We start from the raw sequence: 72,089 nt of genomic DNA, 5'->3' as shown, positions 1-72,089 counted from the left end.
GTTGGTCAGTGGTATCATCTGGACTCTATTACTGGTGTTTATAATGAATAATGAAACAATGCAAAAGAAGGTACATCTTACTATAGATATATAGTATATTTTAGCATCTCATAAAGCTAATCATGTTTCCCAGGTGGCTCTGCAGTAAATAATCTACCTGCCAATGCAGGAGACATGGACTTGATCCCTGGGTAGAGAAGAATCCTGGAGGAGGAAATAGCAACCCACTCCAGTATTCTTGCCTTGGAGGTCTCATGGACAGAGGAGCTGGCAGGCTACCGTCTATGAGGTCGCTAAAGAGTCAGACACGACTTAAGCAACCAAACAACAACAACAAAGCGAGTCACTTCTCATTATGTGTCTTTTTTCAAAAATTTCTCTGGGAAATATATCTTTCCTCATAAAGATAAGAATCAGTATATTAAGTTCTAAAACAAACAAATAATAACCCTTTTGCTTTTGGAGTTGGGGGGTTGAGTATGGCTGGAATTTAATATTCAGTGTTAAAAAAAACTTTGAATTGATGTTGTCTTTTAAGAATCTATCATCTTAAATAAACTAAAAATGAGAAAAAAGAATCTATTATCTTTCATGAGGAAATAATTTAAAAATATACTCTAATACAGCCAGATATTATAGTTTTCTTACCCTAAAATCATTCTCCCCTACCCCTTCTACCGTTCTTTTCTTTCTAATTAAAATGGCTTTGCTCCTGCTCTTCCATATGTATCAGGGGAGACAGGGTCACATGATAAGTGGTAAATCACAGTTTTGTCTGAGCTGCCATTGTGATCCAGGGTCCTCCCAGTACATGGTGAAGTGGGTCTACTGGAAACACTCTAGGAAAAACTCAGTTGCTCCTTATAAAAGTGCAGGAGAAGAAGCAATTCTCTTTTCCCACTTTATTTAAGATTATTGGGGATAAATTAACCACCTCTGGAGATTCCTTACCTCAAATATGTTATGTGAGATAATAAAGAAAAATAAAGTTGATTGGATTTTCTTTTACTAGTAGCAAAAATCATCTTCAGTGAAATGTTCACGCCATACACTTTAATTCTACATTATAATTTCATAGCAAAGGTATTAAATAAAATAATTACTCATTTCTTCTCAGAGAACAACATGAGAATAAAGTTGCAACCTTGAGATTAAACAGAATTTATCCTAACTGAATGTATATTGGAGATATTATTATCAGCTTATCAAACTCCTACAGAACAATATCCTATTTCACATAAAAGCTGTATAATTAATATATGCATAAAATAACCTTTTCTTGAAAATAAAATAATAGTTGTCCCTGACTGTGGAGAAATTGCTTCAAATGATTATTACTTTGAAATGAACTGCTAAATCTATTATCTAGTATATAGATTTGATTTACATTTGGAAATGACTCCTTTGATAGAATACAATAGCAGGACTTAACCATCTTCTCAAACAATACCTGGTAGCTCAGACAATAAAGAATCTGCCTACAATGCAGGAGACCTGGGTGTGATCCCTGGGTCAAGACGATCCCCTGAATAAGGGAAAGGTAACCCACTTCAGTATTCTTGCCTAGAGATTTTCAGGGACAGACCATGGGGTCACAAAGAGTTGGACACAACTGAGTGACTAACACTTTCACTTTAACCAATTAAGTTACCTTTCTCTGAAAGCTATCCAACTCCTTAATATTATTCAAATATATGGAATTTAGAACTATATACTGACTTACAATTATAGTTCCACAATGATTTATTCAAGGGTCAAAAAAATATTGATTTACTTTTCTAAGATCTTTCTAATCATATACTTGTAAAATTTTATTTATTTGTTTATTGGCTCTGATGACTAAAGCTTTATTATTTGCAGAAAAGACTTAAGATTTGTGTTTCTCCTGGATAAACCTTTAAGGAGACTATGAATTAGACTTTAGGTGAGGTAGCCTTCCCAGGGTTTCAGTTTAAAAAGACCTCCTCTCCCTTTTTTTCCTTTGATTTCAGGTTCTCCCTGATTGGCTCAGTCTCAAGTTATTGTGGTCTATATTTACATTTCTGATTTGTAGAGATTTGCAAGACAAGGGCAGTTCAACTTAAAATATGAAATAAGATACATACAGAAAAGTCCAGTTTTCTTCTCTGTCCCCTTCCTGCTATTCCCTCATTTATCCCTGTAGGTATAAGTTTTTTAAAAAATTCCATTGTTTTTATGTACAAATGTAAGTAGACAGTAGATGGGTGGATGGATAGATAGACGAACGAGAGAAAGAGAGAAAATGAATGCATATAGCTATATATTTCTATTCTTCCCCTCTTTATTATTAAATAGGAAGGTGTATATTCTATAATTCTCTTCAATCCGACTACAAACAAATTTGGGAAACTACTCTGCAGTAAGGTAGTCTCATTGTTAGGCAGGCTACCCAGCATTTCATTGTTGGAATGTACACTACTGTATTCATATATTCTTTATTTCCCAGCATTGGCTCCGATTTCTGCAAAGATGGGTCCATATAGGATTTTCCTGTGACAGACAATAAGCTTATCACACAATCTGAAGGGCTCCCAGATTCATCTTTTCCACTAGAGTTGTGGCTTTTGTCTTACAGCTTGAGATATTTTTATGGGGAAGGAGGTAATCCCAGCCAAAAAGTCAGCCTGTTGCTAGTTTATACTTGACAGAAAATGATTGATATGTTGAAGCCCATGATTAGTCTACTAAAAAAGGAGCTCAAAAAGTCTTCAGATTTCGAAACTTTCTTTTAAAAAATTTTAAAAAGAGACAAAAGAGAAAGATTTTTAAAATTCTGAGGGTAGCATATCCATACAGGGTATCTGCATTTCTTATATTTGTTGTTCCCTTTCTGTTCCCTGGTGGTTCAGGCAGTAAAGAATTAGCCTACAAGCCAGGAGGTGTGGGTTCTATCCCTGGGTTGGGAAGATCCCCTGAAGAAGGAAATGGCAACCCACTCCAATATTCTTGCCTGGAGAATTCCATGGACAGAGAAGCCTGGCGGGCTACAGTCCATGGGGTTGCACAGAGTCAGGCACAACTGAACGACTAACAGTTTCACTTTGTGTATTCCATGGTGTAAAGGAATGTCTGTGTTTGTCTTTGAGAACACAAAGATGCAGGAGACCACAGTGAAATGGGTTCATAAAGGACTTTCTCTTGGCTCAGGAGAAACATACCTAATCGCAGAATGTAGAAAACATAAGTAAAAACTAACGAAAACGAAACGGAAGTCGCTCAGTCATGTCCAACTCTTTGCGACCCCACGGACTGTACAGTCCGTGCAAAATTCTCCAGGCCAGTGGGTAGCCTTTCCCTTCTCCAGGGGATCTTCCCAACCCAGGAATCAAACCCAGGTCTCCTGCATTGCAGGTGGACAGTATATAAAGCAAAGAACCTTTCAAATGTGACCAAACTACCAGAAGATAAATAAAAACATCATTAGGTTGCAATGAACTCTTTCTTTACATTTTTCCTTCTACATTTTACTCCCTGATGCTTTGTGAAGCAGAAGATTTTCACTCCATATTTATTGATAAAGACATTTTAAAGTAATGTTGGCAGAAGAAGAGTTCAGATACACAGAAAGCAGAAAAAGCTGAAAAGAAAAAGGAGCTAGGAAAAATGAAGATAAGGTGTTGCCTTCAATTTAAGAACTTCCAGGTTAAGACTGGGGACTGAAGAAGCCATCAAGGAGAACATTTTCAACAGGGTCACTGGACTAGGAGCAAACCAGATCCTAAGAAAGCACTCTCTGAAGAAGAGTAAAATCTAATCAGGAAACCTTTTCATGCTGCAAAGAAGCTGGTAGAGGGTTTTTGCTTGAGCATTGCCATCTTCACTTCAGCTTAGGAGTCCTGCAAAAGACAGTGAAGAGGGTTGTTTTCAGATCTAACTCTGCACGCAGGCTTTGTGTGTGTGTGTGTGTGTGTGTGTGTGTGTGTGTGTGTGTGTGTGTGCGTGTGCACGCGCATGCGCGTGCACTCATGCTCTTTCAGGACATCAAGTTAAAGCATTATATTAAAAAGGAAAGCAAATTCTTATATCTTCCTGAGCCAAAGCTACCTTAGAGCACAGTCCTTCCTGTTTAGTGGAGAGAAGAAGCTTTAGTATTAACTGCCTGATCAGAAGTCTGATTCAAAATCTTTTCCATTATTTCTCTTTCCACTCTTGTTACCCCTACCATCTGTTATGGAGAGAGTAAATATTAGTTTAAAAGAGAATTAAAGAGCATTACCTGTTGGCTGAAGTCCACAGTGTTTTGGGAAAGAGAAGAGAAGAGATATATTTATAATAAATGGAGGAAAGTCAGTCTCCAAAACACAATGTCCCCAGACCCAGATCAGTCTTCTAAGATTTCTCTAACACCACAGCCCACATCACATGTGGCCAACCTGGAAGGCCAGACAGGAGAGTAGACATCAAGAGCATTAAGCTTTCCTCTCACAAATGGAATGTGATTTCATCAGCCTTAGTGTCCCTCTGTCCCAGGGTCTCTACCCTAAATCACCATGCATGCTAACCTTTTCTTATCTCTAAATGCCATAATTTCTTGTGTTTCATACATAAGTTTCTAAGTTTCCAAGACCTATTGAATCCTAGACTTTCAAGAAATTGAGGTCAATAGGGGCTTCCCAGGTAGATCTAGTGGTAAAGAACCTGCCTGCCAATGCAGGAGACAAAATAAGAGAAGTGGGTTCGATCCTTGGGTGGGGAAAATCCCCTAGAGGAGGGCATGGCAACCCACTCCAGTATTCTTGCCTGGAGGATCCTATGAACAGAGGAGACTGGCAGGCTACAGTCCATGGGATCACAGGGTCGGATATGACTGAAGTGATTTAGCAGGCATACACACAGGGGAAGGAAAGGCTTTACATGAGACCATTGATATACAGAGAACTAACTGAGCAAAGCCAAATTTCTTCACTCAAAAGTATCAGCTGCCAACAGGTTCCTTACCTTTCTGATTCCTAAAGTATGTCAACAGCCTGATCCCAAGGAAGAGAAGACCCAGAACAAAGCCCCTGACTCCACTCATCATCTTGCTCTGAGCAGAGTCAGATCATGCCTCTAGAAAAGAAGTCAGTTTTGGTGATCTCTATCCAATCCAACTTCCCTAAGCTTTGAGGATGGGAGAAGAAGGTTGCCTAGAAGAATTAGAATACTTGGTCATTATGAAAAAGAGATTAAAAATCACACACAGTAGCTATGAGGTTAAGGCATTGAACTCATTTAAACATCACAACCCTGACATAAAGCTATGACTTCAACATTTCATGGATGTGGAGCCTGGGACTCAAAGATGTTAAGTAGCTTGCCTAGCATGACAGAGCTAATAAAAGGCAGCACTGAGACTGGACTCCTCTCATATCAAGAAGGTCCCTACATTGTAGAGGATGTACTCCTTCTCAAATAACAGTGAACCCAGAACAACAGCATTAGATGTACAAGCCCAGCCCAACAAAGGGAACTGATGCCTTGGGCCATGGGGTGACCATAAACTGTGATATCATGGAGACTCAGGGCAGGGACACCTTTTCTCTGCCTGCCAGAAGAACTGTCTCACCAGCAGGTATAGGTATTGATAGAAACTATCAAAGCGTATCTGTAAAATATCAGAGGGTTTCTGTCACAAGATACCACAGAGCTACTCCCCAACAATTTGTGCTAAGAAAGAGAAGAGCATGAAGCAAATAAAAAAATATGGTGTGGAGCAAGGAGAATCTGACACTCAGAGGTAAGCAAGCCCCCTCCATGGTGGGTGAGGAACTTATGAGATCAGAACGCTTCTCACTCCATTCCACTGTGATAGAGCTCATCTGAATGGGGTGATCCACTTGGCAAGTGTAGACCTCTCCACTCTGAGGAACTGTTTCAAGCATCACCACGGTCTGGAAGGTCCAGTCTCCATTCTGGATCAGACCTGTGGAGCTCACTCCAGCCTCCTCTTCGTGGCCGTTCCAGAACCACCGGACTTCAACGTGGCCCAGATAGAAACCATTCACAGAGCAGACCAGGAGGCTGTGGTGCTGCAGGGGCTGGGTCTTTGCAGGATGCACGGTCACTGTAGGCTCCGCTAGGAGAGAAAAAGCAGAGGGACTAAGTGAAGGAGACAGAGTAAGTCTCCCTGACTGGCTGCCTTTCTTCACTTAGTCTGGTGATCCAGATTGCAGACTTGGACAGGCCTCGCTAGAGCTGGCCATGTGACTAAACTGCAGTTAGTGCCATGAGCCTTGTCTTTAATCCTTACAGCATGAACCCATTAGAGAGATGTGGAGGAAATTTGTGGGTTTCTTTATCCAAAGAACCATTTATTCATTATTCAATTGAAGTGTTTACAATTTTTTGCAAAGCAACTGTGTATTCATTAATAGCACAACTTCTGTAGCCATGCTGCCTGGGTTCAGTTCCAAGCTCTCTCTCTTACTGATTGATCCTCGTGTAATATTCACATTCTCTGTGCCTCAGCTTTATGACCTACCAAGGAGGTTAATAATACCAAGTGATCTCTGAAGGTTATCTGAGGATGACTGCACCTAAAGTATGTTAAGCCACAACTGGAATTTAGCCTTCAATATGTGTTAGCTATATATTATTTTTGTTTCATTAGAGAGAAAACATGGTTCAAAGTAGTGTGGATAACTTAGGAAAGATTAGTAGGGTAAGTGTAGAGACAGAATATGAAATCCTGGGAAAGCCATGTCCAGGCACTCACACTTTAGAACATCTCAGTTTAGGGCAGGGTTTGGAATTCACTGAGACATGGTCTTAATGCCTCATTCTTAACTCCACCAGCCACAATAAACACAGTTTACAAAAAAAAGAAGAACAACAACAGAAGAAGGAGAAACCTGGCGAAAAACATTTTTACAGTTTCACAAAAATAGTAGATTTAAGATCAATGGTAAACCATTACTAACATTTTCTCAGTCTATTACATTAAATTAAAATATTTAAATTTCTAAAATTGAAAATAATTGACTGAATCAAAATATAACCCACAAACTGGAGAAAATCATCTTAACACATAGAGAACCCATAAAATCACAGAGGAAAATACTAGGACCATAGAGATAAGAGACAATAGGTAATTCTTAAGACAGTAATAACAATTAGCCAATAAATATGTGAGAAATGTTCAAGAACCTTGGAAACAAAAAATTTTTAATTAAAAATTTTAAAAAGTAAATTTTAAACTAAGTATTTGGCAATAATGAAAGAAATATCTAACAAAAGGGAATTTAATGTATATTTTACCACTGTAAAAATAAATAATATGTAACCACACAAATACTACTAGCATTCATTATAGAAAAAAGTAACAGTGTGTTAAGTGGCAAAGTTATCAACATAATTCAGAAAGCTGGTTTCATAAGCATTTCAACTATGTAAAAGTACATATAAAGAAAACCAAAAAAGCAAGAAACTTAGACACAAACAAAGCCTTAGAATAATCAGAAGTGCTTCGGAAGTTCCCCATCTCTCAAGAATTAGTCTGCTAGCTCTTTGTCAATGAAATGCTTCTGCACGCAGACTCCTGCACACTTATTTCTGGGGGGTCAGTATTAAGAAGGTGTGTACCTAGAGCAAGTTGTGACTCTCCTCACATGCTCCCAATCCTTGAACATTCCTCACCTCTCCTCCCCCAAACTCTCCCCCCAACCACAGACACCTTGAAGTCCCCTCCCACATCTCTAACCACCCACCCACCAGTGTTGACTCCCCTCCTGCACCTATTTTCTCCCACAAGGACCATCAAGGATGCCTGGAGTCTCCCTTCTTCATCCCTCCCCCCCCACACACACACCCTCTTGGTCCTCCCAGATTCCAGGGTACTCCCCCCACCACACACACTGTCTCTTTCCTTTCACAATAACTGACTAAGTCGCACAGGCAGATGAAAGAAGAACCCATGGGAGTTGAGGGGTGCCTGTGGAGCCAATGAGGCAGTCCTAGTGGCCCTCCTGCATTTGGGCAGCCCTCATTGGTGGCCATCACGTCAGTTCCTTCCTGGGAGCCCACCAGGGTGACCAGATCCTTCTGTTCCCACAGAGCATTTCATGGTGCAGGGCAAGCCAAGTTTCATTTCTCCAGGCAACATGCTCTCACAGGAACCCTCCTTAAGCATACTTGCTCATAATACAACACATTCACTGGGACTCAGTCTCTCTGTCTCTTTGTCTCTCTCTCTCTCTCTCTCTCTCTCACACACACACACACACACACTGCCCCCAGTCCCCTGGTTGCCCACCCCTACACTCACCTTGCCGCTGCACCGTGAAGCTCTCACCAAGCCAGTAGTTGTGTCTGCAGAACGTGTCCACCACAGCCCACGTCCACTCCACGAAGTCCTTCTGGTGATTCCAACTCTCAGCGAAGAGCCTGCCCAGCTTGGTCACTGCCCTGAACTCACCCACGTCGTTGCTGTGAAAATGCGCCAACTCCTTCTAATTATAGAAGTATCTGGCCAAGAACCACACCTGCTCAGTCTGGGTGGAGAAATGATACTCGGACTTGCCCTGCACCATTAAATGTGCTGTGGGAACAGAAGGATCTGGTCACCCTGTTGGGCTTCCAGGAAGGAACTGATGTGATGGCCACCAATGAGGGCTGCCCAAGCGCAGGAGGGCCACGAGGACTCCCTCTTTGGCTCCACAGGCACCCCTCAACTACCGCCCCTCAACTACCACGGGTTCTTCTTTTATCTGCCTACAGTGGAGGGAGGCGAAGGTGGGCAGAGGAGACCCCTCAGGTCTCCAAGTGGCTTCACTGGTTGACTAGAGCCCTTCGAGCCTGAGCTGGACCAGGATTTTCCCCATCACCACTCTTCCCTGAAGCCCCGACAAGAAAGACACTCATGACTCCTTCCTCTCACCCCGACAAGTTCTTTAGCTCTTCCTCCAGAGTACTTACTTCTTTACTGGTGAGCTTCAGGCCTGTGCTGCCCCTTAGGAATCCAAAGAAGCTCAATATTTAGTAAAAGTGATGGAAAAAATTCAACCATACAAGGATTTAAATGAGAGTGAGAAATGTCAAAAGAGAAATGTGAAAATCTATAACAGAGAATTACAGGATGATCTAAATTACATTAGGGTGCCAAAGAAGTAATCTCTAAAGGAAGATGCGATGATGTGATATGAAAGGTTAAGTGGATATGAGCTAGAGGAAGAGTGGGTATGAATCTCAGTTTGGGGGAAAAGGAGTCACATTTTAGATAAAATAATACAATGAACCAAAATATGAAATAATTGATGAATTTCTTCATCAGTTCAAGAAATGACAAGAAAACAGTTCACTGGAGCACTGAGAATGAGAGGAAGGAGAGTAAAGATGAGAAATCACAGGGAGCTGGGTGTGTTAGGATTTTGGCTTTACAGAATCAATAAAGAGAAACTACTGAAGAGTTTTGAGGATATTAAAAGCAACATCACAATACAGGTCCACAATCCCACAACAACATTTTTAAATCAAAAAATTCAGAAAACCAGATTTTTTTTAAATTGGTGCAAAAATCCATTTGGAAGATCTGACCTGAGAAGGTTAGATGTGTCTCAGTTCTTATCATCATATGTGCTTCTATATTTTCAATATTTTTAAACATCATACATATATGTATGCATATATTCAGGATTTCCCTGATGGCTCAGATGGTAAAGAATTTGCCTGCAATACAGGAGACATAGGTTCACCCCTGGGTTGCAAAGATCCTCTGGAGAAGCAAAAAGCTACCCACTCTAGTATTCCTGCCTGGATAATTCCATGGACAGAGGAGCCTGGCAGGCTGCAGTCCATGGGGTCACAAAGAGTTGGACCCAACTGAGTTACTGACACACACATGCATAAATATACCTTTATATCATATATATGTATATATTTTTGTTTTATCTTTCTGTTTAATTGAACTGTGAAAATGTCAAAACAGAGTTAAAGAATAACCCTGTGATTAAGATGAATAAATGAAAAAATTTAGCAATTTCAATATGTGGATTAGCCACTAAGTCGTGCCTGAGTCTTTTGTGACCCCATGGACTGTAGCCCACAAACCGTCCTCTGTCCATATTTCCCAGGTGAAAATACTGGAGTGGGTTGCTATTTTATTCTCCAGGGGATCTTCCTGACACAGGGATCGAACTTGTGTCTCCTGCATGGCAGACAGATTCTTTACCATTGAGCCACCTGGGAAGCCCTTTCAATAACATAGAATATACAAATACCACAGAAGATTGAAGCATTTTACTGAAAAATTTGTGCAGTCACTAATACTTATGACTTACAAAAGCAAGTTGTTGAAAGTTAACAGACTGTGAAGAACTCTTGCAATATTGAAAAACATTGCATAAAGTAAAAAATAAAAATGCAGAGAGTTCCAGAAAAACATCTACTTCTGCTTTATAGACTATGCCAATGTCTTTGACTGTGTGGATCACAACAAGCTGTGGAAAATTCTTCAAGAGTTGGGAATACCAGACCACCTGACCTGCCTCCTGAGAAATCTGTATGCAGGTCAAGAAGCGACAGTTAGAAATGGACATGGAACAACAGACTAGTTCCAAATAGGGAAAAGAGTATGTCAAGGCTGTATATTATCACCCTGCTTAATTAATTTACATGCAGAGTACATCATGAGAAACACTGGGCTGGATGAAGCACAAGCTGGAATCAAGATTTCCGGGAGAAATATCAATAAACTCAGATATGCAGATGACGCCACCCTTATGGCAGAAAGCAAAGAGGAACTAAAGAGCCTCTTGATGAAAGTGAAAGAGGAGAGTGAAAAGGCTGGCTTAAAACTCAACATTCAAAAAACTAAGGTCATGGCATCTGTTCCCATTACTTCAAGGCAAATCGATGGGGAAACAGTGACAGACTGTATTTTCTTGGGCTCCAAAATCATTGCAGGTGGTGATACAGCCATTAAATTAAAAGACACTCCTTGGAAGAAAGCTATGACCAACCTAGACAGCTTATTAAAAAGCAGAGGCATTACTTTGCCAACAAAGTCTGTCTAGTCAAAGCTATGGTTTATCCAGTAGTCATATATGGATGTGAGAGTTGGACCATAAAGAAAGCTGAGCACAGAAGAATTGATGCTTTTGAACTGTGGTGCTGGAGAAGACTCTTGAGAGTCCCTTGGACTGTGAGGAGATCCAATCAGCCCATCCTAAAGGAAATCAGTCCTGAATATTCATTGGAAGGACTGATGCTGAAGCTGAAGCTCCAACACTTTGACCACCTGATACGAAGAACTGACTCATTGGAAAAGACCCTGATGCTGGGTAAGATTGAAGGCAGGAGGAGAAGGGGACGACAGAGGATAAGATGGTTGGATGGCATCACCGACTTTTGGACAAGAGTTTGAGCAAGTTCTGGAAGTTGGTGATGGACAGGGAAGCCTGGTGTGTTGCAGTCCATGGGGTCACAAAAAGTCAGACATGACTGAGCGACTGAACTGAACTGAACTGAACTTGCATTGATTGAACAAGTTCAAGAAAATGGTGAATGTATACAACTGCCTAGGTTTTTTGGTAAAAACATGGTAAAGTAAACCACAAGGAACTGAACTGAAAGGTGAGTAAAAGTGTGGGTCCAGACTTTTTATATACAACACAGTGTAATCCAATGTTTTTAACTTCAACACTGCTGACATTTTTGGATCAGGTAATTCTTTGTTGTGAATGTGATGTTTTATACATTTTAGTCTGTTTTCCTGCATCTCTGGCTTCTACACACTAGATATCAGAACAATCCCCCAGTTGTGACAATAAAAAATAGCTCCAGATATTGCCTAAAGTTGCTTTGGCAAAGGAAGGAGATGAAACGGATGTACTGCCTCTGGATAAGAATCATGAGGTAAACCATCTGAGAAATCAATGATTAAAAAAGAAAAACACTGTTAATGATGGTGTGCTGAGAATTGCATTTCAAATGGAATACTATATCTGTTAAAAACATTGATGTTACATGAAATATGTTTTTTAAAAATCTGGACCCAGTGCAAAGCTATTTTTCTAGCACATTTGTTACTGCATTTGTTTGAAAGGAAGGTTTACTGATTTCTTTGCCTTGTCAACAAGTCAGTGCATGTGTGCTAAGTTGCTTCAGTTGTGTCCATCTCTTTGCCACACCATGGACTGCCTGCCAGGTTCCTCTGTCCATAGGATTCTCCAGGCAAGAATACCAAGGTGGGTTGCCACGCCTTCCTCCAGGGGATCTTCCCCATCCAGGGGTCAGTCCCACACCTCTTAAGTCTCCTCACCACTAGTGCCACCTGGAAACCCCAATCAGTCACTAAGCCATGTTAATTTATTCCTCACATCATCATCCTTCTTGATTTTCATTCCACTGAGCCATTACTTATATTTAGTAGCAAATTTCAGCCATAGCCATTTCATCCAGTACAATGGCCCAAACTAACTCACTTTCTAACTTTTGATTCCCTGCTGTCAATAATACTAGTAGATATCAAATTGACAGCCTTAGCCAGATACAGAACTCTCACTTCTGTAATCAAGTTCCCTCAGAAGGGGAGAAACTAAGAAAAGATGACATTCTCAATTAGACAGTTTACCAAAACTGAACAGACCTTCCTAATCTCTGACCCTTAGGTATGATTGTAGGGAGGAGAGGAACCTGGATCAGACCATCTATGTCTTACCATTCACAAATCCTCTGAGGTCCTACTTGACAGACAAGAAGTCAAAAAATAAAGTGTGAAGTTGCTGCTCACTGTAGCTTGTATGTATCAACCTACATGGTTGTAGTTAACAATGTTAGTCCACAGTCATGTTCTGTCTATATAGTAATCATCCCTCGGCTATGTGTCATTTAGCAAATAAAAATACAGTGTGCCCAATTAAAGATTCTGGATAAATTATTTGTTGTTTATTTGAAATTCAAATTTAAATATAACTGACGGCCCTATATTTTATTTGGCAACCAAAGCTCAACTTGATAATAAACTCCAGAGAAGAATTCATGTTCCTCAACACATAGCCATCATGTCTAGTACATAATGTAAATCTTTATGAAAAATTTCAAATAATAAAGGTGAAATGAATTAAAATTTCCCCTATATATTGAAATATACCATAAGGCACACTAATGTTACATATGAACATCAGAAATGTTACCAATTATTCAGACCCAACTTAGCCACTATATATATGTATGAAGAATATGTCACAATTTTAAGGGACATGGCCTGAACACAGTGACAAAGCTAGCTCCATTCTTTCCCCCATCCCAGGGTAGCTCACCCCCTTGCAAGATAGGCACTTATGTGGGGTGTCCCTGGCTTGGGCCTGCTGATGGGTTCATCACCATCAGTATCACTGTCAGAGCTGCCATCTAGGAACCTCTGGGGAAACACAGTCACATCATGCTGGAGAAAGACAAGGTGTAGAGGAGCAGGGAAGTCTCACTCAGTAAAGACATGAGCCCTCCTCCACCCACATTCCAAGTGATACCAACAAAGGGCTCATATCTGTGTTCCTGGATTGGGTGATCTCAGTGCTGGAGAACCAATCAGCACCAGAGATGAGAAGCATCATCAGTTGCTGATCAGAGAATTAGTATGAGAGTCCTCTTCTGAAACTTTACAATTTCCTCCCTTAAAAGGATTGTTTTCATCTACTGCTTCAAAGGTTTGTCCAGTCACATATGAAACATTTTAATTGGGCCCCTGTTGTGAGCCATCTGTATGCTGACCAGTGAATTATTAACATACACAGGTTTGACTTTTAGGATTGTTTCTTTCCTCTGCATTTGGAGAAAGAGCTATTTTGACAAATGCATGTGTAGATGTGTTTAGAAGTTGAGGTGGTGAATAGAAAATTATTGCAAGTTAGGAAACCTTTAATCAGTCCTTTGTTGCACTGCAACTTAGTCTTACAGATTTGGGAAAATTACTTACCCTCTACAGTTCAAATGAAGGCACTGTTGCTTCAGTACTGAAAAGTGCAGTGATTCTGTGGACTCCTCAAGGAGCAGCATCTCCTGGTAACTGATGATACGACAGAATTATAACTGTTGATTAGACAGCAGCCTGTCCCTCCTAACAGCTTAAGATGTCTCAATAAACTAAAGAAAGTTTAGTCAATAATTCAACCTGAGTGAAAAGGTTTTTCAAATATGTCTCCTGATGCTGTCATTGACTTTAGTGACACCTCCAGAAAACACATAGAGAAAGAAGCTTAAAAGAGACAATCTCTGTGGACTAGAAGGTATTAAAGATACCTTTGTAGAGTGCACAATCTAACAGTGTGAAAAGGCCAACTGTCCAAATCAAAATATGCAGGGAACTGAAGAATTGATAAAGGACTTAAAGTCAATCTTTGGCACAATAACTCAGTTTTAACATAATTATTATTTGTATGAAAATGTGTTCAATCTTATACTCCCAGTGCTCATTATGATTTCCTCATTATACTGGAAATATGTCCCCTAAATACATCTCCTCTTGTGCTTTATCCTAAGGAAAGAGATGAGAAGACCTTGCTATTAAATTTATCATGGCGTGTTCAAGAAATAGAACACTATGAAAGGAGACAAAAATATACAATGAAGAAAAGACAGTCTCTTCAATAATTAGTGCTGGTTAAACTGGGCTGCTACATGTAAAAAAATGAAGTCAGAATATTCTCTAACACCATACACAAAAATAAACTCAAAATGGATTAAGGCTTAAATGTAAGACCAAAAACCATATAAGTTCTTGACAAAAACATAGGCAGAACATTCTTTGACATAGATCATAGCAGAACTTTATGTATCTGTCTCCTAAAGCAAAGGGAATAAAAGCAAAAATAAACAGATGGGACCTAATTAAACATAAAAGTTTTTGCACAGTAAAGGAAACTATTCACAAAATGAAAAGACTGAATGGTAAATAATATTTGCTAATAGCATGAATGACAATGAATTAATATCCAAAATATATAAACAGCTCACAAAACTCAAAATTAAATAAAAAAACCAAACAACCTGATTTGAAAATGAGCAAAAGACCTGAATACATATTTTTCTAAAGAAGACATACAGATGGCCAGCAGGCGCATGTAAAATATTCAACATCATTGATCATCAAAGAAACGCAAATTAAGACCACAATGAAATATAATCTCACACCTGTAGGAATGGCTATCATCAAAAAGAACTCGTGTTGGAGAGGATGGAGAGAAAAGGGAACACTCATACACTGTTGGTGGGAATGTGAACTGGTACAGCCACTGTGGAAGATTTCATGGAGGTTTTTCATAAAACTAAGAATAGAACCCAGCAATTCCATTCCTGGCTATGTATCTAAAAAGAAAAGAAAACACTAATTCAAAGAGATTCACGCAGCATTAACTATAATTGCCAAGGTATGGAGGCAAGTTTAGCGTCAATCAACAGATGAATGGATAAAGAAAATGTGATATATATAGCCAAGGAAATAATGAAATTTTGCCATTTGCAGCAACAGGGATGGAATTGGTGTGGTGTTATACTAAGTGAAGTCAGGGAGAGAAAGACAAATATTGTATGATAGCTCTTCTATGAGGAATTTAAAAACTAAAACAAACTAGTGTGTGCTTGTATGCTAAGTCGCTTCAGTCGTGTCCAACTCTGTGCAGTCCTATGGACTACAACCTGCCAGGCTCCTCTATCCCCGGGATTCTCCAGGCAAGAATACTGGAGTAGGTTGCCATGCCCTCCTCCATGGAATCTTCCCAACCCAGGGATCGAACCTGTATCTCTTATGTCTACCTGCGTTGGCAGGTGGGTTCTTTACCACTAGTGCCACCTGGGAAGCCCAAAACAAACTAGGAAATACAGCAAAAAAGCAGACTCACAGATACAGAGAACAAACTAGTGGCTACCAGTGGGAAGAGGGAAATGAGAAGGGGCAACAAAGGGAAGGGGGTTAAGAGGTACAAACTGTTACATACAGAATAAATGAGCTACAAGGATATATTGTACAAGAGAGGAATGGAGCTAATATTTTATAATGTCTATAAATGGAGTATAACCTTTAAAAACTGTGAATTACTATGTTGCATACCTGTATCATATAATATTGTATATCAACTATACTTCAATTTAAAATAAAACAGAATGCTATTGAAAAACTATGTTACAGCCTTTATGATAGTAATATAATTTTAAACAATATAATTCTACTTTTAGTACTTTTAGGTTTATTACACTTTATGTAAATATAAATGCAATCTCTCAGATGCAGAATGAACTTTAAAGTACAACTCCCTGTTTAAAGTTCTGTGTTACTCTCCGACATAAATCACAGCAGGATCCTCTATGACCCACCTCCCAGAATATTGGAAATAAAAGCAAAAATAAACAAATGGAACCTAATTAAACTTAAAAGCTTTTGCACAACAAAGGAAACTATAAGCAAGGTGAAAAGACAGCCCTCAGATTAGGAGAAAATAATAGCAAATGAAGCAACAGACAAAGTATTAATCTCAAAAATATACAAGCAGCTCTTGCAACTCAATTCCAGAAAAATAAATGACCCAATCAAAAAATGGGCCAAAGAACTAAACAGATATTTCTCCAAAGAAGACATACAGATGGCTAACAAACACATGAAAAGATGCTCAACATCACTCATTATCAGAGAAATGCAAATCAAAACCACAACGACATACCATTACATGCCAGGATGGCTGCTATCCAAAAGTCTACAAGCAATAAATGCTGGAGAGGGTGTGGAGAAAAGGGAACCCCCTTACACTGTTGGTGGGAATGCAAACTAGTACAGCCACCATGGAGAACAGTGTGGAGATTCCTTAAAAAATTGGAAATAGAACTGCCATATAACATAGCAATCCCACTCCTGGGCATACACACTGAGGAAAATAGATCTGAAAGAGACACGTGCACCCCAATGTTCATCGCAGCACTGTTTATAATAGCCAGGACATGGAAGCAACCTAGATGCCCATCAGCAGATGAATGGATAAGGAAGATATGGTACATATTCACAATGGGATATTACTCGGCCATTAAAAGGAATTCGTTTGAATCAGTTCTAATGAGATGGATGAAACTGGAGCCCATTATACAGAGTGAAGTAAGCAAAAAAGATAAACACCAATACAGTATACTAACGCATATATATGGAATTTAAAAAGATGGTAACGATAACCCTATATGCAAAACAGAAAAGGAGACACAGATGTACAGAACCAGCTTTTGGACTCTGTGGGAGAAGGCGAGGGTGGGATGTTCTGAGAGAATAGCATTGAAACAAGTATACTATCACGGGTGAAACAGATCACCAGCCCAGGTGGGATGCATGAGACAAGTGCTCAGGGCTGGTGCACTGGGAAGACCCAGAGGGATGGGATGGAGAGGGAAGTGGGAGGGGGGATCGGGAAGGGGAACAAATGTACACCCATGGCTGATTCATGTCAATGTATGGCAAAAACCATGACAATATTGTAAAGCAATTAGCCTCCAACTAATAAAAAAAATAATAAAAATAAAGTTCTGTGTTAATTTACACTCCACCCCAGTTCTGATAAGAAAGCCTCCTTTATGTGCCTTAATATGTCTAGTGACAGAGTACCCTCCATGCTACAATTAGAATTCCTAAAATGTATTGAGCAATATTTGAGACTTTTGTATACAGAATTCACAATGGCATTTTACACATTTTTAAAATTTAATTCTCATGTCATCTCAGTGATTTAAGTACTCTTCTCAAAATACATAGGTAAGAATAAAATGGTTGTTGGAGGTTAAACAGCCTTTGCAAGGATACAAAGCTAAATGAATGGTGCACTCCTCATTGAGCCAAGTTACAGTAAGTTGTGGGCTTCCCTTGTGGCTCAGCAGGTAAAGAATCCGCCTGCAATGCAGGAGACCTGGGTTCGATCTCTGATTTGGAAAGATCCCCTGGAGAAGGGAAAGGCTACCCACTTCAGTATTCTGGCCTGGAGAATTCCTAGGACTATAGCCCATCACTTCATGGGAAATAGATGGGGAGACAGGGGAAACAGTGTCAGACTTTATTTTGGGGGCTCCAAAATCACTGCAGATGGTGATTGCAGCCATGAAATTAAAAGACGCTTACTCCTTGTAGGAAAGTTATGACCAACCTAGATGGCATATTAAAAAGCAGAGACATTACTTTGCCAACAAAGGTCTGTCTGGTCAAGGCTATGGTTTTTCCAGTGGTCATGTATGGATGTAAGAGTTGGACCGTGAAGAAAGCTGAGTGCCGAAAAATTGATGCTTTTGAACTGTGGTGTTGGAGAAGACTCTTGAGAGTCCCTTGGACTGCAAGGAGATCCAACCAGTCCATCCTAAAGGAGGTCAGTCCTGGGTGTTCATTGGAAGGACTGATGCTGAAGCTGAAACTCCAATACTTGGCCACCTCATGTGAAGAGTTGACTCATTGGAAAAGACTCTGATGCTGGGAGGGATTGGGGGCAGGAGGAAAAGGGGATGACAGAGGATGAGATGGCTGGATGGCATCACCAACTCGATGGGCATGGGTTTGAGTAGACTCTGGGAGTTGGTGATGGACAGGGAGGCCTGGCGTGCTGTGATTCATGGGGTCGCAAAGAGTCGGACACAACTGAGCGACTGAACTGAATTGAACTGAACTGACAGTCCATGGGGTCGCAAAGAGATAGGTGACTCCAAACCCTGTAAGCTCAGCCATTACCTCATACCACCTCACACTGAATTTCTGAAGAAAATAGTGCCTGTAGATCAAAACCATTCTCCTCACTTTAATTCATGGATACATGTATCCATCAGACTACGTTTTTAAACAATGGCAACTGATATGGTACAGTTACAGTTTGTTCAAAATATTCCCATTATCAGTATTGCTAGTCTCCTCTGGAAATGACAAAAAGTTGCATTTCTCTTATGTGATGATACTCACAGCTCCCTACTAATCTCCTTCTAATTGAAGATAAGAGAGCACTCCAAATTCCTATGTCGAATTTTGTTTTCAACTCTTAGTTAGGACTTACCAGTATAATGTAGTACGAGTATAATTTTTGGAATAGAACAGAAACAGTATCTCACTTACTTTGGAAAAATATATTTCTAGTAATGTGGAAAGTTCAAAACTTTTTGAAGAGGTGAACGTCATTATTGACCCTGAATTTGAGGAAAACCTATGTCCCCAGACCGCAGTGAGAGTTAAGTACTATTGGAAGTTGTGTCTTTGCAACCAGGAGAATATTACATTCAATATTGTAGGGCAATTTTGAGAATGTTGGAGGAGTATATAGCCCTCACTAATAACTGCTACCATCCATAATTTGGACATTTGTTTATTCCATAAGTTACACCAGGAAGATAAGTGTATAAAAATTGATGTTATTAAACATCCACCTAGAGATCTAAAGATGAACTGTGTGAGAAAGATACCCTGCCAGAATTTATAGTTCAGAATTTGGGACCTGACCCTAAAGAAAAGTCTTTCAGAGGAGTCTAGTCAATTGCTAAAACAAGAACCAATGGCTCAGTTAATTTAAAGAAATGACCTTGCTATATTGTTAACCAGAGAGGGGGAAAAAATGTTTTCTAATAACTAGAGCAAAAGATAACCTAATAACTATTAGAAGCATTAAACTTCTCCAAAAGTGAGGAAAACTTACTACTTCTAAAAATTGTGAACTATGAAAAACACAGAAGGATAAAAAGAATCAGTCCTATAGGAATTGATTCTGCCATCTGGGCAAAATACATAGCAATTGGCTTATGTCCTTCTGGAACAGGAGTGAAATACTAGCTGCTTTTAACTGTCATCATCTCCTTCGGTGCTAGTGCTGTTATTAACTGCAATAATTGCAGTATCTCCAGTCTGACCATGATCTTTTTCCCACCCTAGAGTTCTATAGTCATGTGTTTTCAGGCTCTGCAAAATAAACTCCTTGTTATGCTCCTATATGGACAAATCACTAGAATGTTTATCTAGATGGGCATCTAAGAGTGCCTCTCATTGTCCCTCTTTGTTAAAGATACAGTCACTATAAGAAGAAGATTCACACTAAGTGTGTTGTGAAATTCTTGATAGTCTCGATAACACTGAAGTAAGCCATGATATATTGGGGAAAACTTGTGGCCCATTTCCGGTAAATCACTGTTAAGATATCATCGGTGAAGTCTAACTATAAAATGTCTTGGGAAACTGAAGAGATGTAGTCAAATTCTCCACAGCTTTCCTAAGCAAGAAGTGTTGGAAATGGTGACTGCACAAATCTGCCCTGAAACAAAACCAGAAACTTGGATAATTCAGACTTATCTCATAGGGCAGGGGTCTCCAACCCCCAGACTGTGGACCACTGGCCTGTTAGGATCTGGGCCACACAGCAGGAGGTGAGCAGCCAGCTAGTGAGCAAAGCTGCTTGGTCTGGCATGCCCCATCACTCGATTTACCGCCTTAATCATAGCCCCTTCCCACTGCCCTCATGCGTGGAAAAACTGTCTTCCACAAAACTGGTCCCTGGGGCCAGAAAGGCTGGGGACTGCTGTCATGGGGCACAAATTAATATGATCGTCCTCTCTTTATTGAATAGACCTCAAGGCATGATTTGTTATACAGAAATAGATCGTGAAATTTGCTCTTTCAATGAATTTCACCTAAAATAGCAAATCTGCTGGCACAAAATTCTTTATAATATCCTCTTGGTATCTTTTTAATACCTATAGAATCTGTAAGAATGGCATCTTTTAAATTCCAAATGTTCATTATTTGGATTTTTCTTTTTTTTCCTTATCAGTCTTTCAGGTTTATTAAAAAAAAAAAAAAATCTGACTCTGGTTATTTCTTTTTTTTTTAATAAATGTCAATTTTCAACTGTATTTTCTCTCTTGCATTATTTTTTCTTCCACTTTTACTTCTACATTATTTCTAATTTTCTTTTAAAATTAAATTCAATTTTTCCTGATTATCTTAAGCTTTTGTATCTCTGATTTTTAAATATTTCTCCTTTTATAACTTAAGCATTTAAACCTCTAAATTTCTCTTTAGGAACAGTTTTGGTTTCATTTCACAAATCTTGAAAACCTGTTTTACTATTTCTTTAAAATATTTTCTTATTTCTCATTTGATTTGTTCTTTCATAAGCCATATATTATTTAGAAGTGTATTACCTCACTGCCAAAAGTTTGGCTATTTTCTCAATGTTATTAATTATAATTTAATAAGATTGTTGTCAGGGAATATATTCTATGTGATTTTATTCCTGTGACCCTTTGTGCAACTTGTTTTATGGCCATAGCATATGGTTTATTTTGTAGATATTCTTTGTAACAATTAAGGAAATACATACCCTGTAGTTATTGGAGGTAGTCAAATTCATGTCAATTATATATAAAACATTTTAGCTTCTTACACCTTTGATTTCTTTACTTATATTTGTTTGCATGAATCTACAGAGATGTTTTTCTGCCTTCTATCTACTTCCTCTGAAGAAGGGAGTGACAATCCACTCCAGTATTCTTACCTGGAGAATTCCATGGACAGAGGAGCCTGGTGAGCTACAGCCCATGGGGTCACAAAGAGTCGTCCTCAATTGAGCAACTAACACTTCATTTCATCTACTTTCCAATTTCTCACGCCACCACAATGAATGTTACTGAACTCAGGTTTGGCTGTTTACTGCTCCACAGCTAACCAATACTTTGAATGCCAGCAGTCCACCACCTTCTTGGGCTGCTGGTTTTCTAAATAAAGTCCCTATTCCTTGTCCTAACACATTGTCTCTCAATTCACTGGCCTATTGCATTGTGTGAGGATTAATGCACCCAAGGTATGTAGAGTGGTAACTGGAATTTAGCCTTCACTGGATCACAGCTATTTATTATTCTTGTTTAATTTGAAGGAACTATGATTCAAAGCAGGGTGGGTAAATTAGGGAAAAGCAGTGGGGTAGGTATGGAGACAGAGGATGAAGTCCTGGGGGAAAGCTGTCTCCAGGCACTCACACCTTAGAACATCTGAGAAATGGTTCTACCCTGGCAAGATGGAAAGACACGGGTGAATTTCTAACTCTGAGCTGAATTCCAAAAAAAGCATGAGTCCAGAAGGAGAAGGAAGGAAGGAAGAAAAGTCATTAATTTAAAAAATAGAATTCTTGTAATTAAACTCTGCTGATCAATCCCTCTCCTTTGCAAAACAAGTGAATTTACTATTGGAATTATTATCACTTTATAATTTTCTCTCTTTTCAAGAGCTTCCCAGGTGGAGCTGGTGGTAAAGAACCTGCCTACTAATGCAGGAGACATAAAAGATGAGGGTTCCATTCCTGGGTTGGGAAGATCCCCTGGAGGAGGGCATGGCAACCCACTCCAGTATTCTTGCCTGGAGAATCCCATGGACAGAGGAGCCTGGAAGGCTACTGTCCGTAGGGCTGCAAAGAGTCGGACATGACTGAAGCAGCTTAGCATGCACTTTCTTTTCAAGCTGACACTTGAGTTAGGGGCAGGGTCTGGGCCTCATTAGTATGTGTGTCTAGTGTCTGAGACAATCTCTGACAATATCAGCCTTAATAAATACAATTTTAAAATAAAATAATGGAGAAACTTGGAATACAATTTTAAATATTCTAAAATGATAAGTTTAAAATTGATGGTAAATCATTCCTAACAAGTTTGCAGCATATTTCATTAAACAAAATGTTTAAATTTCTGTCACTGAAAATAGTAAACTGTCAGAAATATAAACCACACTTGAGAAAAGGATGAATCAAACATCAATAGTGTTAATTTTTCTGGATAGAGAACCCATATCACTGAGAAAAACACCAGGATGCTAGAAATAAGAGAGAATAGATAACTTCTAGAGCAGTAACAACAAGAGGCCAATAAATATGTGAGAGCTGTTCAAGAATCTTAGAAATCAAAGAAATACAAATGTTTTAATAAATGTAAAATTTAAACTGAGTACTTGGCACTATATGTCTTTGAAAAAGGATCTGATATCTGATAAATGGGATTGTGAGGTAAACTCTTACAATTATAAAAACAAATGATATGAAACTACCCTAATAGTATTAGCATTATAAAAAATAGTAATGTCTGTATGTTAAAAAATTATAATTCAAAAGTTGGTTACACAATAATTTCAACTATGTAAAAATACACAGACTAAAGAGGGGGAAAAGGAAAAGATTTAGACAGAAAAGAAATCTCAGAAAGATCAGAGGAGCTACAGAGGCTCCCTTTCCCCACCTTTCAGAAAGTAGTCTGATATGTTTTTCTCAATGAAACACTCTGGCACACAGATGCCTGCACACTCATTTCTGGGATGTCAGTATTAAGAGGGTGGGTGCCAAGAGCAGGTTGTGACTCTTCTCCTCACGTGCTCCCAATCCTTTACTTTCCCCACCGCTCCTCCCCTAAACCCTCCCGCCAACACAGACACCTAGAAGTCGGCCCCTCTGAACACCCACCTGTGGCAGCCTTTCCTCTCCTCCCCTCACCTCTCCCACAGACACCAAGATGCCTGCAGCCTCCCTCCTGCACGGCTCCCCTCACACCTCTCCCCCCTCCCAGTCCTCTCGGCCCCAGGATACTGCCCGGAAGGCACACACTCTATCACACCTCACCTCACAGCGCACACCTCACACAGTCGCCCCTCACCGTCACTGACAGATTCACACACTGTCTCCTCTGCAGCAGGCTCTCCTGATTTCTAGTGGTTCCCATTGTATTCACTCATCCCGGATTCAGTCAAGTATCTCTGTATCTGTCCATTATCTCTCTTTCCCACTCTCTCTCTCTGTCACACACACACACACACACACACACACACACACACCCCGCCCACCCCGCGCTCACCTCCCCGCTGCACGGTGAAGCTCTCACCAACCCTGTAGTGTGTCTGCACACCGCGTCCACCTCGGCTCGCTCCGCTGCAGGACGTCCTTCTGGCTGTTCCAGCGCTCGGCTTGAGGCCGCCCCAGCTCGCTCACCGCGCGGCACTCGCCCGCGTCGCTGTCGAAGCGCCCGGACTCCCGCTGGTTGGAGACGTATCTGACCACACTCCGCACCCGCTCAGTCCAGTTGGTGAAGTAACACAGGCCCTTAAACTGGTGCACGAATGCTCTGAGAGGAGACAGCCTCTCGGTCAGGCCGTCGGCCCCACAGCCCCACGCAGCACCCGACATTATATTTGTTGAAAATTTTGGACCCACTGAAGCTTGTATTTTTTAAGAATCTGGACCCAGTGAAGCACTGTTTTTCTAACCAAGTTAGTTTGTTCAGGACCAAGGTTTATTCATCTCTTTGCTTGCCAACCAATTGCAATGTCATAATTTATCTTTCACATCTTCTTTCTTCCTATTTTCTCTGTCTCTGGTCCACTACTTCTCTACAGAAGTAAACTACAGGCACAGACATTTTATTCCTATTCATGCTTCCGCGATTTCATTTTCTTTGTTTCCTAGTTCCCACAATACAAATAGGCATCAAACACTACCATTGGTCAGATGCAGAACTTCTGTTTCTGTAGTCAGGTCCCCTCAGAAGGGGAGAAACTAAGAAGATGATATTCTCATATGGATAATTTACCAAAAATAAGCAGGTCCTCAGACTTTAAGTAGAGACCATCACCTAGAAACAATGGCAGAAAGAAGGGTAGACCAGATCTACTTTCCTATTCTGAAATTCTTAAATATCTTCCTGAGGCATGACAGCCTTATAAAATTAAAATGTGTGACATTACTGTTCACTGCAGCTTGTATGGTTAACACTGCTTATCTGGTTCGTGTCTCCGACTTAAGTTTTCCAGATTCAGCAAAAAAAAAAAAACAGGATTCCTAGTACTTTTGAGAAATTGCTGTTGTTTATCTGAAATTTATATTTAATTGAGCCTCTTGTTTTTAATTTGGCAACCTCAGCCCAATTTGTTAATCTCAGAAGAAGGAAGATAATATTTCTTTGTATTTTTGAACACTTGCCCATGACCTCCTGTTCATGTGAACCTACTATATGAACGTTGATTTCAAATAATAAATGCAGAATGAATGTAAATTTCTCATTTACATTGGATTTAGCAGCTCTTATAGCACCACTGCCCCCACAAATATACACATGACCAAGACACTGGATGTATGAACATCAGAAATTTTATCAATAATTCAAACACAATCAAGCCACTGTTCACTAATGGTAGTTAGAACCACAAGCTGTGGAATCAGGGTTTCTGAATTTGAACATGAACTCTTCTACTTGGCTCCGTTATCATCCATGAGCCTTTTTTCTTAATCTCTAAAACAGATTTGATGATAGTATATTCCTCACAGGATATTATTAAGTATGAAATTGAAGAGCAACACTTCCTGGTGCTGATCACAAAATAGGTACTCAATAGATACATCGACATTTTTTACTTTTATAACCCCTATGAATGTAACCTCACAAGGTCTTTCTATCACTTACCTTCCTAAAGCAAGAAATATCTTCATCATCATTTGGAAATTGTCTTCAGCTAATTTTATCACTAATTACCATTTTGAGCAAATAAGAAATTAAACATTTTGTATATCATAATGCAGTATTTGCGAATCTAACGTAAAAGGGGTATGCTGACAGAGAATAAAGGGAATTTCTACGTACTTGTTTTAGATATGGAGAAGGCAATGACACCCCACTGCAGTACTCTTGCCTGGAAAATCCCATGGACGGTGGAGCCTGGTAGGCTGCAGTCCATGGGGTCGCTAAAAGTTGGACGCAACTGAGTAACTTCACTTTCACTTTTCATTTTCATATTTTGGAGAAGGAAATGGCAACCCACTCCAGTGTTCTTTCCTGGAGAATCCCAGGGACGGTACAGCCTGGTGGGATATGATCTACGTGGTCTCACAGAGTTGGACATGAGTCATGTATGGATGTGAGAGTTGGACTGTGAAGAAAGCTGAGTACCGAAAAATTGATGTTTTTGAACTGTGGTGTTGGAGAAGACTCTTGAGAGTCCCTTGGACTGCAAGGAGATCCAACCAGTTCATCCTGAAGGAGATCAGTCCTGGGTGTTCATTGGAAGGACTGATGCTGAAGCTGAAACTCCAGTACTTTGGCCACCTCATGCAAAGAGTTGACTCATTGGAAAAGACCCTGATGCTGGGAGGGATTGGGGGCAGGAGGAGAAGGGGACTACAGAGGATGAGATGGCTGGATGGCATCACTGACTCGATGGGCATGAGTTTGAGTAAACTCCGGGAGTTGGTGATGGACAGGGAGGCCTGGCGTGCTGCGATTCATGGGGTCGCAAAGAGTCGGACACGACTGAGCAAATGAACTGAACTGAAAGTGACTTAGCAGCAGCAGCAGCAATAGAAAAAGCATTCTAAAAACTTAACACAGTAAAAAAGACAAGAAATATTGTTCAGGACAAAAAATACAAAATTAAAAGGATAAGGAACCACAGTGGGTTAAGTAATTTAGCCATCTATGTTATAAAAATGAAACAAGTTAATGTTCTATTATTTATTTTTAAAACTGAAGTATAGTTGATTTACAATATTATGTTTCAGGTGTACATAGTTGTTTAATATTTTTATATATTATACTCTGTTCAAAGTTATAAAATAATGGCTGTATTTCCCTGTGCTCTACAATGTATCCTTCTAGCTTATTTATTTTATACATAGTAGTTCGTACCTTTTAGTCTTTGTCTTGTCCTTCCCCCTTTCTCTCCCTTATTGATAACCACTAGTTAGTTTTCTATAGTGAAAATCTGTTTCTGTTTTGTTATATAAATTCATTTTTTGTTTTTTATATTCTCCATATAAGTAACAGTATGCAGTATTTGTCTTCCTCTCTCTGACTTATATCACTAAATATAATACCCTAAGAACCTTTCATATTGTTGCAAATGGCAGGACGTCACTCATTTTTATGACTAATATTCCACTGTGTATTTATTATATATGTATACATACATGTAAAACACCGTCTTTATCTTTTGTTGGACACTTAAGTTGCTTTCTTATCTTGGATACTGTAAATAATGCTGGTGTGAACATTAGAGTGCATGTATGTTTTTAAATATGAGTTTTTGTTATTCTTGAGTTGTATGAGTTCTTTATCTGTTTTGGATATTTTATGCAGATATATGATTTGCAAATATTTCCCCCCATTTAGTAGGTTTTTTGTGATGTTGGCCTTTGATGGGCAGAAACTTTTTAATTTGATGTAGTTCTATTCATTTACTTTTGCTTTTGATTTCCTTTCCTAAGAAGGCATACACAGAAAGATATTACTAAGATTCATGTCAAAGAGCACACTGTCTATGTTTTCTTCTAGGAGTTTTATGGGTTCACTCTCTATGAATGTGGGAGTCTCTAATTGATTTTGAGTTGTTTTTGGTAAGGTGTGAGAAGGTGGTTTAGTTACATTATTTTGTATGTGGCTGTCCTGTTTCCCAACATCTTTTATTGGAGAAACTATTCTTTCTCCATTTTATATTTTTTGCTCCTTTGTTGTAAATTAATTGTCCATCTAAGTATGGGTTTATCTCTGGCTTCTCTCTTCTCTTTCATAGCTGTTTGTGTCTATTTCTCTGCCAATATAAAGCTTTCTATTATATTTGAAATCAGGGAGTTTGTAGGGAATAGCAGTTCATTTGGAAAGATTGTTTTTATTATAGGTGAGAATATTGAGAGACTTTTCCAAAATCAAAGGATGAAGGGAGAAGAGGAAGGAATCTAAAGGTGAGAGCACAATATATTCAATTTAAACTCCATAGTAACTCTGCAACTGTAAGGGTTAATTTTGAATCCATACTGGATCTGCATCTCTGACTTTAATTCTTATTTTGCTTTTCTTCTTATAGGCATACATAATGGCCTGCTTCAGGGAGCCCTGCCCATCTCCTTCCACTTGACCCTTGGCCTACGGTGTTTTGTTTGGCTAACAGGGAGATTGCTTGACCCTGCCCACTGTAAACAGCTAGCTATAAGAAAGTGAGGCTAACATAGTTCCTGCTGGAGGCTTGCCATTCTAGGAGTATTTGCAAGAATTAAGTGGTCTTTTTACTTTGTTTCCTCGCCTCCACCCATCTCTGAAAAGAGGCAAACACCCACGCCCTGACAAGATGGTTATTTTCAGGCACTAGCCTGCTTTTCAGTCAGCTAACTTTCCAAATAAAGTCCCAGTTTATCAGGGCTCAGTGTCATTCAGAGGATCTGCAAGCAATCCAGTTGGTGTGGTCCAGTTCTCATTTGGAAAAACCTAGAGCAGTGTTTGTTTGTTGGGAGATCTCTACTTAGCTCTAGGTTCAGAATTTGGTTTTGGTTCTTGATTCTCCAGGTCAATGAAGTATTTTCACCTTCAGTAGAATGAATCTGAAAACCTAGGGTTTGGCCTCTGATAAGGGGTAAGACAGATGGTGAGGAGGAAATGGAGTGGGGAGCAGAATAGAGGAGTATCTATTTATATACAACAGAATTTATACATCAACATCACCCACTCCAGACTTAATAAGGATTGAGATTGGACACTGAGGATTGACATTACCCATTTCATTCATATATACTTGGATACCTGTTTCATTACCAAGAGACCAGCCTGCCTGTTTCTTGGAGACATCTTGTTTTTGAAGATGTGTTCCTGAGTGAAAAACCTGAGTAAAAGATGGGGGAGATACAGCTTAAAGTGGGGGCAAAGAATGTTTGAGTCACAATGAGCTATTTCTCATTTATCTTTGAAATTCTGACTTGATTAATCTATTTCCAAAATGATCAACAGAGCCTACCCCAAATCAAAGGGATTAAGTCACTCTGCTTATTTAATCTATATGCAGAGTCCATCATGTGATGTACTGGCTGGATGAATCAAAACCTGGAATCAAGGTTGCCAGTAGAAATACCAGCTACCTCAGATATACCTCATATATACAGATGATACCACCCTAATGGCAAGAGGGCAAAGAGGAACTAAAGAGCCTCTTGATGAGGGTGAAAGAAGAGAGTGAAAAAAGCTGGCTTAAAACTCAACACTCAAAAAACTAAGATGGTAGCATCTGGTCCCATCACTGTATGGCAAATAGATAGGGGAAAAATGAAAACAGAGACAGATTTCATTTTCTTGGGCTCCAAAATCACTGCAGATGGTGACTGCAGCCAAAAAATTAAAAGATGCTTGCTCCTTGGAAGAAAAGCTATGACAAACATAGACAGCATATTAAAATGCAGAGGCATCATTTTGCTGATAAAGGTTCATCTAGTCAAAGCTATAGTTTTTCTAGTAGTCATGTATGGATGTGAAAGTTGGACCACAAAGAAAAGTGAAAGAAAGTGAAAGTGAAGTCACTCAGTCATGTCCGACTCTTTGAGACCCCATGGACGTCGTAGCCTACGAGGCTTTGACATCCATGGGATTTTCCAGGCAAGAATACTGGAGTGGGCTGCTATTTCCTTCTCCAGGGGATCTTCCCAACCCAGGGATCAAACCCGGGCCTCCTGCATTGCAGACAGACGCTTTACCATCTGAGCCACCAGGGAAGACCCGATAAAAGAAAACTGAGTGCCAAAGAATTGATGCTTTCAAATTGTGGTGCTGGAGAAGACTCTTGAGAGCCCCTTGGACAGCAAAGAGATCAAACCAGTCAATCCTAAAGGAAATCAGTCCTGGATGTTCATTGGAAAGACTGATGCTGAAGCTGAAGCTCCAAAACTTTGACCACCTGATGTGAAGAATCAACTCGTTGGAAAAGACCCTGATGCTGAGAAAGACTGAAGGCAGGAAGAATATGGAGCAACAGAGGAAGAGATGGTTGGATGGCATCACTGACTCAATGGACATGAGTCTGAGCAAACGCCGGGAGATAGTGAAAGACGGGGAAGCCCGGCATGCCGCAGTCCATGGGGTCACAAAGAGTGGGACGCAAGTGAGTGACTGAACAAAATTCTCCCTGACAGTATGGTAGACTGGCAAATTAGTGCTGTTGAAATGAGTTAAACTTGGGCTTCATCTTGATTCTGTCATTTGCTAGCTATATATTCACTGGTGTCTACTTAAATTAGCCTGATTCCTCTTAGGATAGCATTGATGAATTGCAATGAGAATTAAAAGAAAAATTCAAGCAAAGTAATTTGGTACCTTGCTTAGTAATAATAAAGTTGCAAAAAATATAATTCCATTATATTTCTCAAAATTTTTACAGCTTGATGATAAAAATCCAAGATAAGTAAAATAAAACCACAAAGCAGAAAGCAAGGCAGTCTGGCCTTGAAGGGGTGCAAAGTATGCTACCCCTATAGGCATAAGAATTATTCTGAGCTTATAGGGGGTTAGATTATAGAATTGCTTTAGATTATTTGTTGGCTGAACAAAGAGGAGTCTGTGCCATCACAATTATCTCCTGTTCTACAAATATCTCCTGTTATACCTGGTTTAATAACTCTGCTATTAAAGAAATACAAATACAAGTAAAGAACTAATAAGCTACTTGATGAGATTAATGTCTCTTTAGGTACATTCTTTGATTTATTTGGTACAAAATGATTTGGTTCATAGGGGCCCTGGCTAAAATGCATATTTCTGCTCTTGGTATCATCTTCTAATAACCATTATTTTAATCTGTGCTTCAATAGGTTTACAAACCCTGCAATGGTCCAGTTGTTCTCCTCAGTGAAGACAACCATCTTTCAGCACTTTGCAGTCTTTTAGCTACTCTAAATGTAGTAACACCTTCCTTCCATGAAAGCACAGGAGAAGAAACAGTTGTCTTCTCCTGCATTTCAGATAACTGGTGATGCAACCAGCCTGATAACCAACTCTGCAGATTCACTACCTTAGGTCTATGTGTTATGTGAGATAATAATTAAAAGTAAAGCCAATTGAAATGGATTTTCTAACAGAAAGCATCTTAATTCAGATATTCACACCATTCACTTTTCTACATTATTTTTCAGAACACTGATCTCAAACAAAATGAGACAACTTATTTCTTCATCTTAAAGAATAAAGCGAGAGTAAAGCTGCAACCTTAGCATCAAACAAAATTTACACCAAATGTATACATAATGCAGATACAACTGTCAGCTTATCAAATTTCTATAAGATGATAACCTGTTTCACACATAATCAACATATGCATAAAGTAAATTTTGAATATGGTTGAAAACAAAATAATAGTTGCTTCTGACTATGGAGAAAATGTGTTCAAATTACCATTACTTTGAAATGAGCTTCTGAATCTACTATCAGCTCTTTAGATTTGACTTATATTTAAAGCTGACTCTTCAAAAGGAATATTAAAGCAAAACCCACTATCTGCTTATCCAATGTAGTTACCTTTCTTGGAACCTATCCAACTCCTTTATACAACTGAAGTCTATGGAATTTATAAATAAATGCTGACTTACAATTATAGTTCTACAATGTTCTATGCAAGAGTTAGAAAATGCTAAAAAAGAAAAGTAAAAAATTACTTTTCTAGCTTGTTTCTCATCATATATTTTTGACAAGTCTGTTTCAATCATTTCAATCATTACAGCTTGAGTTTAGTTTTCAATATCACCTTTCACATATTATTTAAATTTTATTACACAAAATATTCAAAACTGCCTCAAGTTAAAATATTAAATAAGATTTATTTGGAAAAGTCCACCTTTCATCTTTGTCCCCTTCAACATATCGCCTCATTCTGCTGTGAAAGCAACATTTAAAAAAAAATCCTTCCTTTGTCTCTACTTATGAATATAAGTAGATGATATGTAGATAGATTGAATGAATGGGTTTAGTTACATGTTCTTATTATCCTCTTCTACCTTATTAAACAAAATGCTGTGTATGGTACACACACTTCTGTACATACTGAAAGTGAATTTTGGAGATTACTCCATAGTAAGACAGTCTCATTTTTTTCTAAAAATGTCGAGTATTCCATTGTTGGATGTACATCACTGTATTCATATAACCCCTTTTGCTTCCCAGCATGGTCTCTGATTTCTGTGAAGACCCATATGGGATTTCCCTGTGACAGACAGTAAGTTTGTAACAGAAATTGGAGGGCCTCAGAATGCATGTTATTGACTGGTGGCTTTGTCCTGATAGACTTCTGAGAACTATTTACAGGGAAGAATGCATTCCAGTCAAAGAATCAGCACATCAATGATGTTTATTGGAGAGACAGAAAAAGATTGAAGCATTATAGCCCACTATAAGTCTAACAAAAAAATAGTTCAAGAAGTACCCTAGTTTATATAACTCTCTTCTAAAAAATCAGTGAAAAAGAGACAAAAAGAGCATGATTACAAAAATATTGAGGGCATCACATCCTCACAAGTTACCTGCATTTCTTACATTTGTTGTCCCAATTCTATATACAATAGTGTAAAGAAACTTGTCTTTGAAAATGCAGAGATGTAGAGGAGGATCATCATGAAATGGGTTCTTTAAGAGCTTTCTCAGGAAAATGGGTTCATTAAGGGCTAGCTTAGGAAAACATGTCTAATAACAGAATGCAGAAAACCCAAGAGAAAAATAAAGGAAGAAAGGAAACTTTCTAGATCCACAGGTGACCAAAATTCAGGAATATAAATAAAAACATTATTGTGGTGTGATGTAATCTTCCCTTTATCTTTTCTTTGACTTCTTTCTTTGAAGATGTATGAAGCAGATGATTTTCACTCCATATTTATTTGAGGGAACACATTATAAAGTAAAATGAACAGAAGATGAGCTCAGATGCACAGGAAATAGCCGAAGTTGAAAACAAAGGGAACCAAGGAAGAAAGAACATAAGGTACTGGAATCAATATTGAGAACTCCCAGGTCAAAGGCTGAGGGCAGGGGGGAAAGGGTGACTGAGAAAGCCATCAAGGAGGACAGTTTCTACCGGGTCACTGAGCCAGAAGCAAATGAGATCCTGAGAAAGTACTTCATTGTGGAAGAGTTAGCGCTAAGCAGGAAACCTTTTCATGCTGTGAAGAAGCTGGGACAGAAGGTTCTTCCTTGAGTGTGACCCTCTTCACTTCAGCTCAGGAGCCCTGCAAGAGACAGAGGAGAGGGTTGTTTCCAGACATAACTCTACAGGCAGCTCCTTTTCTCCTCTCTCAGGGGAATGTTAAGGGTAATATTAAAGTGTTAAGGTTAGAAGGGGAAAACATTCTTAAGTTTCCTGAGCCAAAGCTACTTTAGAGCACAAGCCTTTTATTTAGTTGAAAGAAGAAGCTTTAATGTAAACTGCCTGACAAGAAGTCAGGTCCAAAGTCTTTCATTATTTCTTCCTCTGTCTTGTCACCTCTACCATCTGTTCTAGGGAGACTAAATACGATTTTAAAAGACAAAGAGCATTACCTGTTGGCTGAAGTGTAGGGCGTCCTAGGAGAGACAAAAGAAGATATATACTTAAAAGATATAGAGGTTGATCCATCCCCAAAACACAATGTCCCAAGCCCCAGGGCCCCACCAGAGATCTTCCCAACACCATAACCCACATCATCTCATGCCAGGGTTTATATGAGGGCAAACACTGTGAGCATGTGACCCATGAAGTTTCTCTCATACCAATCCAATACAAGTAAGTCAGCCTTATTGTGTCTTCCTGTATTTGTCCCAGGATCTCCACCCCAAATCCCCATGCCTGTTAACCTTTCCTTATCTCTACAAGCCACAAACTCTATTTCACCCATAAGTAACCATGGACTACAGATTTCTGAATCTCTGGGATATTAGGGTCAGTTGGGGAAATAAGCTTTAGAAGAGGCCATTGATATACAGAGAACTCACTTGAGCAAAACCATATGTCTTCCTCCAAAAGTCAGTGAGGAAGCTCAGCTGCCTAAAGGCTCCTTACCTTTCTGATTCCTGAAGTAGATGAAGAGCCCCACTGCAAGGAAGAGCAGACCCAGAACAAAGCCCCCAACTCCACTCATCATCTTGCTCTGAGCAGAGTCAGATCGTGCCCCTGAGAAAAGAAGCCAGTTTTAGTCATTTTTATCCCAAATTCTCTTCTCTAATTGCAACGCTGAGAATGAGGAAAGAAGGCTACCCTGAAAGAAATAGAATAATTGGCCATTTCTGAAAAGAGATTAAAAATCACAGTGAGTAGCTACAAGGTTCAGACAGTGAACTTATTTAAATATCACAGCCATGCTATCAGGTCACATGACTTCAACATCTAATGGATGAGGAGCCAAGGACTCAATGAGGTTAAGTAGCTTGTCTGGGGTGACAGATGTAATAAAAAGCATAGCTGAGGTTGGACTCCACTCATGTCAAGCACATCCTTACACTGTAGAGGATGCACGTCTTTTCAGATCACAGTGAAGAACTCAGAGCAACAGTGTCAGAAGCCCAATCTGAGGCAGGGGACTGGTGCCCAGGGCCATGTAGTGTCCATGACTTGTGGTATCACAGGAAGCTCAGAACAGGGACACCTCTTTTCTCCTTGTCAGGCAGAAGTGCCTCTTCAGGGGGTGTAGGCATTTGAGAAACTATCCCAGGATATCTGTAAATTCTCAGAGGATTTCTATCATAGGCTATCTCAGGGCTCCCCCAATAACCTCAGCTGAAGGACAGGAGAACAAGGAGCAAATGAACACATGGTGTAGGGAGAGAAGACACTCAGGGGACACTCAGGGGAAAGCAAGCCCCCTCCATGGTGGGTGAGGAATTTATGAGATCAGAAAGCTCACTCCATTCTACTGTGATAGGGCTCGTCTGGCTGGGGTGATCCACTTGGCAGGTGTAGACCTCTCCACTCTGAGGAACTGTTTCAAGCATCACCATGGTCTGGAAGGTCCAGTCTCCATTCTGGATCAGGCCTGTGGAGATCACCCCAGCCTCCTCTTCATGGCCATTTCGGAACCACCTGACTTCAATGTGTCCTGGGTAAAAACCGTTCACAGAGCAGACCAGGAGGTTGTGGTGCTGCAGGGGCTGGGTCTTTGCAGGATACACAGTCACTGTAGGCTCCACTGGGAGAGAAAAGGTGGAGGGAATTAGTGAGGACAACAGAGTAAGTCTCCTTGGTTAGCTGCCTTTCAGCCCCCACTCTCAAGTTCCAGACTGCAGCCTTGGGTAGGCCTCCCTCATAGCTGGCCCACTGGCACAGTAGGAATTAGTGCCATGAGATTTATCTTTAACATTTATACATTGGACCCTTAGTTTGAAAGATGTTGAGAAAATGTGTGTTTTCTCCTGCAGTGAAATAGTTATTCATTGTTGAATTGAAGTGTTTACACATCTTTGCAAGGCATATAGCACATTAATTAAAAGCATAATTTCTGAAACCAGACTGCCTGGGTTCAAATCCAGGTTCTATTTTTTATTGACCCTGGGAGAATTTTTACATTCCTCTGTGCCTTGACTTTCTCATCTATTAAGGAGGATAATAGTACTAACTTATCTCTTAGCATTCATTATGTGAGGATTAATATACCTAAAGTATGTAACACAATAACTGGAATTTACTCTACAATATATGTTAGCTATTATTATCCTTGTTTAATTCAAAGCCATGTGGATAAATTGGGGAAAAGCAGTGGGACAGGTGTGAAGAGAAAGGATGAAATCCTGGGAAAGCTCTCTCAAGGCACTCATATCTTAGAATATCTCAGAAATGGTTCTACCCTATGAAAGATGCATGTGATTGTACTCTGTGAGTTAAATCTCAAGAAAAAGGTAAGTCCTGAAGGAGAGGGAAAGCCATTAATTTTTTAAAAATTTATATAAATTCTTACATACCACTGATCAACCCATCTCCTTTGCAAAATGAGCATATTTACTATTGGAACTATTATTATTTTATATTTTTCTTTCTTTTTAAGCTCATATTTCAGTTCAAAAGAGGATGGGAGACTCATTAATATGTATGCCTAGTGCCTGATACAATCCCTAAAGCTAACGGGTTCAATAAAGACATTTTCTTGAAAAAATAAAATGAAATCTGAGGAAAAGACATTTTTACAATATCATAAGATGAAAGATTTCAGATTAATCTAAAGCATCTTTTCCAACCACAACACTGTGAGATTAGAAATCAATTACAGGGGGAAAAAAAACTGTAAAAAACATAAACACATGGAGGCTAAACAATATGTTACTGAATAATCAATGGAATAATGAAGAAATTAAAGAAGAAATCAAAAAATACTTAGAAACAAATGACAAGGCAAATGCAACAATCCACAACCTGTGGGACACAGCAGGAGCGGTTCTCAGAGGGAAGTTTATAGCAGTACCATCTTAACTCAGAAACAAGAGAGATCCCAAATAAACAACCTAACCTTACAACTTTAGAGAAAGAAGAACAAACAAAACGCAAAGTTAATGGAAGGAAAGAAATCATAAAGATCTGAACAGAAATAAATGAAATAGAGATGAAGAAAACAATAGCATTGATCAATGAAATGGAAAGCTGATTCTTGAGAAGATAAATAAAATTAATAAACTTTAGGCCAGACTCAATCAAGGAAAAGAAAGGGGAGAGGAGTCAAATCAATAAAATTAGAAAACAAGAAAGAAGTTACAACAGACACCACAGAATGCAAAGGGTCATAAGAGAATACTACAAGAAACTATACTCCAATAAAATGGACAACCTGGAAGATACAGACAAATTCTTAACCTCCCTCCTGCACCCCTCCCCAACACCTTCCCTCCCTCCAGATCCATCCACTCAGACCCCAGGGCACTGTTCCCACCACACACACTCTTCTCTTCGTCCCACTTCACACACACACACTCCCCTCAACAGTCACTGACAAACTCACACACTGTCTCCCCAACACACTGTCACAGGAACCCCAACTTCTACTTGCTCACATCCTACATATTAATACTTACCCTGGGCCAGTCTACCTCTGTCTCTGGCTCTGTCTCTCTCTGTCTCTCCCTTCTCACAACCGCACACTGACAAAATCACAGCGTCTGCTGGCAACACGCTCTCACAGGAACCCTCCTAACTTGTACTCACTCACAGTCCTTCACACTCGCCCCGGATTGAGTGAAGTATCTGTTTCTGTCTGTCTGTTTCTCTCTGTCTCTTTGTCTCTCTCTCCCACTTTCTCTCTCTCTCTCACACACACACACACGCACACACACTGCCCCACACCCCCGTCCGTCCACCCCCGCACTCACCTCGCCGCTGCACAGTGAAACTCTCACCGACCCCGTAGTTGTGTCTGCAGTACCTGTCCACATTGGCCCGCTTCTGCTCCATGAAATCCTTCTGGCTGTTCCAGTCCTCGGCCACCGGCCGCCCCAGCTCGGTCACCGCCCGGTACTCGCCCACGTCGCTGTCGAAGCGCACGAACTCTTCTCCGTTATAGAAGTATCTGTCCAGGTACCCCACCCGCTGCGTCCCGTTGGAGAAATGACACTCGCTCTTATGATGCTCCAGGAAATGTGCTGCAGAGACAGGATAGACCAGGTCACAGGAGCGGACTCCTGGGGAGAGGCTAATGAGGGATGGAGGGCAGGGGCGACACCCACCATTGCGGGACGCCCAGGCTCAGCTGGGGCCGCTAGGACTAGCCCTAACCCCCTCACTGGCTCCACGGGCACCCCAACTGCCAGCACGCCTTGAGTTCTTTCATCTTGGCTCAACAGAGGAGGCTGCGGGAGGCCAGGGGAAATCTCTCTCATCCAAGCCTTTCCCGACCTAGTCCAGCTTCCATGCTTGGCTAGAGCCCTCTAGGCCTGAGTCCTCTAAGCCTGAGGACTTAGAGATTCGCCCCTTCACCACCTCTTCCTAAATCCTCCGCCAGAAAACCGGCGCCCTCCCGTCATCCGACAGCTCTTCTAACAGTTCCTGAAACATGTTCACCTCGTTTTGCAAATGTTTGGTTGGGGCTGATCTTGCCACAGGCCTGTGCTACTCTCTGAGAATCCAAAGAAACAAAAATAGACATGTCCCCTCCAATCATAGAGCTTAAATTTTAGTGAAAATGACAGACAAAGTTAAACCATAAAAGAATTTATACTAGAGTGAGAAATATCAGAAGTGTTAGAGTTCTGTAACAATCAATTATAGGATGACCTGAATTACATTAGGTGCCAAAAAGTGGTCTCTAAGAGTGACATTTAACGTAACGTGAAAGGCTAAGTTGGCGTGCACTGAGGGAGGAACCTGGGTGTGTGTGTGTCTATGTTTAGGGTAAAAGGGAGACGCATTTCAGGTGTCTGTATTTTGTATGTTAATACCATGTACAAAAGCTTGGAAGAAGTGATGGACTTCTTTAAAGAACTAGAAAAAATATTTCAGAGAGTGAGAGGGAGGAGGTAAAAGACTATACTGGAGAAATCAAGTACTTGAGCCAGTTACTTAAAAGTCCTGTAGGTGATGTTAGGATTTTGACTTTAATACTATATGTAAGGAGAACTACTGAGGAGCTTTAAGGAAATTAAAGCCATAACTCTAACACAGTGCTGCAATCTCTTTACTGCATTTTCAAATTAAGAAAGCTCAGAAAAACAGATTTTTTAAAAACTGGTAACAAATCTCAATTGGAAAATCTGACTTGATGAATTAAGGGGTCAAATATGGCTCTGAGGTTTGGGGTGGGGTCTGTTCGGTAGATGGTAGGCTGTTTACCAGCATCCCTTAGCCCCTACACAGTGGATGTCAGAAGAAACCCTCAGTGTAACAACCAAAATGGCTCCAGATATTTCCAAATGTTAGGAGTCAAGGAGTAGGGGTAAGGAGTGGTGGTCTGTCACCAAATGAGCTCCACCAGTATAAACTATCTGAAAAAATCTACGGTGCAAAAACCATTATTAATTTTGGAGCAGCTAAGAATTACATTGAAAGTTTTGCCAATAGTCTGTCTTGGTCCTACATCAAATCTATACTTTTTAAGAATCCAGCCCCAGTGGAGAGCTACTTTTCCAGTAAAACACATTTATTCAGTACAAAGCCTTATTTGTTTCCCTCACCAACAAATTACAAAGTCATGTAATTTATCCTTCACATCATCTTTCTTCTTAATTTCTCTGCCACTGGCCCACTACTTGTCTATAGTATAGGAGGAAACTAGAGTCACAGACATTTTATTCCTATTCAAAGCCCCAAATAATTCATTTTCTAACTTTGTCTCCTACTCCCAGTAATACCAGTAGGCATTAAATTATCTGCCTTGGTCATTCAAAGAATTCTTATTTCTGGAGTCAAGTCCCATTGGAAAGGAAGAAAGTAAGGGAGAAAGTGACCTCATTTAGACAGTTAACAAGAAATGAACAATTTCCCAGACTCTGAGAAGAGACCTTCACTTATAAATGATGGCAGAAAGTGCACTGTGAATCAGATCAAGTCTATCTTAATATTCAGAAATTCTCTAATACCTTCTTGTCAGTGACAAAGTTAAAAAATAAAACTGTGTGAAGTCAATTTTTTTATGGTAGCTTATATGGTTAGCACTATTACTGCAACTCATGTGCCCGATTTAAGGTTGCCAATTTAGTAAATAAAAATATAGGTTTCCCAGTTAAATTTCCATTTCAGAAATTATTATTGTTTAGCTGAAATTTAAATTTAACTGGATCCTGTGTTATATTTGGCAACCTTAGCCCAACTTGCTAACAAAATTTCAGAAGGAGTACAATTAATACTTCTTTTTCTTCTTCTTCACATGCCCATGACAGCCTGCACAGAGTGTGAACCAATATGAAACTTGTAAAACAAATGTGAAATTAATGAACATTCTTCCTATTTATTGCTTCTAGCGGTCTTTCTAGTGCTGTTCGTATCATAAGTACTCAATAAATACATTGTCATTTTAATATTTATAAACTCTGTGAATGTAGCTCATAAGATCTATTTGTTTACTTTCTAAAGCAAATGATATCTTCATCATCATTTGGCAATTGTCTTCAATTAATTTTATCACTGATTACCATTTTGAGCACAAAAGAGCAGAAACATTGCTTTCTATAAAATAATGATGTATATATGAATCTAACACAAACGGAGTATGATGACATAAAAGAAAAGGAATTTCCATAAACTCAGTTTCACACTATATAATCTGGGCTCTAGCAGCAGCTATGTGACACTGGGTAAATTATTGAAATTTTTTGAATATTAGATTCCACAGATATATTTTAATTGCTACAGATTTGATAGGATAGTTATAAGAATTACATACTGAAATTTATGGACCTGGTATGTAACAACTATGAAGTGTTTTGATGTTCCATGCTGATAGAGATTGGGTTGTTTTGTTTGTTACTCCATCCTTATCAGCTAGGGGAATAACTGTTATACTCTAGGTCACTAATAAATATAAGGTTGTATAAATCAATGGCTTTTTCCATAACCAGTCACCCCTGCATACATACAAGGGCATTCTAATGCTTTTTGCTGGTGACTGAACCTCTCTGGTTCTCAAGTCCTCCCAGCGTTTCTTCAGGTTCTTTTATTCTTATACTTTAGGTCCAGCTTACTCTCTGATTCTAGGGCAGAGTTTCCCCCTGATTTAAGCTACTCAAATGTGGCATCTGTAATCCATTCCTCACTTCTTCAGCTCTCCTTCTTTCTTCAAAGGGTCCAATCTAGCTCCTGTCTTGTATGTTCTGTTGACTAAACATCAAGTCTGCCAAACCCAGTGCTGATTGCTCTGTCGTGTTCTCACCTGACCCTCCTTAGTCAAACTCACCACAACTGCCACTCCTTGCCTTCCTGAAATATCTATTTTCTTCACATGCATGTATCACATTCTCTTGGTTTTCCCCAACATCAATAGTACCCCTTCCCAGGCTCTTTCACAGACTCATAAGCCCTTGGCCCTCTGGACATGGCCCTTGCTCTCTTTTTCTGATCTACACACACTCTCTCTTTCCCCTACTTTCTTATATTTTAACATAGTGCATATGTCAATGACCCTGATACGCATACCTTCAGCTCTGGCCTCCCTTTGAATTCCAATTTGATGTTTTCGACTGACTTCTTGAAGGCTCCACATACATGTTAACAAATTATTTCAAACTTAACATAAACAAAACTTATTCTTCTATCCACCCACTTCAAATTATTTCCTTCCAAAACTTTTCCTGTTTCAATAAACAGCACCACCACGTGTCTTTCCTCCTAATCCCTCAGCGCTGTGCTGTGCTCAAGTCAAGTCGGATCTGACTCTTTGTGACTCCATGGACGGTAGCCCGCCAGGCTCCTCAGTTCACGGAATTCCGCAGGCAAGAATACTGGAGTCGGTTACCATTTCCTCCAGGTGACCTTCCTGACTAGGGATCAAACCCAAGTCTCTTACATCTCCTGCATTTGCAGGCAGATTCTTTAACACTAACACCACCTGGGAAGCAATCCCTCCGTAGCATTCACGTATCTTTTTAAAGAAAATTTAAATGTTTTACCACAGCCATCAGGACCTAATATGATTTGTCCCCTGACTTCATCTTCAACCTCATCTTATTCCACATGACAACTTGCTTTCTGTGCTTCAGCCACTTTCTTGCCTTCTTTTTGTCCCTTTAGAAAATCAAATACCTTCCTCACTTCATTCTTTCCCTGTTCCCTTACATCCTTCACATGACTGGCATTCCATCATTCATATTTCACCTAAATGTCACTTTCACTAGCCACCTGAACTGAAATCAGGTGAATGCAATTCTCATTGTTCCATGACCCTGACATATTTTTTCCAGAGCACTTATTTGTCTCTGAAATGTTTTTCCTTTGTTAAAGTTTATTGGGTTGTTGTCTTTCTCTCCTGTCATTAGTTTCATGATAGCAGGGTGTTTCTTCTTCCTTATTCAAATAGAATTTTCTGGGCCTACGACAGAGCCCAATATATAATAGTTATTCAGAAGAAAAAAAAAACAGATTTTTGATTTAAACAAATAAACCCTGAGTTTTGGAAGTTGATTTTTGTGGGGATCCTGGAAAGCATCCAGAAGGGACTCCAGCTCCAACACTTTTATTCTGATGACACATTAAATTTCTTCTACCTTCTATGACAAATTCAGACAAACTTCCTCTTTCTCCTCCCACTAATTGTAAGAAACATTCAAAGTTAAGTAAAAGGTGATTTTTAAGCAAGAGAGAAATTTTCACTAAATTTCATCTCATCTAATGGACTGTTATAGTGCTGACGGTCTTGTGTAAACTTGGGGATTTTCAATAATGGTGATGACATAACTGGAAAAGGAGTAGAGAATAACTGGAAAGATTTATTAACATGAATAATTAAGGAACAGAGACTACATGATAAATGAAGCTATGAAATTTGAGGCCAAGATTTCAACAGGCCAATGAACCCTCTTGACTTGCTTTTTGACTTTCAACCCTGTGGGATGGAAGCAACCTTCATACTCTATACCCTGCTCAGGGTTTATGGTTTGAAGAATATGAAATTGCTGATATTTGATTGCTATTGACTTACAAAAACAGAATTTTATATATTTTGCCCTCCACTAGTTAAATCTCTTCTTATAGCTTCAGGGCAGAGAATGGGGAGATGTAGGAGAAGCTGATTGTGCAGAAAGATTCAAAATAGATTCGTGGTGAATACTAACCTATGTCAGGTTTTCAGAATTTATATGACTTCTTTAAGTGTCATAGGACATCCCATAAAGTGCTCATTATCTATAGAGTCATTCCAAGTACTAAGAATCTCTGCTTAAGCTTTAGAGTACTTTCCACAGAATAGAGAGAAAAACCAACACCAACTTTTGTCAGAGGACTTCCATTACAGGGACATAATCCTTATAAACACTGGAGCTCAGGAGAAAGGAAATGGCTTAATGGGGAGAGACCTTTTGCTATAGTCTTACATATTAAGGAGAGACAGCATAGGTCCTATTGAGGACACAACACAGGATCTTCTAGGAGAGATCTATCTAATTCCTTTTGAATCCACAGAAAACTTTTGGTGAAACTTTCCCTTTTTTGGCCTGCATGCTAAATCGCTTCAGTTGTGTCTGTCTCTTTGCGACCCCATGAACTGTAGCCCACCAGGCTCTTCCATCCACGGGATGCTCCAAGCAAGAATACTGGAGTGGGCTGCCATTCCTTCTCTAGGGGATCTTCCCGACCCAGGGATCAGACCCCATCTTTTATGTCTCTTGCATTGGCAGGCAGGTTCTTTACCCCTAGCGCCACCTGGGAAGCCCTTTTTTGGCATAACTGGTAGCTAAGACCATAACGAATCTGCCTGCAATGTGGGAGACCCAGGTTCGATCCCTGGGTTGGGAAGATCCCCTGGAAATGGAAATGGCTACCCACACCAGTATTCTTTTTTTTTTTTTTTTCATTTATTTTTATTACTTGGAGGCTAATTACTTTACAATATTGTAGTGGTTTTTGCCATACGTTGACATGATTCAGCCATGGGTGTATATGTGTTCCCCATCCCTATCCCCCTTCCTGCCTCCCTCCCCATCCCATCCCTCTGGGTCTTCCGGTGCACCAGCCCTGAGCACTTGTCTCATGCACCAACCCAGGCTGGTGATCTGTTTCACCCTTCATAGTATACTTGTTTCAATGCTGTTCTCTCAGAACATCCCACCCTCGCCTTCTCCCACAGAGTCCCAAAGTCTGTTCTGTACATCTGTGTCTCTTTTTCTGTTTTGCATATAGGGTTATCGTTACCATCTTTTTAAATTCCATGTATATGCGTTAGTATACTGTATTGGTCTTTATCTTTCGGGCTTACTTCACTCTGTATAAAGGGCTCCAGTATCATCCATCTCATTAGAACTGATTCAAATGAATTCTTTTTAATGATTGAGTAGTATTCCATGGTGTATATGTACCATAACTTCCTTATCCACTCACTGCTAATGGGCATCCAGGTTGCTTCCATGTCCTGGCAATTATAAACAGTGCTGCGATGAACATTGGGGTGCACGTGTCTCTTTCAGATCTGGTTTCCCTGGTGTGTATCCCAGGAGTGGGATGCGAGGTCATATGCCACGCCAATATTCTTCCCTGGAGCATCCCATGGACAGAAGAGCCTGGTGGGCTACAGTCCATGGGGTCACAAAGAGTCAGACACAACTGAGTGACTAACACACACACACACACACACACACTTATACTATAAATAAGGAAACTGCTGTATGAGGAATTATTTTGACATTCTTATTTATAAATCTTAAGACCCTAAGAGAATTGAATGCAAGGCTGGATAGGTTTTATTGGAGGAGAGTTGAAAAGAAATGGTTCATATATTTGGGGGCAACTTATACAGCTCTCATTAAGTGGGCAAGCACCCAGGCTCCTTTACTGTGGAAAGAACTAAGGATCCATATGATAAAGATAGGTGGTCAATAAGAAAATATCACAATTTTTAAGGGACCTGGCCTGGATATAGTGACAAAGCTAACTCCGTTCCTCACCCCCCACCCCATGTTAAGTCACCATCCAAGGTATATACTTACGTCGGATCTCCCTGGCCCAGGCCAGGGGAGGGCTCAGCACCATTAGCATCACTGTCAGAGCTGCCATCCGGGAGCCTCCAGAGAAATACAGGCACACCATGCTGGAGAACAGCAGAGGAGAGTGAGAGGAGCAGGCAAGTCCCTCTCAAATGGGTACTGTGACCATCCTCCACTCACATCTCAAATAATACCAACCAAGGGACTCATTTGCTCCTGGATTGGGTGAGCCCAGTTTAGGCAACCAATCAACATCAGAGGCAAATAGCATCATCAGTTGCTGGTCAGAGATTCAATATGAAGGTCCTCTTCTGAAACTTAAAATTTTCTCCGCTAAAAGGATTGTTCTAATTTAGTACTTTAAAGGTTTGACCCAGTTGCATATGAAATATATTAACTGGGCCCCTATTGTGATCTAGCTTTGTGCTGGTCAGTGATGGTCACACATTTGTGTCTTTAGGACCATTCATTCCTCTTGAAGAAGGAATTCATAGGACCTGGACTCCATCTTAGGCCTGTTCATGCTGATCATGCTCGGCCACCTCTCCCATGGACTCTGAACTCTGTGTTTAGTGTCTATGGAAGCAACAGAAGGATAAGACCCCCTCCGGACAGGGGAATCTTGAAGATAGTATCCAGGTTACTCATCGCCTAAGAGAACACATACACTAATCACCCCTTCCTCCAGACAGGCCATAAATGTTTCTGTACCTGTCGGAATGTAACCTCGTGCTTATTGATTATTGGCTAATTGTTTAACTGTCTGAGCACATGGCACATGAGTGATGGGATTATTGGGACTGTATTTACCCTTCCTTAGTTTATGTAACTCTCAAGGAATTTGGGGTGGTGGGTTCGGACATGTACACACGGGGTATAAAAGATTTTCACAAATGCTGGTTGGGGTCCTTGGCTAAGAGGAGACTCTGCCTTGGGCCCGCCAGTATAATAAACTGCGCTTCACTATCTGCATTGTCCTCCTGAGTGAGTTTGTTTCCCAGAATGCGTGGCTACAACACTCTCACTTGGAAACAGAGCTGTTTTGACAAATGCATGTGAGTGTGTTAGGAGATGAGGGAGTGGAGAGAAAATGATTGCAATTGAAGATCTTTAATTGGTCTTACTTGCACCATAACTTAGTGGTGCAGATTTGGGAAAATTACTTAAATTCTCATAAATGAGGGCTTCCCCTGTGGCTCAGCTAGTAAAGAATCCACCTGCAATGTGGGAGACCTGAGTTCGATCCCTGGGTTTGGAAGATCCCCTGGAGAAAGGAAAGGCTACCCACTGCAGTATTCTGGCGGGGAGAATTCCTAGGACTATAGTCCATGGGGTCACAAAGAGATAGGTGACTCCAAACCCTATAAGCTCAGCCATTACCTCATACCACCTCACATTGAATTTCTGAAGAAATTAGTGCCTGTAGATCAGAACCATTCTCCTCACTTTAATTCATGGATACATGTATCCATCAGACTACATTTTTTAACAAATGGCAACATTTTATATGAATTGGGAGAACTGATGTGGTACAATTACAGGTTGTTCAAAATATTCCCATTATCAGCATTGTTAGTCTCCTCTGGAAATGATAAAAAGTTTCATTTCTTTCATGTGATGATACTCTTTATAATAATAATAAAGTTGCTCAGTCGTGTCTGACTAATTGCAACACCATGAACTGTAACCTACCAGGCTCCTCTGTCCATGGGATTTTCCAGGCAAGAATACTGGAGTGGGTTGCCATTTCCTTCTCCAGGGGATCTTCCCGATCCAGGAATTGAACCCCAGTCTCCAGCATTGCAGACAGATGCTTTACCGTCTGAGCCACCAGGGAGCCCCCTACTAATCTCCTTCTAATTGAAGATAAGAGAGCACTCCAAATTCCTATATCAAATTTTGTTTTCAACTCTTAGTTAGGACTTATCAGTATAATGTAGTGTGAGTATGAACATTTTGGAATAGAACAGAAATAGTATCTCACTTACTTTGGAAAAATATTTCTATTAGTGTGGAAAGTTCAAAACTTTTTGAAGAGTTTAGGTGAACATCATTATTGACCCTGAATTTGAGGAACACCTATGCCCCCAGACCCCACTGAGAGTTTAGTACAATTGGAAGTTGTGTCATTGCAACCAGGAGAATATTACATTCAATATCGCACAGCAATTTTGAAGATGTTGGAGGAGTATACAGTCCTCACTAATAACTGTTACCATACATAATTTGGTCATTTGTTTATTCCATAAGTTACACCAGGAAGATAAGTGTATAAAAACTTATACACTTAAACATCCACCTAGAGATCTAAAGATGAGTTGTATGAGAAAGACACCCTGCCAGAATCTATAGTTCAGAATTTGGGATCTGACCTTAAAGAAAAGTCTTTCAGAGATGTCAAGTAAATTGTTAAAACAAGAACCAACAGCTCAGTTAATTTAAAAAATGACCTTTCTATTTGTTAACCAGAAGAAAAAAACATGTTTTCTAATAACTACAGCAAAAGATAGCATAATAACTATTAGAAGCATTAAACGTCTTCAAAAGTGAGGAAAACTTACTACTTCTAAAAATTTTGAACTATGAAAAACACAGAAGGATAAAAAGAATCAGTCCTATAGGAATTGATTCTGCCATCTGGGCAAAATACACAGCGGTTGGTTTATGTCCTTCTGGAACAGGAGTGAAACACTAACTTCTTTTAATTGTCATCATCTCCTTCGGTGCTAGTGCTGTTCTTAACTGCAATAATTGCAATATCTCCAGTCTGACCATGATCCTTTTCCCACCCTAGAGTTCTATAGTCATGTCTTTTCAGGCTCTGCAAAATAAACTCCTTGTTATGCTCCCATATGGACAAATCACTGGAATGTTTATCTAGATGGGCATCTAAGAGTGCCTCTGGTTGTCCTTCTTTGTTAGTTATACAGTCACTATAAGAAGATTCACACTAAGTGTGTTGTGAAATTCTTGATAGTCTCAATAACACTGAAGTAAGCTATGAAATTTTGGGGAAAACTTGGGGCCCATTCTGGTAAATCACTGTTAAGTTATCATCGGTGAAGTCTAACTATAAAACGTTTTGGGAAACTGAAGAGATGTAGTCAAATTCTCCACAGCTTTCCTAAGCAAGAAGTGTTGGAAATGGTGACTGTACAAATCTGCCCTGAAACAAAACCAGAAACCTGGATAATTCAGACTTATCTCATAGGGCAGGGGTCTCCAACCCCCAGATGGTGGACCACTGGCCTGTTAGGATCTGGGCCACACAGCAGGAGGTGAGCAGCCAGCTAGTGAGCAAAGCTGCTTGGTCTGGCACTCCCCATCACTCGATTTACCGCCTTAACCATAGCCCCCTCCCACTGCCCTCGAGCGTGGAAAAACTGTCTTCCAAGAAACTGGTCCCTGGTGCCAGAAAGGCTGGGGACTGCTGTCATGGGGCACAAATTAATATGATCGTCCTCTTTATTGGATAGACCTCAAGGCATGATTTGGTATACAGAAATAGATCGGGAAATTTGCTGTCTTTCAATGAATTTCACCTAAAATAGCAAATCTGCTGGCACAAGATTCTTTATAATATCCTCTTGGTATCTTTTTAATACCTATAGAATCTGTAAGAATGGCATCTTTTTGTTCATTATTTGAATTTTTCTTGTTTTTCCTTATCAGTCTTTCAGGTTTATTAAAAAAAAAATTTCTGACTCTGTTTATTTCTTTTTTTTTTTAGTAAACATCAGTTTTCAATTGTATTTATTTTCTCTCTTGCATTATTTTTCCTATACTTTTTAAAATTAAATTCACTTTTTCCTGATTAACTGAAGCTTCTGTATTTCTGATTTTTAAATATTTCTCCTTTTATAACTTAAGCATTTAAACCTCTAAATTTCTCTTTAGGAACAGTTTTGGTTTCATTTCACAAATCTTGAAAACCTGTTTTACTATTTCTTTAAAATATTTTCTTATTTCTCATTTGATTTGTTTTTTCATAAGCCATATATTATTTAGAAGTGTATTACCTCACTGCCAAAAGTTTGGCTATTTTCTAAATGTTATTAATTATAATTTAATAAGATTGTTGTCAGGGAATATATTCTATATGATTTTATTCCTGTGACCCTTTGTGCAACTTGTTTTATGGCCATAGCGTATGATTTATTTTGTAGATATTCTTTGTAACAATTAAGGAAATACATACCCTGTAGTTATTGTAGGTAGTCAAATTCATGTCAATTATATATAAAACATTTTAGCTTCTTTACATCTTTGATTTCTTTACTTATATTTGTTTGCATAAATCTACAGAGATGTTTTTCTGCTTTCTATCTACTTCCTCTGAAGAAGGGAACAACAATTCACTCCAGTTATTCTTGCCTGGAGAATTCCATGGACAGAGGAGCCTGTGGGCTACGGCCCATCGGGTCGCAAAGAGTCGGCCTCAGTTGAGCAACTAACACTTCATTTCATCTACTTTCCAATTTCTCATGCTACCACAATGAATGTTACCGAACTCAGGTTTGGCTGTTTACTGCTTCAGAGCTAACCAATACTTTGAATGCTGGCAGCCCACCACCTTCTTGGGCTGTTGGTTTTCTAAATAAAGTCCCTATGCCTTGTCCTAACACATTGTCTCTCAACTCACTGGCCTGTTGCATTGTGTGAGGATTAATGCACCCAGAGTATGTAGAGTGGTAACTGGAATTAGCCTTCAGTGGATCACAGCTATTTATTATTCTTGTTTAATTTGAGAAAAACTATGATTCAAAGCGGGGTGGGTAAATTAGAGAAGAGCAGTGGGGTAGGTACGGAGACAGAGGATGAAGTCCTGGGGGAAAGCTGTCTCCAGGCACTCACACCTTAGAACATCTGAGAAATGGTTCTACCCTGGCAAGATGGAAAGACACAGGTGAATCTCTAACTCTGAGTTGAATTCCAAAAAAAGCATGAGTCCAGGAGAAGGAAGGAAGGAAGAAAAGTCATTAATTTAAAAGATAGAATTCTTGTAATTAAACTCTGCTGATCAATCCCTCTCCTTTGCAAAACAAGTGAATTTACTATTGGAATTATTATCACTTTATAATTTTCTGTTTTCAAGAGCTTCCCAGGTGGAGCTGGTGGTAAAGAACCTGCCTACTAATGCAGGAGACATAAGAGATGAGGGTTCCATCCCTGGTTTGGGAAGATCCCCTGGAGGAGGGCATGGCAACCCACTCCAGTATTCTTGCCTGGAGAATCCCATGGACAGAGGAGCCTGGAGGGCTACTGTCCGTAGGGCTGCAAAGAGTCGGACATGACTGAAGCAGCTTAGCGTGCACTTTCTTTTTAAGCTGACACTTGAGTTAGGGGCAGGGTCTGGGCCTCATGAGTATGTGTGTCTAGTGTCTGAGACAATCTCTGACAATATCAGCCTTAATAAATACAATTTTAAAATAAAATAATGGAGAAACTTGGAAGAAAACAATTTTAAATATTCTAAAATGGTAAGTTTAAAATTGATGGTAAATCATTCCTAACAAGTTCGCAGCATATTTCATTAAACAAAATGTTTAAATTTCTGTCATTGAAAATAATAAACTGTCAGAAATATAAACCACACTTGGCAAAAAAGATGAATCAAATATCAATAGTGTTAATTTTTCTGGATAGAGAACCCATATCACTGAGAAAAACACCAGGACCCTAGAAATAATAGAGAATAGATAATTGCTAGAGCAGTAACAACAGCAGACCAATAAATATGTGAGAGCTGTTCAAAAATCTTAGAAATCAAAAAATAAAAATGTTTTAATAAATGTAATATTTCAACTGAGTCCTTGGCACTACATATCTTTGAAAAAGGATCTGATATCTGATAAAGGGAACTGTGAGGTAAACTCTTACAATTATAAAAACAAATGATATGAAACTACCCTAATAGTATTAGCATTATAAAAATAGTAATGTCTGTATGTTAAAAAATTATAATTCAAAAGTTGGTTACACAATCATTTCAACCATGTAAAAATACATAGGCTAAAGAGGGGGAAAGGAAAATATTCAGACAGACAAGAAGTCTCAGAAAGATCAGAGGAGCTACAGAGGCTCCCTTTCCCTACCTTTCAGAAAGTAGTCTGATATGTTTTTCTCAATGAAACACTCTTGCACACAGATGCCTGCACACTCATTTCTGGGATGTCAGTATTAAGAGGGTGGGTGCCAAGAGCAGCTTGTGACTCTTCTCCTCACGTGCTCCCAATCCTTTACTTTCCCCACCGCTCCTCCCCTAAACCCTCCGGCAAGCACAAACACCTAGAAGTCGGCCCCTCTGAACACCCACCATGTCAGCCTTTCCTCTCCTCCCCTCACCTCTCCCACAGACACCAAGATGCCTGCAGCCTCCCTCCTGCACGGTTCCCCTCACACCTCTCCTCCCTCCCAGTCCTCTCGACCCCAGGATACTGGCCGGAAGGCACACACTCTGTCTCACACCTCACCTCACAGCGCACACCTCACACAGTCGCCCCTCACCGTCACTGACAGATTCACACACTGTCTCCTCTGCAGCAGGCTCTCCTGATTTCTAGTGGTTCCCATTGTATTCACTCATCCCGGATTCAGTCAAGTATCTCTGTATCTGTCCATTATCTCTCTTTCCCACTCTCTCTCTCTCTCTCTCTCTCTCTCTCACACACACACACACACACACACACACACACATACACACCCCGCCCACCCCGCGCTCACCTCCCCGCTGCACCGTGAAGCTCTCACCAACCCTGTAGTGTGTCTGCACACCGCGTCCACCTCGGCTCGCTCCGCTGCAGGACGTCCTTCTGGCTGTTCCAGCGCTCGGCTTGAGGCCGCCCCAGCTTGGTCACCGCGTAGCCCTGGCCCGCGTCGCTGTCGAAGCGCCTGGACTCCTGCTGGTTGGAGATGTATCTGACCACACTCCGCACCAGCTCCGTCCAGTTGGTGAAGTAACACAGGCCCTTAAACTGGTGCACGAAATGCCCTGAGAGGAGACAGCCTCCCGGTCAGGCCGTCGGCCCCACAGCCCCACGCGGCACCCGACATTATATTTGGTGAAAATTTTGGACCCACTGAAGCTTGTGTTTTTTAAGAATCTGGGCCCAGTGAAGCGCTGTTTTTCTAACCAAGTTAGTTTGTTCAGGACCAAGGTTTATTCATTTCTTTGCTTGCCAACCAATTGCAATGTCATAATTTATTTTCACATCTTCCTTCTTCTTATTTTCTCTGTCTCTGGTCCACTCCTTCTCTACAGAAGTAAACTACAGGCACAGACATTTTATTCCTATTCATGCTTCCGCGATTTCGTTTTCTTTGTCCTAGTTCCCACAATACAAATAGGCATCAAACACTACCATTGGTCAGATGCAGAACTTCTGTTTCTGTAGTCAGTTCCCCTCAGAAGGGGAGAAACTAAGAAGATGATATTCTCATATGGATAATTTACCAAAAATGAGCAGGTCCTCAGACTTTAAGTAGAGACCATCACCTAGAAGTGATGGCAGAAAGAAGGGTAGACCAGATCTACTTTACTATTCTGAAATTCTTAAATATCTTCCTGAGGCATGACAACCTTACAAAATTAAAATGTGTGAAGTTACTGTTCACTGCAGCTTGTATGGTTAACACTGTTTATCCTGTTAATGTCTCCGACTTAAGGTTTCCAGATCCAGCAAAAAAATACAGAAGTCTCAGTACTTTTGATAAATTGCTGTTGTTTATTTGAAATTCAGATTTAACTGAGTATCCTCTTTTTAATTTGGCAACCTTAGCCCAATTTGTTCATCTCAGAAGGAGGAAGATAATATTTCTTTGTGTTTTTCAACACTTGGCCATGACCGCCTGCTCCTGTGAACCTACTATATGAACTCTTCAAATAATAAATGGAGAATGAATGTAAATTTCTCATTTATATTGGATTTAGCAGCTCGTATAGCACCACTGCCCCATAATATTCACATGACCAAGACACTGTGTGTATGAACATCAGAAATTGTATCAATAATTCAGACACAATCAAGCCACTGTTCACTAATGATAGTTAGAACCACAAGCTGTAGAATCAGAGTTTCTGAATTTGAACATGAACTCTTCTACTCGGCTCCGTTTTACCATCCATGAGCCTTTTTTCTTTATCTCTAAAACAGATTTGATGATAGTATATTCCTCACAGGATGTTATTAAGTATGAAATTAAAGAGCAACACTTCCTGGTGCTGATGACAAAATAGGTACTCAATAGATAATATCGACATTTTTTGCTTTTATAACCCCTATGAATGTAACCTCACAAGGTCTTTCTATCACTTAACTTCCTAAAGCAAGAAATATCTTCATCATCATTTGGAAACTGTCTTCAGCTAATTTTATCACTAATTACCATTTTGAGCAAATAAGAATATAAACATTTTATGTATCATAATGCAGTATGTGTGAGTCTAACATAAAAGGGGTATGCTGACAGAGAAGAAAGGGAATTTCTATGTACTCAATTTAGATACAGAGAAGGCAATGACACCCCACTGCAGTACTCTTGCCTGGAAAATCCCATGGACGGAGGAGCCTGGTAGGCTGCAGTCCATGGGGTTGCTAAGAGTTGGACGCAACTGAGTGACTTCACTTTCACTTTTCACTTTCATGCGTTGGAGAGGGAAATGGCAAACGACTCAAGTGTTCTTGCCTGCAGAGTCCCAGGGATGGGGAAGCCTGGTGGGCTGCCATCTATGGGGTTGCACAGAGTCGGACACGACTAAAGCGACTTAGCAGCAGCAGCAATAGAAAAGAGCGTTCTAAAAATTTAACACAGTAAAAAAGACAAGAAATGTTGTTCAGGACAAAAAATGCAGATGATGGAACTACAAAACTAAAAGGATAAGGAACCACATGAATTAAGTAATCTAGCCACATATGTTATAAAAATCAAATAAGTTAATGTTCTATTATTTATTTTTAAAACTGAAGTATAGCTGATTTACAATATTATATTAGTTTCAGGTGTACATAGTTGTTTAATATTTTTATGTATTCTACTCTGCTCAAAGTTATAAAATAATGGCTGTATTTCCCTGTGCTCTACAATGTATCCTTCTGGCTTATTTATTTTATACATAGTAGTTCGTACCTTTTAGTCTTTGTCTTGTCCTTCCCCCTTTCTTTCCCTTATTGATAACCACTAGTTAGTTTTCTACAGTGAAAATCTGTTTCTGTTTTGTTATATTAATTCATTTTTTGTTTTTATATTCTCTATAGAAGTAACAGTATGCAGTATTTGTCTTCCTGTCTCTGACTTATTTCACTAAACATAATACCCTTTAGGACCATTCATATTGTTGCAAACAGCAGGACTTCATTCCTTTTTATAACTAATATTCCACTGTGTATATATTATATATGTATACATACATGTAAAACACCATCTTTATTTATCTTTTGTTGGACGCTTAAGTTGCTTTCTTATCTTGGATACTGTAAATAATGTTGATGCAAACATTAGAGTGCATGTATCTTTTTAAATTTGAGTTTTTGTTATTGTTGAGTTCTATGAGTTATTTATCTGTTTTGGATATATTATGCAGATATATGATTTGCAAATATTTCCCCCCATTTAGTAGGTTGTGTTTTTTGTTGATGTTGGCCTTTGATGTGCAGAAACTTTTTAATTTGATGTAGTTCTATTCATTTATTTTTGCTTTTGATTTCCTTTCCCGAGAAGACATACACAGAAAGATATTACTAAGATTAATGTCAAAGAGCATACTGTCTATGTTTTCTTCTAGGAGTTTTATGGGTTCACTTTCTATGAATGTAGGAGTCTCTAATTGATTTTGAGTTGTTTTTGTGTAAGGTGTGAGAAGGTGGTTTAGTTTCATTATTTTGCATGTGGCTGTCCTGTTTCCCAACATCTTTTATTGGAGAAACTATTCTTTCTCCATTTTATATTTTTTGCTCCTTTGTTGTAAATTAATTGTCCATGTAAGTATGGCTTTATCTCTGGCCTCTTTCTTCTCTTTCACAGCTGTTTGTGTCTATTTCTCTGCCAATATATAGCTTTGTATTATAATTTGAAATCAGGGAGTTTGTAGGGAATAGCAGTACATTTGGAAAGATTGTCTTTATTATAAGTGAGAATATTGAGAGACCTTTCCAAAATCAAAGGATGAAGGGAGAAAAGGAAGGAAGCTAAAGGTGAGAGCACAATATATTCAATTTAAACTCCATAGTAACTCTGCAACTATAAGGGTTAATTTTGAATCCATACTGGATCTGCATCTGTGACTTTAATTCTTATTTTGCTTTTCTTTTTATAGGCATACATAACGGCCTGCTTCAGGGAGCCCTGCCCAACCCCTTCGGCTTAACCCTTGGCCTAGGGTGTTTTGTTTGGCTAACGGGATAGCTTGACCTGCCCACTGTAAAGGGCTACAAGAAAGTGAAGCTAAGACATTTCCTGCTGGAGGCTTGCCATTCTAGGAGTATTTGCAAGAATTAAATGGTCTTTTTACTTTGTTTCCTCACCTCCACCCATCTCTGAAAGGAGCCCGACATTCAGGCCCTAACAAGATGGTTATTTTCAGGCACTAGCCTGCCATATTTTCAGTCAGCTAACTTTCCAAATAAAATCCCAGTTTATCAGGGCTCAGTCTCATTCAGAGGATCTGCAAGCAATCCAGTTGCTGTGGTCCAGTTCTCATTTGGAAAACCTAGAGCAGTGTTTGTTTGTTTGGAGATTTCTACTTAGCTCTAGGTTCAGAATTTGGTTTTGGTTCTTGATTCTCCAGGTCAGTGAAATATTTGCACCTTCAGTAGAATGAATCTGAAAGCCTAGGGTTTGGCCTCTGATAAGGGGTAAGATGGATAGTGGGGAGGAAATGGAGTGGGGAGCAGAATAGAGGAGTATCTATTTATATACAACAGAATTTATATATCAACATCACCCACTCCAGACTTAATGAGGATTGAGATTGGACACTGAGGATTGACATTACCCATTTCATTCAGATATGCTGGGATATCTGTTTCATTACCAAGAGACTAGCCAGCCTTTTTCTTGGAGTAATCTTGTTTTTGAAGATGTGTTCCTGAGTGAAAAACCTGAGTAAAAGATGGGGGAGATACAGTTTAAAGTGGGGGCAAAGAATGTTTGAGTCACAATGAGCTATTTCTCATTTCTTTTTGAAATTCTGACTTGATTAATCTATTTCCAAAATGATCAACAGAACCTACCCCAAATCAAAGAGATTAAGTCACCCTGCTTATTTAATTTATATGCAGAGTACATCATGTGAAATTCCGGGCTGGATGAATCAAAACCTGGAATCAAGGTTGCCAGCAGAAATATCAGCAACCTCAGATATACAGATGATACAACCCTAATGGCAGAGGGAAAGAGGAACTAAAGAGCCTCTTGATGAGGGTCAAAGAAGAGAGTGGAAAAGCTGGCTTAAAACTCAACACTCAAAAAACTAAGATCGTTGCATCTGGTCCCATCACTGAATGGCATATAGATGGGGGAAAAATGAAAACAGGGACAGACTTCATTTTCTTGGGCTCCAAAATTACTGCAGACGGTGACTGAAGCCACAAAATTAAAAGATGCTTGCTCCTTGGAAGAAAAGCTATGACAAACCTAGACAGCATATTAAAAAGCAGAGGCATCATTTTGCTGATAAAGGTTCATCTAGCCAAATCTATAGTTTTTCTAGTATGGTCTAGTAGGACCATAAAGAAAACTGAGTGCCAAAGAATTGATGCTTTCAAATTGTGGTGCTGGAGAAGACTCTTGAGAGCCCCTTGGACAGCAAAGAGATCAAATCAGTCAATCCTAAAGGAAATCAGTCCTGGATATTCATTGGAAAGACTGATGCTGAAGCTGAAGCTCCAAAACTTTGGCCACCTGATGTGAAGAATCAACTCATTGGAAAAGACCCTGATGCTGAGAAAGATTGAGGGCAGGAAGAGTATGGAGCAACAGAGGATGAGATGGTTGGATGGTTGGATGGCATCACTGACTCAATGGACATGAGTCTGAGCAAACGCCGGGAGATAGTGAAGGACAGGGACGCCCGGCATGCCGCAGTCCTTGGGGTCACAAAGAGTGGGATGCAACATAGTGACTGAACAAAATTCTCCCTGACAGTATGGTAGACTGGCAAATTAGTGCTGTTGAAATGAGTTAAACTTGGGCTTCATCTTGATTCTGTCATGTGCTAACTATATATTCACTGGTGTCTACTTAAATTAGCCTGATTCCTCGTATGAAAACACTGATGAATTCTAATGAGAATTAAAAGAAAAATTCAAGCAAAGTAATTTGGTACATTGCTTAGTAATAATAAAGTTGCAAAAAATATAATTCCATTATTTTCTCAAAATTTTTACAGCCTGATGATAAAAATCCAAGGTAAGTAAAATAAAACCACAAAGCAGAAAGCAAGGCAGTCTGGCCTTGAAGGGGAGCAAAGTATACCACTCCAAAATATGGCTATAGGCATAAGAATGATTCTGAGCTTGTAGGGGTTTAGATAATAGAATTGCTTTAGATTACTCGTTGGCTGAACAAAGAGGAGTCTATGCCATCACAAATATCTCCTGTTATACAAATATCTCCTGTTATACCTGGTTTAATACCTCTGCTATTAAAGAAATATAAATAAAAGTAAAGAACTAACAAGCTACTTGATGAGGTTGATGTCTCTCTAGGTACATTTTTTTATTTATTTGGTACAAAATGATTTGGTTAATAGAGGCCCTGGCTAAAATGCATATTTCTGCCTCTTGGTATTATCTTCTAATAGCCATTATTTCAATCTCTGCTTCAATAGCTTTATAAACACTGCAATACTCCAATTGTTCTCCTCAGTGAAGACAACCTTCTTTCAGCACTTTTCAGTCTTTTAGCTACTCTAAATGTAGTAACACCTTCCTTCCATGAAAGCACAGGAGAAGAAAGAATTGTCTTTTCCTGCATTTCAGATAACTGGTGATGCCACCAGCCTGATAACCAACTCTGCAGACTCACTATCTTAGGTCTATGTGTTATGTGAGATAATAATTAAAAGTAAAGCCAATCGAAATGGATTTTCTAACAGAAAGCATCTTAATTCAGATATTCATGCCATTCACTTTTCTACATTATTTTTCAGAATACTGATCTCAAGCAAAATGAGACAACTTATTTCTTCATCTTAAAGAACAAAGCGAGAGTAAAGCTGCAACCTTAGCATCAAACAAAATTTACACCAAATGTATGCATAATGCAGATATGACTATCAGCTTATCAAATTTCTATAAGACAATAACCTGTTTCACACATAATCAACATATGCATAAGATAAATTTTGAATATGGTTGAAAACAAAATAATAGTTGCTTCTGACTATGGAGAAAATGTGTTCAAATTACCATTACTCTGAAATGAGCTTCTGAATCTACTATCAGCTCTTTAGATTTGACTTACATTTAAAGCTGACTCTTCAGAAGGGATATAAAAGCAAAACCCACTATCTGCTTATCCAATGTAGTTACCTTTCTTGGAACCTACCCAACTCCTTTATACAACTGAAGTCTATGTAATTTATAAATAAATGCTGACTTACAATTATAGTTCCACAATGTTCTACAGAAGAGTTTAAAAATGCTAAAAAAGAAAAGTAAAAAGTTACTTTTCTAGCTTGTTTCTCATCATATATTTTTGACAAGTCTGTTTCAATCATTACAGCTTGAGTTTAGTTTTCAATATCACCTTTCACATATTATTTAAATCTATTACACAAAATATTCAAAACTGCCTCAAGTTAAAATATTAAATAAGATTTATTTGGAAAAGTCCAGCTTTCATCTTTGTCCCCTTCAACATATCCCCTCATTCTGCTGTAAAAGCAACATTTAAAAAAATCATTTCTTTGTCTCTACTTATGAATGTAAGTAGATGATATGTAGATAGATTGAATGAATGGGTTTAGTTACATGTTCTTATTATCCTCTTCTACCTTATTAAACAAAATGCTGTGTATGGTACACACACTTCTGTACATACTGAAAGTGAATTTTGGAAATTACTCCATAGTAAGACAGTCTCATTTTTTTCTAAAAATGTCGAGTATTCCATTGTTGGATGTACATCACTGTATTCATATAACCCCTTTTGCTTCCCAGCATGGTCTCTGATTTATGTGAAGACCCATATGGGATTTCCCTGTGACAGACAGTAAGTTTGTAAGAGAAACTGGAGGGTCTCAGAAATGCATGTTACTGACTTGTGGCTTTGTCCTGATAGACTTCTGAGAACTATTTATGGGGAAGAATGCATCCCAGTCAAAGAATCAGCACATCAATGATGTTTATTGGAGAGACAGAAAAAGATTGAAGCATTATAGCCCACTATCAGTCTAACAAAAAAATAGTTCAAGAAGTACCCTAGTTTATATAACTCTCTTTTAAAAAATCAGTGAAAAAGAGACAAAAAGAGCATGATTACAAAAATATTGAGGGCATCACATCCTCACAAGTTACCTGCATTTCTTACATTTGTTGTCCCAATTCTATATCCAATAGTGTAAAGAAACTTGTCTTTGAAAATGCAGAGATGTAGAGGACCATCATGAAATGGATTCTTTAAGGGCTTTCTCAGGAAAATGGGTTCATTAAGGGCTAGCTCAGGAAAATATGTCTAATAACAGAATGCAGAAAACCCAAGAGAAAAATAAAGGAAGAAAGGAAACTTTCTAGATCCACAGGTGACCAAAATTCAGGAATATAAATAAAAACATTATTGTGGTGTGATGTAATCTTCCCTTTATCTTTTCTTTGACTTCTTTCTTTGAAGATGTATGAAGCAGATGATTTTCACTCCATTTTTATTTGAGGGAACACAATATAAAGTAAAATGAACAGATGAACTCAAATGCACAGGAAACAGAAGTTGAAAAGAAAGGGAACCAAGGAAGAAAGAACATAAGGTACTGGAATCAATATTGAGAACTCCCAGGTCAAAGGCTGAGGGCAGGGGGGTAGGAGTAACTGAGAAAGCCATCAAGGAGGACAGTTTCTACTGGGTCACTGAGTCAGAAGCAAATGAGATCCTGAGAGAGTACTTCATTGTGGAAGAGTTAGCGCTAAGCAGGAAACCTTTTCATGCTGTGAAGAAGCTGGGACAGAAGGTTCTTCCTTGAGTGTGACCCTCTTCACTTCAGCTCAGGAGCCCTGCAAGAGACAGAGCAGAGGGTTATTTCCAGACATAACTCTAGAGGCAGCTCCTTTTCTCCTCTCTCAGGGGAATGTTAAGGGTAATATTAAAGTGTTAAGGTTAGAAGGGGAAAAAATTCTTAAGTTTCCTGAGCCAAAGCTACTTTAGAGCACAAGCCTTTTATTTAGTTGAAAGAAGAAGCTTTAATGTAAACTGCCTGACAAGAAGTCAGGTCCAAAGTCTTTCATTATTTCTTCCTCTGTCTTGTCACCTCTACCATCTGTTCTAGGGAGACTAAATACGATTTTAAAAGACAAAGAGCATTACCTGTTGGCTGAAGTGTAGGGCGTCCTAGGAGAGACAAAAGAAGATATATACTTAAAAGATAGAGAGGTTGATTCATCCCCAAAACACAATGTCCCAAGCCCCAGGGCCCCACCAGAGATCTTCCCAATACCATAACCCACATCATCTGATGCCAGGGTTTATATGAGGGCAAACACTGCAAGCATGTGACCCATGAAGTTTCTCTCATACCAATCCAATACAATTAAGTCAGCCTTATTGTGTCTTCCTGTATTTGTCCCAGGATCTCCACCCCAAATCCCCATGCCTGTTAACCTTTCCTTATCTCTACAAGCCACAAAATCTTATATTTCACCCATAAGTAACCATGGACTACAGATTTCTGGATCTCTGGGATATTAAGGTCAGTTGGGGAAATAAGGTTTAGAAGCAGCCATTGATATACAGAGAACTCACTTGAGCAAAACCATATGTCTTCCTCCAAAAGTTAGTGTGGAAGCTCAGCTGCCTAAAGGCTCCTTACCTTTCTGATTCCTGAAGTAGATGAAGAGCCCCACTGCAAGGAAGAGCAGTCCCAGAACAAAGCCCCCAACTCCACTCATCATCTTGCTCTGAGCAGAGTCAGATCGTGCCCCTGAGAAAAGAAGCCAGTTTTAGTCATTTTTATCCCAAATTCTCTTCTCTAATTGCAACGCTGAGAATGAGGAAAGAAGGCTACCCTGAAAGAAATAGAATAATTGGCCATTTCTGAAAAGAGATTAAAAATCACACTGAGTAGCTACAAGGTTCAGACAGTGAACTTATTTAAATATCACAGCCATGCTATCAGGTCACATGACTTCAACATCTAATGGATGAGGAGCCAAGGACTCAATGAGGTTAAGTAGCTTGTCTGGGGTGACAGATGTAATAAAAAGCATAGCTGAGGTTGGACTCCACTCATGTCAAGCACATCCTTACACTGTAGAGGATGCACGTCTTTTCAGATCACAGTGAAGAACTCAGAGCAACAGTGTCAGCAGCCCAATCTGAGGCAGGGGACTGGTGCCCAGGGCCATGTAGTGTCCATGACTTGTGATATCACAGGAAGCTCAGAACAGGGACACCTCTTTTCTCCTTGTCAGGCAGAAGTGCCTCTCCAGGGGGTGTAGGCATCCCAGGATATCTGTAAATTCTCAGAGGATTTCTATCATAGGTTTTCTCAGGGCTCCCCCAATAACCTCAGCTGAAGGATAGGAGAACAAGGAGCAAATGAACACATGGTGTAGGGAGAGAAGACACTCAGGGGACACTCAGGGGAAAGCAAGCCCCCTCCACGGTGGGTGAGGAATTTATGAGATCAGAAAGCTCACTCCATTCTACTGTGATAGGGCTTGTCTGGCTGGGGTGATCCACTTGGCAGGTGTAGACCTCTCCACTCTGAGGAACTGTTTCAAGCATCACCATGGTCTGGAAGGTCCAGTCTCCATTCTGGATCAGGCCTGTGGAGATCACCCCAGCCTCCTCTTCATGGCCATTTCGGAACCACCTGACTTCAATGTGTCCTGGGTAGAAACCGTTCACAGAGCAGACCAGGAGGTTGTGGTGCTGTAGGGGCTGGGTCTTTGCAGGATACACAGTCACTGTAGGCTCCACTGGGAGAGAAAAGGTGGAGGGAATTAGTGAGGACAACAGAGTAAGTCTCCTTGGTTAGCTGCCTTTCAGCCCCCACTCTCAAGTTCAGACTGCAGCCTTGGGTAGGCCTCCCACATAGCTGGTCCTCTGGCACAAGAGGAATTAGTGCCATGAGATTTATCTTTAACATTTACACATTGGACCATTAGTTTGAAAGATGTTGAGAAAATGTGTGTTTTCTCCTGCCGTGAAATAGTTATTCATTGTTGAACTGAAGTGTTTACACATCTCTGCAAGGCATATAGCACATTAATTAAAAGCATAATTTCTGAAGCCAGACTGCGGGGTTCAAATCCAGGTTCTATTTTTTACTGATTGACCCTAAGAGAATTTTTACATTCCTCTGTGCCTTGACTTTCTCATCTCTAAAGGAGGATAATAGTACTAACTTATCTCTTAGCATTCATTATCTGAGGATTAATATACCTAAAGTATGTAGCACAATAACTGGAATTTACCCTACAATATATGTTAGCTATTATTATCCTTGTTTAATTCAAAGCCATTGGATAAATCGGGGGAAAGCAGTGGGACAGGTGTGGAGAGAAAGGATGAAATCCTGGGAAAGCTCTCTCAAGGAACTCACATCTTAGAATATCTCAGAAATGGTTCTACCCTACGAAAGATGCATGTGATTGTACTCTGTGAGTTAAATCTCAAGAAAAAGATGAGTCCTGAAGGAGAGGGAAAGTCATTAATTTTTTAGAAGTTTATATAAATTCTTACATACCACTGATCAACCCATCTCTTTTGCAAAATAAGCATATTTACTATTGGAACTATTATTATTTTATATTTTTCTTTCTTTTTAAGCTCATATTTGAGTTCAAAAGAGGATGGGAGACTCATTAATATGTATGCTTAGTGCCTGATACAATCCCTAAAGCTAACGGGTTCAATAAAGACATTTTCCTGAAAAAATAAAGTGAAATCTGAGGAAAAGACATTTTTACAATATCATAAGATTTCAGATTAATCTAAAGCATCTTTTCCAACCACAACACTGTGAGATTAGAAATCAATTACAGGGGGGGAAAAAACTGTAAAAAACACAAACACATGGAGGCTAAACAATATGTTACTGAAAAATCAATGGATTAATGAAGAAATTAAAGAAGAAATCAAAAAATACCTAGCAACAAATGACAAGGCAAATGCAACAATCCACAACCTGTGGGACACAACAAGAGCGGTTCTAAGAGGGAAGTTTATAGCAGTACCATCTTAACTCAGAAACAAGAGAGATCCCAAATAAACAACCTAACCTTACAACTTTAGAGAAAGAAGAACAAACAAAATGCAAAGTTAATGGAAGGAAAGAAATTATAAAGATCTGAACAGAAATAATGAAATAGAGATGAAGAAAACAGTAGCAAAGGTCAATGAAATTGAAAGCTGATTCTTGAGAAGATAAGTAAAATTAATAAACTTCTGGCCAGACTCATTCAATTAAAAAAAAAGGGGGGGGGGAGCGGAGTCAAATCAACAAAATTAGAAAACAAGAAAGAAGTTACAAGAGACACCACAGAATGCAGAGGATCGATCATAAGAGACTACAAGCAACTATACACCAATAAAATGAGCAACCTGGAAGAAATGGACAAATTCTTAACCTCCCTCCTGCACCCCTCCCCAACACCTTCCCTCCCTCCAGGTCCACTCAGACCCCAGGGCACAGTTCCCATCACACACACTCTTCTCTTCCTCCCACTTCACACACACACACTCCCCTCAACAGTCACTGACAAACTCACACACTGTCTCCCCAACAACACACTCTGACAGGAACCCCAACTTCTACTTGCTCACATCCTACATATTAATACTTACCCTGGACCAGTCTGCCTCTGTCTCTGGCCCTGTCTCTCTCTGTCTCTCCTGTCTCACAACCACACACTGACAAAATCACAGCGTCTGCTGGCAACAGGCTCTCACAGGAACCCTCCTAACTTGTACTCACTCACAGTCGTACACACTCGCCCCGGATTGAGTGAAGTATCTCTGTCTCTGTCTGTTTCTCTCTCTCTCTGTCTCTTTGTCTCTCTCTCTTCCTCTCTCTCTGTCTCTCACACACATACACACTGCCCCCCCCTCCTCCTGGCCGCCCACCCCCACACTCACCTCGCCGCTGCACAGTGAAACTCTCAGCGACCCCGTAGTTGTGTCTGCACACCGTGTCCACCTCGGCCCGCTTCTGCTCCATGAAATCCTTCTGGCTGTTCCAGAGCTCGGCGTCCGGCCGCCCCAGCTCGGTCACCGCCCGGAACTCGCCCACGTCGCTGTCGAAGCGCAAGGTCTCTTCTCCATTAGAAAAGTATCTGTCCAGGAACCGCACCCGCTGCGTCCCATTGAAGAAATGACACTCGCTCTTGTAATACTCCAGGAAATGTGCTGCAGAGACAGGATAGATCAGGTCACAGGAGCGGACTCCTGGGGAGAGGCTAACGAGGGATGGAGGGCAGGGGCGACACCCACCCATGCCGGACGCCCAGGCTCAGCTGGGGCCGCTAGGACTAGCCCTAACCCCCTCACTGGCTCCACCGGCACCCCAACTACCAGCACACCTTGAGTTCTTTCATCTTGGCTCAACAGACGGAGGCTGCGGGAGGCCAGGGGAAATCTCTCTCATCCAAGCCTTTCCTGACCTAGTCCAGCTTCCGTGCTTGGCTGGAGCCCTCTAGGCCTGAGTCCTCTAAGCCTGAGGACTTAGAGATTCGCCCCTTCACCACCTCTTCCTAAATCCTCCGCCAGAAAACCGGCGCTCTCCCGTCATCCGACAGCTCTTTTAACAGATCCTTAAACATGTTCACCTCGTTTTGCAAATGTTTGGTTGGGGCTGATCTTGCCACAGGCCTGTGCTACTCTCTGGGAATCCAAAGAAACAAAAACAGACATGTCCCCTCCAATCATGGAGCTTAAATTTTAGTGAAAATGACAGACAAAAGTAAACCATAAAAGAATTTATACAAGAGTGAGAAATATCAGAAGTCTTAAGAGTTCTGTAACAACCAATTATAGGATGACCTAAATTACATTAGGTGCCAAAAAGTGGTCTCTACGAGTGACATTTAATGTAACATGAAAGGCTAAGTTGGTGTGCACTGAGGAAGGAAACTGGGTGTGTGTGTGTATGTTTACTGTAAAAGGGAGACGCATTTCAGATGTCTGTATTTTGTATATTAATACCATGTACAAAAGCTTGGAAGAAGTGACGGACTTCTTTAAAGAACTAGAAAAAATATTTCATTGACTTGCAGAGAGTGAGAGGGAGGAGGTAAAAGACTATACTGGAGAAATCAAGTGCTTGAGCCAGTTACTTAAAAGTCCTGTAGGTGATGTTAGGATTCTGACTTTATACTATATGTAAGGAGAACTACTGAGGAGCTTTAAGGTAATTAAAACCAAAACCCTAATACAGTGCTACAATCTCTTTGCATTTTCAAATTAAGAAAGCTCAGAAAAACAGATTTTTAAAAAATTGGTGACAAATCTCAATTGGCAAATCTGACTTGATGAGTTAAGGGGTCAAATATGGCTCTGAGGGTTGGGGTAGGGTCTGTTCGGTAGATGGTAGGCTGTTTACCAGCATCCCTTAGCCCCTACACAGTGGTTGTCAGAAGAAACCCTCAGTGTAACAACCAAAAATGGCTCCAGATATTTCCAAACGTTTAGGAGACAAGGAGTAGCGGTAAAGAGTGGTGGTCTGTCACCAAATGAGCTCCACCAGTATGAACCACCTGAAAAAATCTACGGCGCAAAAACCATTATTAGTTTTGGAGCAGCTGAGAATTACATTGAAAGTTTTGCCAATAGTCTCTCTTGGTCCTATATCAAATCTATACTTTTTAAGAATCCAGCCCCAGTAAAAGAGCTACTTTTCCAGTAAAACACATTTATTCAGTACAAAGCCTTATTTGTTTCCCTCACCAACAAATTACAAAGTCATGTAATTTATCCTTCACATCATCTTTCTTCTTAATTTCTCTGCTACTGGCCCACTACTTGTCTATAGTATAGGAGTAAACTATAGTCACAGAAAATTTATTCCCATTTTAAGCCCCAAATAATTAATTTTCTAACTTTGTCTCCTACTCCTAATAACCAGTGGACATTAAATTATCTGCCTTGGTCATACAAAGAATTCTTATTTCTGTAGTCAAGTCCCATTGGAAAGGAAGAAAGTAAGGGAGAAAGTGACCTCATTTAGACAGTTAACAAGAAATGAACAATTTCCAAGACTCTGAGAAGAGACCTTCACTTATAAATGATGGCAGAAAGTGTACTGTGAATCAGATCAAGTCTATCTTAATACTCAGAAATTCTCTAATACCTTCTTGTCAATGACAAAGTTAAAAAATAAAACTGTGCGAAGTTAATTTTTTTTATAGTAGCATATATGGTTAGCACTGTTACTGCAACTCATGTGCCTGATTTAAGACTGCCAGTTTAGTAAATAAAAACCTATAGGTTTCCCAGTTAAATTTGCATTTCAGAGATTATTGTTGTTTAGCTGAAATTTAAATTTAACTGGATCTTGTATTATATTTGGCAACCTTAGCCCAACTTGCTAACAAAATTTCGGAAGGAGTACATTTAATACTTCTTTTTCTTCTTCTTCACATGCCCATGACTGCCTGCACATAGTGTGAACCCATATGAAACTTGTAAAATAAATGCAAAATTAATAAATATCCCTCCTATTTATTGCTTCTAGCACTCTTTCTAGTGCTGTTCATATTATAAGTCCACAATAAATACATTGCCATTTTAATATTTATAAACCCTATGAATGGAAGCACACAAGATCTATTTGTTTACTTTCTAAAGCAAGTGATATCTTCATCATCATTTGGCAATTGTCTTCTATTAATTTCATCACTAATTACCATTTTAGCACAAAGATCAGAAACATTGCTTTCTACAAAATAATTATGTATATATGAATATAACACAAATGAAGTATGATGACATAAAAGAAAAGGAATTTCCATAAACTCAGTTTCACACTATATAATCTGGGCTCTAGCAGCAGCTATGTGACACTGGGTAAATTATTTAAACTTTTTGAATATTAGATTCCATAGATATATTTTAATTGCTACAGATTTTATAGGATAGTTATAAGAATTACATACTGAAATTTATGGACCTGGTACGTAACAACTATGAAGTGTTTTGATGTTCCATGCTGATAGAGATTGGGTTGTTTTGTTTGTCACTCCATCCTCATCAGCTAGGGGAATAAGTGTTGTACTCTAGGTCACTAATAAATATAAGGTTATATAAATCAATTACTTTTTCCATAACCAGTCACCCTTGCATACATACAAGGGCATTCTAATGCTTTTTGCTGGTGACTGAACCTCTCTGGTTCTCAAGTCCTCCCAGCGTTTCTTCAGGTTCTTTTATTCTTATACTTTAGGTCCAGCTTACTCTCTGATTCTAGGGCATGGTTTCCCCCTGATTTAAGCTACTCAAATGTGGCATCTGTAATCCATTCCTCACTTCTTCAGCTCTCCTTCTTTCTTCAAAGGGTCCAATCTAGCTCCTGTCTTGTATGTTCTGTTGACTAAACATCAAGTCTGCCAAACCCAGTGCTGATTTCTCTGTCGTGTTCTCACTTGACCCTCCTTAGTCAAACTCACCACAACTGCCACTCCTTCCCTTCCTGAAAAATCTATTTTCTTTACATGCACGCATCACATTCTCTTGGTTTTCCCCAACATCAATAGTACCCCTTCCCAGGCTCTTTTACAGACTCATAAGCCTTTGGCCCTCTGGACATGGCCCTTGCTCTCTTTTTCTGATCTACACACACTCTCCCCTACTTTCTTATATTTTAACATAGTGCATATGTCAATGATCCTGACACACATACCTTCAGCTCTGGCCTCCCCTTGAATTCCAATTTGATGTTTTCGACTGACTTCTTGAAGGCTCCACATACATGTTAACAAATTATTTCAAACTTAACACAAACAAAATTTATTCTTCTATCCACCCACTTCAAATTATTTCCTTCCAAAACTTTTCCTACTTTATTAAACAGCACCACCACGTGCCTTTCCTCCTAATCCCTCAGTGCTGTGCTGTGCTCAAGTCAAGTCGGATCTGACTCTTTGTGACCCCATGGACTGTAGCCTGCCAGGCTCCTCTGTTCACGGAATTCCCCAGGCAAGAATACTGGAGTCGGTTACCATTTCCTCCAGGCGACCTTCCTGACTAGGGATCAAACCCAAGTCTCTTACATCTCTTACATCTGCTGCATTTGCAGACAGATTCTTTAACACTAGCGCCACCTGGGAAGCAATCCCTCAGTAGCATTCACATATCTTTTTAAAGAAAATGTAAATGTTTTACCACAGCCATCAGGACCTAATATGATTTGTCCCCTGACTTCACCTTTAACCTCATCTTATTCCACATGACAACTTGCTTTCTGTGCTTCAGCCACTTTCTTGCCTTCTTTTTGTCCCTTTAGAAAATGAAATATCTTCCTCACTTCATTCTTTCCCTGTTCCCTTACATCCTTCACATGACTGGCATTCCATCATTCATATTTCAACTAAATGTCATTTTCACTAGCCACCTGAACTGAAATCAGGTGAATGCAATTCTCATTGTTCCATGACCCTGACATATTCTTTCCAGAGCACTTTTTTGTCTCTGAAATGTTTTTCCTTTGTTAAAGTTTATTGGGTTGTTGTCTTTCTCTCCTGTCATTAGTTTCATGATAGCAGGGGGTCTCTTCTTCCTTATTCAAATAGAATTTTCTGGGCCTACAACAGAGCCCAATATATAATAGTTATTCAGGAAAAAAAAAAAACAGATTTTTGATCTAAACAAATAAACCCTGAGTTTTGGAAGTTGATTTTTGTGGGGATCCTGGAAAGCATCCAGAAGGGGCTCCAGCTCCAACACTTTTATTCTGATGACACATTAAATTTCTTCAACCTTCTATGAAAAATTCAGACAAACTTCCTCTTTCTCCTTCCACTAGTTGTAAGAAACATTCAAATTTAAGTAAAAGGTGATTTTTAAGAAAGAAAGAAATTTTCACTAAATTTCATCTCATCTAATGGACTATATAGTGCTGATGGTCTTGTATAAACTTGGGGATTTTCAATAATGGTGATGACATAACTGGAAAAGGAGTAGGGAATAACTGGAAAGATTTATTAACATGAATAATTAAGAAACAGAGACTACATGATAAATGAAACTATGAAATTTGAGGCCAAGACCTCAATAGACCAATGAATCCTCTTGATTTTGTTTTTGACTTTCAACTTATGGGATAGAAACAACCTTCATACTCTGTACCCTGCTCAGGGTTTATGGTGTGAACAATATGAAATTGCTGATATTTGATTGCTATTGACTTACAAAAACAGAATTTTATATATTTTGTCCTCTACTAGTTAAATCCCTTCTAATAGCTTCAGGGCAGAGAATGGGGAGACGTAGCAGAAACTGATTGTGCAGAAAGATTCAAAATAGATCCGTGGTGAATACTAACCTATATCAAATTTTCAGAATTTATGTGAATTCTTTACATTTCATAGAACATCCCATAAGGTGCTCCTTATCTATAAAGTCATTCCAAGTACTAAGAATCTCTGCTTAAACTTTAGGGTGCTTTCCACAGAATGCAGAGAAAAACCAACCCCAACTTTTGTCAGAGGACTTCCATTACAGGGACATAATCCTTATAAACACTGGAGCTCGGGAGAAAGGAAACGGCTTAATGGGGAGAGACCTTTTGCTATAGTCTTACATATTAAGGAGAGACAGCATAAGTCCTATTGAGGACACAACACAGGATCTTCTAGGAGAGACCTTTCTAATTCCTTTTGAATCCACAAAAAATTTTTAGTAAAACTTTCCCTTTTTTGGCATGCATGCTAAATCACTTTAGTTGTGTCTGTCTCTTGGCGACCACATGGACTGTAGCCCACCAGGCTCTTCCATCCATGGATGCTCCAGGCAAGAATACTGGAGTGGGCTGCCATTCCTTCTCTAAGGGATCTTCCCGACCCAGGGATCAAATGCCATCTTTTATGTCTCTTGCTTTGGCAGGTAGGTTCTTTACCCCTAGAGCCACCTGGGAAGCCCTTTTTTTGGCATAACTGGTGGCTAAGACCATAAAGAGTCTGCCTGCAATGTGGGAGACCCGGGTTTGATCCCTGGGTAGGAAAGATCCCCTGGAAACGGAAATGGCTACCCACTCCAGTATTCTTGCCTGGAGCATCCCATGGACAGAAGAGACTGGTGGGCTACAGTCCATGGGGTCACAAAGAGTCAGACAGGACTGAGTGACTAACATACACACACATACACACACACACACACACTATAAATAAAGGAAACAGCTGTATGAGGAATTATTTTGACATTCTTATTTATAAATCTTAAGACCCTAAGAGAATTGAATTTAAGGCTGGCTAGGTTTTATTGGAGGAGAGTTGAAAAGAAATGGTTCATATATATGGCGGCAACTTACACAACTCTCATTAAGTGGGCAAGTACCCAGGCTCCTTTACTGTGGACAGAACTGAGGATCCATATGATAAAGATAGGTGGTCAATAAGAATATATCACAATTTTTAAGGGACCTGGCCTGGATATAGTGACAAAGCTAACTCCGTTCCTCACCCCCCACCCCATGTTAAGTCACCATCCAAGGTATATACTTACGTCGGATCTCCCTGGCCCAGGCCAGGGGAGGGCTCAGCACCATTAGCATCACTGTCAGAGCTGCCATCTGGGAGCCTCCAGAGAAATACAGGCACACCATGCTGGAGAACAGCAGAGGATAGAGAGTGAGAGGAGCAGGCAAGTCCCTCTCAAATGGGTACTGTGACCCTCCTCCACCCACATCCCAAATAATACCAACCAAGGGACTCATTTGCTCCTGGATTGGGTGAGCCCAGTTTAGGCAACCAATCAACATCGGAGGCAAGCAGCATCATCAGTTGCTGGTCAGAGATTCAATATGAAGGTCCTCTTCTGAAACTTAGAATGTTCTCTGCTAAAAGGATTGTTCTAATTTAGTACTTTAAAGGTTTGACCCAGTTGCATATGAAATATATTAACTGGGCCCCTATCGTGATCTAGCTTTGTGTTGGTCAGTGATGGTCACACATTTGTGTCTTCAGGAGCATTCATTCCTCTCACTTGGAAACAGAGCTGTTCTGACAAATGCATGTGAGTGTGTTAGGAGATGAGGAAGTGGAGAGAAAATGATTGCAATTGAAGATCTTTAATTTGGTCCTACTTGCACCGTAACTTAGTGGTGCAAATTTGGGAAAATTACTTAAACTTTCATAAATGAGGTCTCCCATTGTGGCTCAGCTGGTGAAGAATCCACCTGCAATGTGGGAGACCTGGGTTCGATCCCTGGGTTTGGAAGATCCCCTGGAGAAGGGAAAGGGTACCCACTCCAGTATTCTGGCCTGGAGAATTCGACTATACAGTCCATGGGGTCGCAAAGAGTCAAACAGACAGAGCGACTTTCACTTTCACTTTTCACTTTCTCATAATTGGAAAGAAGTCACTTCAGTCTTTCAGGAATTTCAATACTTAAAAGTGCTATGATTCTGTGAACACCTCAAGAAATAGTATTCCTGGTAACAGATGACATTACAGAATTATAATTGTTGATTGGAGACTATATAGTCTGTACCTCCTGACAAGTAGGGGTGTCTCTGATACACAAAAGGAATTTTAAAGTTAGTCAATAACTTAACTGGAATGAAAAGATCTTTCAAGTGATGCTGTCACTGAGTTTAGTGGCATTGCCAGAATATTCATCTAATTATCCTGTGGCAAACTAGCCACATCTTTATTAGGTACAAACACAGGTCTAATTGTTTTTCAAAACTCCACTTAGATTTCCCACTAGCAACTGCCCAAGTGATTTCAGGTGTATATCTGGAATGTTGTCTGTTTTATTCAATATACACAATAAAATATTTCAGCAGTTATTTCACTAGTAGTTCATCCTCATAAACAAGGTTCTACCCTCAAAAGGTAAGTTTATTAGTAATGATTCTCCCTCAATGGGAAAGGACATCTCTTCCTATGTGGTGTACCTGTCAAAAAAAAAAAAAAATCAATCTTCAAATATTGTAGAGCAATTTTGAGAGCACTGAAGCGAATGACCCTCAATAATTATTGCTAGCCTCCATTTTTAAGTCATGTTCATTTCATATGTTACACAATCAAGGTAAAGAAAGAAAACTTGGTGCTATTTAAAAACCATCCAGAGATGCTAAAGGCGAGCCAGGAGCGAAAGATGCTTGTCAATCTCTGTAGCTCAGAATTTGGAACCTGATCTTGAAAAAAACTTTCAGAAGAGAGAGGAGTTCAGTAAATTATTAAAATAAGAATGAAGTGGCCAGTTAATTTTTAAAAATTATCTAAACCATGCCTACATTAATAACAAGAGAAAAATACTTTTTAATAATCACAGCAGAAGATAACATAATGGCTACTCAGAATATTAAGCTTCTCCAGGAATGAAAATTACTTGTTGCTTTTTACTGAATAAAAATTCTAAGCTATGGAAAATGCAAAAACATGAGAAGAATCAGTCCTACCAGATT

The 72,089-nt window shown here is 39.7% G+C and overlaps 2 protein-coding genes and 2 pseudogenes across 2 annotated transcripts; all 4 read right to left on the bottom strand.

Annotated features, from left to right (window-relative positions):
• Positions 1-24,377, bottom strand: part of LOC133059248 (H-2 class II histocompatibility antigen, E-S beta chain-like) — a 26,786-nt pseudogene extending 2,409 nt beyond the window's left edge.
• A 7,700-nt stretch (positions 24,378-32,077) lies between these two features.
• Positions 32,078-44,496, bottom strand: LOC133059599 (HLA class II histocompatibility antigen, DR beta 3 chain-like). The gene is made up of 6 exons (XM_061146936.1): positions 44,317-44,496; positions 37,063-37,332; positions 34,617-34,898; positions 33,776-33,886; positions 33,277-33,300; positions 32,078-32,966 (listed from the first exon to the last, which is right to left on the bottom strand). The coding sequence occupies exons 1-6, from the start codon at positions 44,414-44,416 to the stop codon at positions 32,953-32,955; spliced, it is 801 nt and encodes a 266-aa protein (XP_061002919.1). The 5' UTR covers positions 44,417-44,496; the 3' UTR covers positions 32,078-32,952.
• Positions 44,497-50,302: 5,806 nt separating this feature from the next.
• On the bottom strand, positions 50,303-54,843 carry LOC133059247 (SLA class II histocompatibility antigen, DQ haplotype C beta chain-like; annotated as a pseudogene).
• Positions 54,844-58,639: 3,796 nt separating this feature from the next.
• Positions 58,640-70,362, bottom strand: LOC133059598 (DLA class II histocompatibility antigen, DR-1 beta chain-like). The gene is made up of 6 exons (XM_061146935.1): positions 70,180-70,362; positions 63,604-63,873; positions 61,161-61,442; positions 60,332-60,442; positions 59,830-59,853; positions 58,640-59,519 (listed from the first exon to the last, which is right to left on the bottom strand). Exons 1-6 carry the CDS (start codon positions 70,277-70,279, stop codon positions 59,506-59,508), a joined length of 801 nt encoding a protein of 266 aa, XP_061002918.1. The 5' UTR covers positions 70,280-70,362; the 3' UTR covers positions 58,640-59,505.
• Between the last annotated feature and the right edge of the window lie 1,727 nt (positions 70,363-72,089).

Source organism: Dama dama, chromosome 7, assembly GCF_033118175.1.
Source record: "Dama dama isolate Ldn47 chromosome 7, ASM3311817v1, whole genome shotgun sequence".
In the NCBI taxonomy this organism is placed as follows: Eukaryota; Metazoa; Chordata; class Mammalia; order Artiodactyla; family Cervidae; genus Dama; species Dama dama.
The sequence above is the reverse complement of the archived record's forward strand: the minus strand, read 5'-3'. Positions and strand labels throughout refer to the sequence as shown.

Bases quoted from the DNA above. Each gene is read 5' to 3' on its own strand.
- LOC133059599 (XM_061146936.1), bottom strand. From the start codon at position 44,416: ATGGTGTGCCTGTATTTCTCTGGAGGCTCCCGGATGGCAGCTCTGACA. The intron at 37,333-44,316 runs GTAAGTATATAC...CTGTCTCTGCAG, and splicing joins CTGGGCCAGGGAGATCCGAC to CACATTTCCTGGAGCATCAT. The intron at 34,899-37,062 runs GTGAGTGCGGGG...TTTCTCTCCCAG, and splicing joins TTTCACTGTGCAGCGGCGAG to TGGAGCCTACAGTGACTGTG.
- LOC133059598 (XM_061146935.1), bottom strand. From the start codon at position 70,279: ATGGTGTGCCTGTATTTCTCTGGAGGCTCCCAGATGGCAGCTCTGACA. The intron at 63,874-70,179 runs GTAAGTATATAC...CTGTCTCTGCAG, and splicing joins CTGGGCCAGGGAGATCCGAC to CACATTTCCTGGAGTATTAC. The intron at 59,854-60,331 runs GTAAGGAGCCTT...TGTCTCTCCTAG, and splicing joins CTACTTCAGGAATCAGAAAG to GACGCCCTACACTTCAGCCA.